General features: G+C 30.6%; 2 protein-coding genes across 2 annotated transcripts; both read left to right on the plus strand.

Moving 5' to 3' along the window:
* Positions 1-17150: 17150 nt before the first annotated feature.
* Positions 17151-20627, plus strand: LOC115721149 (putative calcium-transporting ATPase 13, plasma membrane-type). The gene has a single exon (XM_030650401.2). It carries the CDS (start codon positions 17336-17338, stop codon positions 20423-20425), a length of 3090 nt encoding a protein of 1029 aa, XP_030506261.2. The 5' UTR covers positions 17151-17335; the 3' UTR covers positions 20426-20627.
* Positions 20628-36811: 16184 nt separating this feature from the next.
* On the plus strand, positions 36812-40185 carry LOC115719956 (putative calcium-transporting ATPase 13, plasma membrane-type). Its single transcript, XM_030649127.2, has one exon. The coding sequence runs from the start codon at positions 36858-36860 to the stop codon at positions 39930-39932; it is 3075 nt and encodes a 1024-aa protein (XP_030504987.2). The 5' UTR covers positions 36812-36857; the 3' UTR covers positions 39933-40185.
* Positions 40186-72089: the final 31904 nt, after the last annotated feature.

The raw sequence follows: 72089 nt of genomic DNA on the forward strand, positions 1-72089 counted from the left end.
GAGTAGCCACAGCATCCTTATTTGTATAAAATTATATATTAATTAAAATTCACCTTAATGGACATAACTTGTAATTAATTATATAGGTATAATAATTTTACCCCACAGGGATTTTATTATATTTGTATAATTAATTAGGATAATATGTTAAATTAAATTCTCTTAATTTACCCCACAAGGAGTTATGGGGATTTAATTTAATAGTGTTATCACAAATTTAATAAAGATAGATAATAAACCTTCATTTTCCTAAACTAATTGTTTAATTAAATCTATCATAAAGTTCATCTAATTTTATTAAATTTAAAATTTAGCCCACAGGCAATTTTAGATTTAGTAAAATTTTAATCTTCAGTTTATACTTTAGTGTCTAGTGAACCACATAATTTTAAATAATTAGGGAGTAGCCACAGCATCCTTAATTATATAAAATTATATATATTAAGTGGATCAAGATCACATAATGGACATGAATTATGTGAACATAATAATCTTACCCTACAGGGATTTTATTATATTTACATGATTAATATGTTAAATTAAATTCTCTTAATTCATCCCACAGGGAATTATGTAGATTTAATTTAATAATTTTATCATAAAGTATAAAATTTTGAAACATTTATAAATAATTAAGTGTTTCATACCTTTCATTGAGATAGAAATATTAAACTTTAAGTTTTTCATAAATTGTGTAAATCTATCATAATCTACATCTAAATCTAATCTTATTAAATTAAAAATTTAGCCCACAGGCAATTTTTGTTTAATAAGATTTCATATTTAAGCATGTTTATTCATTGGTAAAAACATGATTCATTTAAACCTCAAAACTATATATGTAATTTTATTACATCACTATTCATAAATTTTTACCATATCAGTAGAAATTTCCAAAATTTATTCTGATAAATTCATCCAAAATCTACAGTTTTTACTGTATAATTTTTTTTAAAAAAAAATCACACTTTATTATCGCCAATAAATTTTAATTTATTGTGTATGAATTCATTCTAATATAGTTAATGTGATTATTAACACATAGTGGATTATTTTAGATTGTTATTCTACATTCATAATTTCTTGCAAGGTTTACAAATAAACCTAAGAAAGTCAGTAACTGTGAGCAAATCTTATCCACAGACAAGATAAGTTCTCACATTTAGAAGTTTAAGGAACAAGCAATATAGTAGTGACTTTGTTTTAAAATTGGCAAAGACCTTTATGTTCCAAGATTCTATTGAAACTTGATTTAGACACATTTAGAGGTCTTTACTACAAATGATGTCACTCATAAAGATATGCAAGTTCAATCTGACAATAAGAAATGTGTTATTAATAAGAATTCTTCTACATTATAGCACTAAAAAATTATGGAACATATCTCCATAAATAGAATAAATGTTAGTAAATGGTGGGGATATTCATTACACTTGATTTTACTAACTTTATTTAGAACTTGTGTGAATTTCATTAAGAATATGTATTCCAACAAGTCAAAATTGGTGCATACTAGAATTATATCATATTAGAAATCATACAAGTCAATTAATTTTGAAGACATGGACTCAAATTTTGCATCTCATTTTTAACGATTACTCACATAAATAATTTTTCTACAAAAGTATAGATTTATATGTTTCAAAGACATTTAAATCTTAAGTAGAGAAATGGTGCATTTTGCATATTAAGATAGTGAGATCAAATATAAAATGGAGAATACTACATTAAAATTCGTGAGTATGGATAAACTCCCAGTCTATTTGCAATGTTTTTTTTAAAAGCATGGGTTTATTGCCCGATACATATGCTTGGTACACCCAAATTATAGTATGTGACAGATTTAAGAAACTAAGCATTTTTTGGACATGGGGTGGAGCCTACATAGCAAACTCCAAACCTTCCTAAATCTTTGTCTATTGATACTCTTAAATGGGGGTGTACATATCGAATCGTGTTCTAACCAAAGTTGTTTCTCAAACATATTTTGAGTTGTGATAAGGTTGAAAACCGACTTGATAACATGTACACATTTTATAAATACCCATATATAGTTAGAGTGCAATTATCAAAGAAAAGATCTGGGCCCAAAACCATAAATGAGCATATTTCATTTGAAAGCTATAACGTTTAAGGGTTACATATTTTATTATCCATCTCACAACACTAGAACTGTGGAATTAAGAATTGACTTGATCAGTGGGAGTGATCAAGCTAGGAACCTAGTTTCTGAGAAAGATCATTCATATTTTCTCAAACTTCCACCTCAAGTGTTAGATTAATTATGATTCACAACAACCCTTAATATTAATGGTTATTGAGAATTCATAACTAATCATTAATAATTTACAAGTCATTGATAAAATTCTAATAAGTTATGTTATTTAGTAATTGCTTATAATTTTTAAAATAATATGCATATTGAACCATTTGCTCTTTTAAGAGTTTGTTGGTCCACCCTTAAGATGACTTATTAGAACAATAAGATCAATGTTTTCTAGTGATTACATTCTGTACAATAAGAGTTCAACTACAATATTAATTTGAGACACAAATTAAATTATAAAATGATAAAGAATTGAAGTTGTAGTACAATATGTCATGTATGAAGAAATGAATATCTTAAAGAGCAATAAAGTTTATCTTTAGTAAAGTTGCCTAATGGGGTGGAGAACATTAATTAAGCATAAGTTTTTTCACCAATAATATTCATTAGGCAACATTGAGAAACATAAAGATATAAAAGAATATTCATTACTAAGAAGTTCATTTTGAACTAAGAATCAATAACAAAAGAGATTTACATTCTCACTTGTTTTTATAAAAGATTCTATTATAGACCTTGGCATTTGTTACTTGTTTTAATTCATTAATCAAGTCCAAACAGTGAACTAGAGGAGAAGGTATACAGATTGCCATAAAGATTTTCCTCTAATAGTGGTGAACATATGCAAGCTTAAAGTGTCTACCGATAGATTAAAACAAACATCTCACAAATTGGTATTATATCATCTTTTTCTTTAGGTTTGAAAAGAGAATTATGGAAATAATTATATACCAGAAGGTTAGTGGGAGTAATATTTGTTTTATACGTAGACAATATGTTACTTGCAAATGATGATAAAAGTTTTTTATATAAGTTGAAATAATTCATATCTCAAATTATTTTTTTGAGATAAGGAATATAAATAATATATATAATTTTAATTAATTAGAGAGTAGCCACAGCATCTCTGATTAAATAAAATTATGTATTATTCATCTGATATAACTTTTATCTTTAAGTGTGATAAATTCAACTCGAACCAGCATCTGAAAAATGATCTGGAGTGAGAATAAATTAAGAACATTCATTTGCTTCTATTTTAGAAGCCTAATGTATGCATAAGAGTCTGAATAAGACTTTGCATTACATTTGTTTCAGGATCGTTAAGTAGTATCAGAATAACTAAAGTTAAGACCACTTTATTCTTCATACAAAGTGATGAGGTGTCTTAAAGATACTAAAAATTATATTCATACATATTTTGTTAAGATGAATTGACCATTTGGAAATATAGTTAACCAATTAGATTCAAATGTACTTCACTGGTTGTATTGATTCACGTAAATCAATATTTTATTACGTCCTTAAGATTACCAGTAAGTTATATTGTAGAGAATCTTGATTGTTATTTCCACTATAGAAGTCAGATTCATTGTTTTGAGGATACATCTCGTATGATGTATTATAGAGTTTCATAGTAGGCCTAGAGTTCAGAATTACAGTTTCATTAGGCCATTAAGAAAATTTTGCGATAAATTCAGCTACATTATTTATGGCTAATAACTATAAGAGTACTAGTCGAAGCTAGCATATCGACATTAAGTATTTAGCCATAAAAAGGTGTGATAAGTGGTCATTAATCACGCAAACTGAATTGGGTGATCGCATATCCTTGACTAAAGGCATGCCGCAACACAAATTCAAGGATCATAAAGTAAATGTGGGATTCAGTTAACCCATATGCAGTTTTTATTTGTACAACCAAAAATTATTCAATGAAACTCTAATTTCGATATTTTCTCATATTTATGTGCACCTTAATTTCATCTGAGAAAATTATCATAAGAGGACCTGAATAAACATAAGGGTTAGGGTTTATTCACTTAAGTACATTGCCACATAAAGTACATTGTTATATAATAAATATATCGTAATACATGGAAGATAATACTCGACTTATAATGAGGACATGTCGCTATGATTCGTATGTTTATTATATAATGAGGAACGTTTGGGTTTGAATGTTTTAGTTTAAATGCTGACCAAGTGGGAGAATATAAGAATATTTTTATTTAAGGAAATATATTTCTATTTAAAGAAATAAATTTCTATTTAAGGAAATAAATAAATAATTGATTTTCTGATAAACGAATATTTTATATTCATTGAATCTGGACAAAATCAATTATGTAATATTCTATATATGGTCAGATTTCTATATTCATTACCTGATTTGATTTCCTAAATTAATTGTCAAAATATTCTGACAATTAATGTGACGCGGATACTGATGGAGTATCTCACCTATAAATATAGGGTCTCGGTCCCCGAGCTCCTCACTCATTCTGTTCATAACAGCAAATTACATCTAAAGAGAGTTGAGAGAGCGAGGAAGCCCGATTACCCATGGTAGTCAATTTCCTTTGCAGATCAAAGCTTATGTGGGTTTGAAGCTCAAGAATCAATGGCTGGAGGTATTTCGATCCTTAAATTATAGTGTATATATGTTTGACTTAATTCCGCATTTTATACTTAATCATATATGTTTCAGTTTAGACATAAAAATGTCTAACAGTAAATGCAATGGGTACCATATTTTATAAGGACTAAGGCGGTTTTGCAAAATATGTTTACAAAGGAAGTTTACTATAGAAGGCCTTAAAAAAATTATAGAAAATTTGAAAATTGTGATCACGCGCTCTGCGCCCTCGACGCACGTCCCATCCAACTGTCCCTGACATCATCCTTCTCTTCAGCATGTGTTCAAAAAGCAATAGAAATGGATTAAATTAAAAAAACGGTATAAAGTAGCAGTGATGTTAATAATTAGAAAAACTAAATTATTATTGGGATTTAATACACAAACACGTGTTTGCATGTAAATTTCCCCAAAAAATATGATGAATTATTTACATCTTATAGAAACAACCCTAATGTTAACAAAATCAAGATCTCATTTAATTTAAAAAAAAAATAATCAAAAATAAACTAACAAAATAAAAAACAAAAATAAAGAAAAAAATAATAAAATTTGAAGATGAAAAATTATAATGTATACATAATCAAAATAATTTTAAAGAAGAACAAAAATGAAATACTGAAAAATAAAAATTAAAAATAAACCAAACAATAACACATACCTTCATCAATATCAATTCACTATTTTGAATTTCTAGATCATCACTGTTGTACAAATCTTCATCATATTCCACAACTTGTTTTAACTTTTTCAATGGTCGATCGTCATTATGTTGGGTTTTATGCCCTAAATAAAACTCATTTCAATATAATCAGATTTACTTATTAATATAGATCAGAAATAACATTTAATGTTGCATGGTTCACATGATTTATTTCATGATTATATGTACATAATGTATAAATTCATCTGAAACCCTTTTCACATACTTGATCCTGTTTATTGTGTCGTCAACACATTGGAAAGTAAACATGACTATGTGAATAAAGTTTCCTAGATTTATCAGACATAGGGTTTTACTGATATGATAATCTACAACAAGAGTTTACTTGTATTTGGAGAAATACTATGTTCTTTCCAGAGCATTGGTTAAAGTAAAGCTCAGGTTGGATGCATGGAGTATGCATCGGAAGGGACCGATATTGAACTTTGACTTAGATTTATTAAACTTACCGTAATATCTATTCAAGTCAATATCGCCTAGTTGATCCTAGATCAAATGATCTTAATCCTGATATGATTAGGCTCAATCTTGAAAGGCTATTCGTGTTCTTTGATTTGTTAGTTAAGCCTACTTTTAGGTCAGGGTGATACGTACATTTTGGGAACACGGTAGTGCAATTGAGTGGGAGCGCTATCATAAACATGGAATCTATAGCTTCTATCTGGCGAATAGTAAGCAAAGGATGATCTCCTTCGAGCTTGACCAAACGAACATAAATGGTGGAGTACTCATTTCACATTAGCTGAAATATCATTTATACGGGGTCAAGTGTTTTAAGGAATAAATACATTGTAGGGTGTAACGGTAATTTAATCCCTTTACAGTGTAGATCATTCATATAGAGGATCATTGATCACATTAGGATTATAACAATGGATAACTAATGATGTGTCTATATGGTGGAACATATAGAGCATTCTATATACTGAGAGTGCAATTCTAAGTTCTATGCGTGGATTCAACGAAGAATTAATAAGTTAGTGAATTTTAGTGCTAAATTCTTGATCTACTTATTGGAAGCTCGGTTATATAGACCCATGGTCCCCCCACTAGTTGAGATAATATTGCTTGTAAGACTCATGTAATTGGTTTTGATTAATCAATTATAATTCACAAGTTAGACTATTTGTGAATTTTTCACTAAGTAAGGGCGAAATTGTAAAGAAAGAGTTTATAAGGGCATATTTGTTAATTATGATACTTTGTATGGTTCAATTAATAAATATGATAAATGACAATATTATTTAATAATTATTTATAGTTATTAAATAGTTAGAATTGGCATTTAAATGATTGAATTAGAAATTGGCATTTTTGAGAAAATCAGATACAAAAGGTGTTAAAATTGCAAAATTGCAAAGCCCAAGGCCCAATCCATTAAGTGTATGGCCAGCCACCTTTGTAGCTTTTTTAAATTGATTTTTTCATTATTTTAATGCCATATAATTCAAATCTAACCCTAGTGGAATGCTATAAATAGATAGTGAAGGCTTCAGAAAAATTACACTTTTCTTCTGACTTTTTCTATTCAGAAAAACTGAGCCTTTTCTCTCCTATCTTTGCGTGACCACTCTCTCTCTTCTTCCTTGATAATTTCGAAATCCTTAGTGTATGAGTAGTGCCCACACACATCAAGTGATACCTCAATCATAGTGAGGAAGATCGTGAAGAAAGATCATCAGCAAAGGAGTTTCAGCATCAAAGATTCAGAGAAAGAGATCCAGGTTCAGATATTGATAATGCTCTGCTACAGAAAGGAATCAAGGGCTAGATATCTGAACGGAAGGAGTCATTATATTCCGCTGCACCCAATGTAAGGTTTCCTAAACTTTATATGTGTTTAATTTATCGTTTTAGAAAGTTCATATTTAGGATGTTAATAAACATACTTGTGAGTAGATCTAAGATCCTGGTAAAATAAATTCCAAAAACTGGCCTCAGAGCCATGGTAATTGATTTACTTACATGTAATTTGGACTTTAAAACGATTGTTTGTATGTTCTTTGGATGGTATCATGTTGTATTGAGTGTTATTTGATGATTGATTGATGATTGTGAAATTTTCGTGAAAAATAATTGTTATTTCGGTTCTGGCATTATTTTTATTGGATAGTATGGAAAAAATTAAGCAAGTTAGCCTTTTACAGAACTCAATTTGGATTTTATTTGAATTAGTTATGATTTTTTGAAGATTTGACAAAATCGAGTTTGTCTTTGATAGTTTCCTGCGATCGGAGAACTGTCCGTACAGTTTCGAATTTTTTCAATTTTCTTCAATTTTTCATACTTTTTCATGGAATTAACTTCCAATTTTTTGTATGGTTTTGTATATATACTATTACTATTCCTAATTCAATTCTAATTATCATTTTGAATTAATTTAATTTTTTTTAAATTAATTCAAGATATTAGTGTAATTTGAATTCGAATAGAATTAGTATTTATCTTTTTGCTTAAAAATCTATCTTATTTTTAAATTTGATTATATTTTTTTTTAAATTTAAGGTCAGATTTTTTAGATATTTATAATATCTTTTGAGATATTTATAATATCTTTTAAGATATTTAAGATATTTTAAAAATATCTTTTAAGATATTTATAAAATCTTTTAAGATATTTTAAAATATCTTATCTTTTAAGATATTTAAAAATATCTTATCTTTTAAGATTTTTTTTAAATCTTTTTAAGATATTTTGACCTTATTTAAATTTAAAATAGATATTTATAATCATGTAATTTTAAATAGATATAAGATAAAAAGTAGGTTTAATTTTAAATTTTTTTTATTTTCGAAATTTAATTTTAAATTCCGAAATTAATTTTTTTTTTTAAATTATTTTTCGAATATTAATTTTTTTTTAATTTAATTATTTATTTATTCGAAATTATTTATTTAAAATTAAATAAATCCTACTTCCAACTATCGAAATTTAACCTGTTGCGGGAGTATGTGTTTTAGCTTGTTTGTAAGTTTTTTAAAATCTGTTATTACTTGATTGCGAATAGCCGTAGTTACTTTTTGCCAGATCTAATGATCGATGGCTCCACTTGGTCAAGATAATAATTTGTAACGAGGTAAATTTTACAATCTTAACTTTCATGTTTGTGTATGACCTGACATGATAGGACCCATCCAAAGTGTGCACTGTGTGAGCCTATGTGTTTAATTTTATTATAGATGCATATAGGTTAATGTTGCTAAATAAAATGTCATAGTCATTGATAGATTTTATTTAGGCCCATTTAGTTTTGGCATTCAATTAATAACGATTGTTAACTTAAGGTTAAATTCCTCTCTTTTGGGCCTTGTGTGAGAGTTGGGAGCCATAGAAGTGGGTCGACATGCGGAACCCGGCACCCCTCACACAAACTACCCCCAATTGTGAAGGCCCATTTGCACGATTTGAATGACCGTACTAGGTTAATTAAACTAGTTTAACCTAATAAAATTGATTAGCAACATAATTAATTTCATTTATTTTGAAATTAATTTAAGAAAAATATAGTTTAAGGAATTTTATATTCTAAGCTAAACTATATGTATTTTCTTGTATTTAATTAAATATAGAATTATAACCATCTAGATTCTTTCTGGAACTTAATTTAAATTTTTCATTAAATATTCCTATTTAAGTTGATATTTAGTTATCTTCAACTAACCAACTTAAATGTGAATATCTTTGAATTCAAAATTTCAAAATTAAGTTGAGGAATTTTAGGCATTGGTTATTAAGATTCTTTAGATATTTTTTTTAAGTTAATATCTTTTCAAATATTAACTTAAAATGGAATATTTTCAAATTAAGTGGTTACAACTTAATTTTTGATATTTAATTAAATTTAAATTTGAAAATATTTAAGTTCTAGATTTTTCTAGTACAACTTAAATTAGATATTTTTTCAATTTTTGTGGAAAAGATACTTAGTCAAATAAGATATTTTCTAGATAGTTATTTCTAGACTACTTATTATTTCTAATATTAAATAGGAAAATATTATAAATTGTGAAATTAATTATTTATTAATTAATTTTGGTACAATTTATTTTAAATATATTTTTTCCTAGTATTAAACTAGAGATTAATAATTAAGCCTTCTCTACACTTAATTATTTATTTCTTGAATTTAATACATTTAATTAATTTGAAAATTAAATATCTAAGTTGATTTTTATCATCATACTTAAATATTTCTTTTTCATGACATTTAATTAAATAGAAAATTATTCTTAGTTGAAATTTAATTTTTCAACTAAATTTAAATAATTTTCAAAATATATTTTTTCTTTATTTTATTAATCAATTTTTTTTTCGAAATTGCATTTCTTAAATGCTAGAATTTCGAATTTTATCTTGAAAAATAGATTAAGTTGTAAATTAATTATTTATTTTAATTAATTCTTGGATCAACTTAAATCAATGATTTTTTCATTTATTGATTAATCTAAAATAAATTGAATTAAAGTATATTATTAGAAATTGAATTAATTAGTCAAAGGAAAATCTAGATAGGTGATATTTTTGCTTGAAGTATTTTTCTAGTGTATTTAATTAAATAGAAAATTAATATTTAAGTTGATTTTCATCATCATACTTAAATATTTGTAATTTTTCTTATATATTTAATTAAATAGGAAAATTATATTTTTTGTTGTAAATTAATTTTATTAATTAATTTTGGGCCAACATTAAATTAGAATAATTTTTCCAGGATTTATTTTTTATTTTAATATGCATTTTTCGAAAATTGTATTCTTATATACTTTAATTTTTCGAAATGCAATATATATTTATAGAAAATTAAATTTGAGTTGTAAATTAATTTAAATTAATTTTGTAACAACTTAAATATTTTTTTCTAAATATTTATTGGAAATTATTACTAAGATGGAAATAATTCATGTTATTTTCATATCCATCTAAGTAAAATTTATAAATATTAAATTAAAATTTATATTTAGAATTTTTCATTCTAAATTGGAAATTTTAATTAAATAAATATATATTTAAAATAAATAGAATAAATAAAGAGAATAAAAGAAAATACAACTCTTTTTAAATAATGAGCTTTATTATCAAGAGACATTCGATCTCCATTGTGGGTTTTACACGCGTTTGTTTTAGTGAGTAATCCTCCCTAATGGAGGAACGTTCATTAGCAATTTCGCACCGTTTAACCTCGCATGATAAGTAGTTTGTAAGTGTTTTGTATGGTATGGATCACCTTTAATGGTGGCGACCATACTTGACTTGCAAATTATGAAACAATGGTGGAAGCTCATAAGATAGAATTGCCTTGACTCTCGCCAAACGGGACAACGGAATTCCAATCTTGATCGAATAAAAGGTTGCTAGAATGTTTAACATTTTAGACGAGGCGACAACTCTATTCAATGAATGGTAGCTTTGACTCTCGCCTAAACGGGACAACGATATCACGGTTGTTGAAAACCTTGGAAATTATTTAGGATTGTAAGTTTTAGTATTTTCACTTGTCATTCCTACTTACTATATGTTTATAATTTCTGAATTGTGTATGAATTTATATTGAACCATGTTATTTTCTGTTATTAAGTTGTAGTTTAATTTCGAATCTTCATTGTTGGTCTAACTTGGCTTGTTTATCTAATGAGATAAATCCCTAAGTGGATTTTCACCATTAGACATACATAATAGTGTTAGATCTCGAAAGATAAATATTGTATATGCGACATCTATTTGTTCATCAATTGATGACACCTTAGACTAGTATTTTTACGATATAAAACAAGAAGATTATATAAATAAGATTACTTTGACTTTCGCTAATCGAAGCATCGTTGGATTCTTATTTTAAACGAAATTATCCTAATTCCTCTTAGCTTATTCATTTCGAATTAGCTTTCAAATATATCATTGGATGAATGGTCTATGAATCATTTCATGTCATTATATTTTCTCTTAAGAAATTAAATGACGCATATGATTATAACCCCGAAATTCTATTCCCAATTGATATAAATCCTCAATCTTAGAAATCTCCTACTTGTATGGGCAAATCTGACTTAGAGTTTGTATTAGTAGTGGTGGTCCAAGAAAGAATTACTCATTAAATTTGGTTGAATTTAAGTCTTTGACTTTAATTTTAGAATCCAAATAGAAATTTTCTTAAATTTCTAATTCCAGAATACAATACGGATTACACTTTCTCAAGTGTTTAATATCCATTTTTTATTAATGGATTAAAAGCATATGGAATGTGAGTTAAGTGATACGTGACCAGGATCCACTTGAAGTATTCTAAGAACTCTTTGATGTAACTAATCCTATGTCATCATAGACACTACCACATTTTCTTAATCTATGGCATTTGTATCTTGTTCATAGTGGATTTGACAAGATCAATCTACGCGAAAGAGTTAATATGCCTATATCCACTGAAAGTAGTTCATCTCATTCGAAGATGGATGTACATTCAGGGATGGATATGAGTTTTTCGTTGCATTCTTAAAACGATAACTCTAGATTATACCTTATGCAAAGAAATTTGAAATGTTTAAATATTTCATTAATTTCTAGCAATGGTTAAAACCATTAAGGTAAGTGGTTAAAGATCTTGCGAACTGATAGGGGTGGAGAAATAGTTAGTAGATATGCAGTTCAAAGATCATTAAATTGATTTTTGAATTATATCAAAACTTACCTCCCCAGAATTTCGAGTTGCATGTTGATGATTAGTTAGTCGTTGCCTAAATCCTTCTATGGTAATGCAATTTCGGAATGATGTAATGGTTGTATACTTAATGTAAATCATTACTAGATTCATGGATGACCTAATCAAAATCTTAAGAAAAGCTAGAGCATTAACCATGTTTTCTTAGCTATTCTAAGTGATTAGGGGTGGACCATCCCATTGTCAATAGATAAGAAAGTGTTTGTTCAAACAAATACTACTTTTCTAAGAAAATGACTAAGTCTGAAAAACAAGTAGCAAATAAAGGAGATATTTATTCTTGATTCCAAAAGTGTTCTATCATCTTATAACATATGATGATCCCACTGCCTCTGTTGTCTTGTCACAACCGAAGAGATCAATACCATTTAGTTTTCTTCGACATAATTCACGGTACCTTGTCGTAGTGGGAGAGTTTCTAGGAACTCACCTTCTTATGACTTGGGAGACACAAGTGATTAAAATCCATTGTGAGTTTAAACAAGTAATGGATTGTCAAGATAAGAAACTAAGAAGAAAGCCAATAGAACTATGGTTTAATCCATTCACATGGAATGACCTAAAGTTTTCTATTACAAGGACATAAAAGGAAATTTTCGTTAATAAGTCTATTCTATGGACTTAACAAAACTTCCTGTTCCTAGTATATAGGTTTGAGTTTATCTAAACCTATGGCTTGTGGTATACCTGGGTAATTACTTACTCTAATGCAAGCAACTTACTTTAGTAAGATGCTGAAGCATTTTCTTTCTAATGGCAATCTATAGAAGCTTCACAACTTCTTAGGCATAGATTTTATTTATCTAAGGAAAAGTCTCAACTATTCCAGAAAAGATAAAGCCATGGAAAAATTTCTTATATCAACAGTGAGAGGTCTTAGATATGCTTTTGTATGCCTTAGACCAGACACACTTGTTGAGTGGGAGTAATGAGTAGGTATCGTTAATCCCGGGAGAAGAACATTGGAAGACAATCAAGTAAATCTTAAGATAAAGAAGAGGAACTATATGTTAGTCTATAAGGGTGTGTTTAAAACTCTTAGACTACACCATATCAGATTTCGAAATTTGCCTATGTGCTAGTAAATCTTTCTGATAAGATGGTGGTTACTGCAGGGGTGGAATAGTGATTTTGGAGAAGTGTAAAAACCTATACGAAGTCTCTGCAGGTCTACCGAAGGGACTGAATGTTAAAGGCAGAAAGTTACTTATTCGGTCTAAGGAAAGTTCTATACATCTTTGGCACCATTCCAAATTGCCTTAAACTACTAGTGTTAATTTCTTTGATTAACCAAAAGTAGTTGCCAAAGGTATAGAATCCGGTATCCCAAGAGAGTAAACATATAGAGAGGAATTTCACATTATCAATGATTTTGTGATTAAAGGAAGAGTAATGGTGGAGAAAAGGTTGTGGTTAATTCAACCTTTCAGATCCTATTACGAGGAGTTTACTACTACTACACTTGATTTGTATATCAAGGTGTTGAGATTATTTGAAACGCACTTTTTGTTTTATATTAGTGCAAGTGGGAGTTTGTTGGATTTTATGCCTAAATAAAACTCATTTCAATATAATCGGAATTTACTTATTAATATAGATCGAAATAACATTTAATGTTGCATGGTTCACATGATTTATTTCATGATTATATGTACATAATGTATAAATTCATCGAAACCCTTTTCACATACTTGATCTGTTTATTGTGTCGTCAACACATTGGAAAGTAAACATGACTATGTGAATAAAGTTTCCTAGATTTATCGGACATAGGGTTTTGCGATATGATAATCTACAACAAGAGTTTACTTGTATTTGGAGAAATACTATGTTCTTTCCGAGCATTGGTTAAAGTAAAGCTCGGGTTGGATGCATGGAGTATGCATCGGAAGGGACCGATATTGAACTTTGACTTAGATTTATTAAACTTACGCGTAATATCTATTCAAGTCAATATCGCCTAGTTGATCCTAGATCAAATGATCTTAATCTGATATGATTAGGCTCAATCTTGAAAGGCTATTCGTGTTCTTTGATTTGTTAGTTAAGCCTACTTTTAGGTCAGGGTGATACGTACATTTTGGGAACACGGTAGTGCAATTGAGTGGGAGCGCTATCATAAACATGGAATACGCATAGCTTCTATACGGCGAATAGTAAGCAAAGGATGATCTCCTTCGAGCTTGACCAAACGAACATAAATGGTGGAGTACTCATTTCACATTAGTTTGAAATATCATTTATACGGGGTCAAGTGTTTTAAGGAATAAATACATTGTAGGGTGTAACGGTAATTTAATCCCTTTACGGTGTAGATCATTCATATAGAGGATCATTGATCACATTAGGATTATAACAATGGATAACTAATGATGTGTCTATATGGTGGAACATATAGAGCATTCTATATACTGAGAGTGCAATTCTAAGTTCTATGCGTGGATTCAACGAAGAATTAATAAGTTAGTGAATTTTAGTGCTAAATTCTTGATCTACTTATTGGAAGCTCGGTTATATAGACCCATGGTCCCCCCACTAGTTGAGATAATATTGCTTGTAAGACTCATGTAATTGGTTTTGATTAATCAATTATAATTCACAAGTTAGACTATGTCTATTTGTGAAATTTTCACTAAGTAAGGGCGAAATTGTAAAGAAAGAGTTTATAAGGGCATATTTGTTAATTATGATACTTTGTATGGTTCAATTAATAAATATGATAAATGACAATATTATTTAATAATTATTTATAGTTATTAAATAGTTAGAATTGGCATTTAAATGATTGAATTAGGAAATTGGCATTTTTGAGAAAATCAGATACAAAAGGTGTTAAAATTGCAAAATTGCAAAGCCCAAGGCCCAATCCATTAAGTGTATGGCCAGCCACCTTTGTAGCTTTTTTAAATTGATTTTTTCATTATTTTAATGCCATATAATTCAAATCTAACCCTAGTGGAATGCTATAAATAGATAGTGAAGGCTTCAGAAAAATTACACTTTTCTTCTGACTTTTTCTATTCAGAAAAACTGAGCCTTTTCTCTCCCTATCTTTAGCTGACCACTCTCTCTCTTCTTCCTTGATAATTTCGAAATCCTTAGTGTATGAGTAGTGCCCACACACATCAAGTGATACCTCAATCATAGTGAGGAAGATCGTGAAGAAAGATCATCAGCAAAGGAGTTTCAGCATCAAAGATTCAGAGAAAGAGATCCGAGTTCGGATATTGATAATGCTCTGCTACGAGAAAGGAATCAAGGGCTAGATATACGAACGGAAGGAGTCATTATATTCCATTTGCACCCAATGTAAGGTTTCCTAAACTTTATATGTGTTTAATTTATCGTTTTAGAAAGTTCATATTTAGGATGTTAATAAACATACTTGTGAGTAGATCTAAGATCCTGGTAAAATAAATTCCAACACATTAACCTTCTTATTTCACGAATAGGTTGCTTCTTCTTAAACTCCTTAACAGACACATCACCAGAACCATCAAAACTGTAAGAAACTTCCTCAAGTCTTTTTCAGAAACTGTTTTCTTCATCTTCTCTTTGTCAGCAAGAAGCTTCGAGGAACCAGATGGAGAAAGCGAAGAACGAGTTTTAATCTTTTACTATTTTTTTTAATAAATTTGAAATGAAAAATCCTCTTTGAAAATTATCACTCTAAATAGAATGAGAAATTTGGAATTTCAAATCTCTCTCTAAAAAACTCTCACTCTAAAACTTCTGAACTTGTAAAATAAGAAACCCACTAGAAACCTCTTTGAAACAGCTCGCTCCCTCTAACTCTACAATATGCTGAATTAGTCTACAAAATAGGGAGCAATAACAAGAAGCAGGAAAAATGTGACAACTTGAAGCGTGACAGCTAGAAGACGTGGGGAGGTGGATTAGAAGTATAAGTCTGAAGATGGCGTCACCTGCAAACACGTGAATCAAAACAAAATTAATTAAATTAAATGCAGTATCTAAAAATATTATTATTAACAAATATATAGAAAGCCAAAAAAGACTTCAAATGTAAATTTTTCTAAAAAAAAATGATTAAAAAACTATTAAAAAAAAATCATCTTAAAATAACTTTTTATTTTATTTTACAATAAAATAATTAATTTACCAAAATAATAAATAACTCTTTCCATTAAAATAATATTTTAATATTTTAAAATACAATTAAATAGAAGAATGAAATAAAATTATTTTCATTCTATTTTATTACCTCTAACTAAACGCTTTATTATATTTTTTTAACTATATACGATGTTAGAAGAATTTGCAGATAAGATGAATGAGATTTTATCTCAAAATTAATTGACAATGGTAAGAGTAGCTCATTCATCTTATATATAACAATTTATTTCTAGTAAATGTGAAACTAACTTTTAAGGAAGTTATTATCGCCAAAAAAAAAAAAAACATGCAAGGGGATAGTAATTAGTTTATGATGAGACTTTTTTTCCTAGATTATACGTAGTAATCAAATTGAAAATAAGATTACACCTGTTTTCAAAAAAAAAAGAAGGAAGAAGAAGAAAATAAGATTACACCTTCAAAAACGTGTCATTTACGAGTGATTACATTGTGACACACATAGGTATGACCTTCTGAATGAACTACCAAGTGGCAGTTCCTCCGATACCTTTTGAACAATTTAATTATATGTGATTATATCCAGTAATTTTCTTAAATTTTTTTTTAATAAAAATATTTTCCTTATTCCTTAAAAAAAAAAAAGAAAAGAAAATTCCTTATTAATCGTACAAACAGAAAGAGGCAATTTCCCTATCAAAGTTAACAAAAAAATATGTCTTTAATAAAACAATGAATAAGTTGAATGAAAATAACCACCCTTAATAGAGAAAGAGAAGTAATTTCTCTATTTTCAAGCAAAAACTTCTCTGTTATTTATAACCGTAGTAAATTAGTAATTTCGACGAAGACACAGTGCTCTTTCTCATCACCTTCTAAATTTAACTGAACGCGTCATATACCGTACATATACATATATTTATACATGGTACAGTAATAATTTCTCATTACCTCTTATTACTCCTTTACTTTAATTTCTGTGATAGTAAATATAAAGTGAATACCTCTCTTCTTTTGTTGTTTCCTTCTCTAAAGATTCAACTTAACAATACATTTCCATGTCTCTAAGGCCAAGAAAATCCTTGCAAATATCCATGCATGATGAACAGAACAAATTACCCGAAAATGGCTCACCAACCAAATCCCACAAACGCAAATGGAGGTTGGTTTTCACTGCCATATCCTTCACTACAACTCTTCGTTATCTTGCCAAGAACGTAACCCAAAGCAAAGCAAAACTTTTGCGCTCCCTCTCCTATATCGCCATTGACGTCCAGCCCTCCAAACGATCAGGTGGTAATGATAATAATGATTCTTTTTCTTTTCTTGATAGTATTGACCCGAAAGCTCTTGCTGATATTGTTAGGGCTAAGAACATTGAAAGCCTTGTGAGTCAATATGGAGGAGTCAAAGAACTGGCTGAAACCCTTCAAACTGATGTCACGAATGGTATTAGTAATTCTGATTTCATATATAGAAAGAATGTTCTTGGAGCTAATGAATACCAGAAGCCACCTGCAAAAGGGTTTCTCACTTTTGTGTTTGATGCGTTTAAAGACACCGTTATTATCATACTCTTGGTTTGTGCCCTGCTCTCTTTGGGGTTTGGTATCAAGCAACATGGCTGGAAAGATGGGTGGTTTGATGGGGGGAGTATTATTTTTGCTGTCTTTCTTGTTGTTGTGGTCTCTGCTGTGTCTAATTTCAACCAGTCTAGACAATTTCAGAAGCTATCCACAAAGAGCAGTGACATAAGGGTGGAAGTTGTTAGAGATGGACGACGACATCCAATTTCTATCTTTGACATTGTGGTGGGTGATGTCGTTTGCTTGAAGATTGGTGATCAAATTCCGGCTGATGGGTTATTCTTGGAAGGCCATGCTTTGAAAGTTGATGAGTCTAGTATGACTGGAGAAAGTGACCATGTTGAGATCAATGTTGGTGGGAATCCCTTTTTGTTGTCTGGAACAAAGGTGGCAGATGGGTTTGGAACCATGCTTGTGACTTCTGTGGGCATGAACACCGCTTGGGGAGAGATGATGAGCTCAGTAAGCAGGGACTTAGATGAAGAGACGCCTTTGCAAGCACGGCTCGAGAAGTTGACATCTTTGATCGGAAAGGTTGGTCTGTCTGTTGCAACACTTGTTCTTGTCGTTTTGATGATTCGTTATTTCACAGGGCACACCACTGATGATAACGGATTGAGGGAATTCAATGGCAGTAAGACTAAGTTTGATGATATCATGAATGCTGTTATAGGCATTATTGCTGCAGCAGTGACAATCGTTGTGGTAGCAATTCCTGAAGGTCTGCCGCTTGCTGTTACTCTTACTCTTGCTTATTCTATGAAGAGAATGATGAAAGACAATGCAATGGTTCGAAAGCTCTCTGCTTGTGAGACAATGGGGTCAGCCACAACAATCTGTACTGACAAAACAGGAACTCTTACTTTAAATGAGATGAAGGTTGTGGAGGTTTGGCTTGGCAAAGAACCTCTGACTCTGAGTGAAGATGTTGTGTCGCAAATGTCTCCAACAGTTATCAGCTTACTGCAGGAATCCATTGGTTTAAACACCACTGGAAGTGTTTATAAGCAAAGTCCTGATTCTGCTCTTGAAATTTCTGGTAGCCCAACCGAGAAAGCAATACTTTCATGGGGTGTGTTCAGTTTGGGGTTGGATATAGATCAAGTCAAGACAAAATGCGAGATAATCCAAGTAGAGTCCTTCAATTCTGAGAAAAAGAGGAGTGGAGTTTTAATAAGAAGAAAGCAGGAGAAGACTCTTCAAACCCACTGGAAAGGAGCTGCTGAAATGGTCCTTGCTATGTGTTCAAGCTATTATGACAGAGATGGAACCATTAGGGTCATGAATGACGAAGAGAGAAGATGCATTGAAATAATCATCCAGAGTATGGCTGCCAAGAGCTTGAGATGCATTGCTTTTGGGCATAGAGAAGAACTTGAAGGAGATGAGCAACAGGTTCATGAGAAGCTTGAAGAAAGTGAACTCACTTTACTTGGTATTGGAGGTCTAAAGGACCCATGTCGACCAGGAGTTAGGATGGCTGTCGAGACTTGCACTGCTGCCGGTGTGAGCATTAAAATGATAACGGGTGACAATGTCCACACAGCAAGAGCTATTGCAATTGATTGTGGGATTCTAAAACCTGATGAGGATATGGAAAGTGATGTTGTAGTTGAAGGTGTGAAGTTCAGGAATTATTCACAAGAAGAAAGATTGGAGAAAGTTGAAAGAATCCGAGTCATGGCTAGGTCGTCCCCATTTGACAAACTTCTAATGGTTGAGTGCTTGAAGCAAAAAGGTCACGTAGTGGCAGTCACTGGAGATGGAACAAATGATGCACCAGCTCTCAAGGAAGCAGATATTGGACTTTCAATGGGGATCCAAGGTACTGAAGTAGCAAAGGAAAGCTCAGATATAGTTATTTTGGATGATAATTTTACTTCGGTGGTAACTGTTCTAAGATGGGGAAGGTGTGTATACAACAACATTCAGAAATTCATTCAGTTTCAGCTTACTGTGAATGTTGCTGCTCTAGTTATCAACTTTGTAGCCTCTGTGTCTTCTGGTAAAGTCCCATTGACTGCTGTCCAGCTTTTGTGGGTGAACCTTATCATGGATACATTAGCAGCTTTAGCATTAGCCACTGAACAACCAACCAACGAACTCATGAAGAAACCGCCTGTGGGTCGAAAGGAGCCTCTCATTACCAGAATCATGTGGAGAAACCTCATTGCACATGCTTTGTTTCAAGTCACTGTCTTGCTGACTCTACAATTCAAGGGAAGATCAATCTTCAATGTAGATGAAAAGGTCAAGAACACAATCATTTTCAATACTTTTGTTCTATGCCAAGTCTTCAACGAATTCAATGCAAGGAAACTGGAAAAGAAGAATATATTTCAAGGGATACACAAGAATAAACTCTTTTTGGGTATCATTGGAGTTACAATACTGCTTCAAGTGTTGATGGTGGAGTTTCTGAAGAAGTTTGCTAGTACTGAAAGGCTGAATTGGGGGCAATGGGGTGCTAGCATTGGCATTGCAGCTTTGTCTTGGCCAATTGGTTGGCTTGTCAAGTGCATCCCAGTTTCTGGAAACAAGGTGGTAGATCCTGCAAGTTAATAGATAGTAGTAATGAGTTCCTTTGCATTTTTTATTTCTTTTATTTTTTTTCTTTGTAAAGAAAGATAACTTCAGTGTAGGGTTAGGATCATAAGCATTTATGGCTAAGTAGTCATTTTGTTCTTCCTTGTTTGAAAGAATGTGCTCGTTTTTGTTAATAGTAGTTTCAACATTAGAAATAAAGCACATTTTCACTTTAAAATGCATGTTGTCGTCCTTTACATTTTCTTCCTAATTTGGTTTATACAAACAGAATGCAACATTCTCTAACTCAAAAGTAACTCAGAATATATTTATATATATATATATATATATAAATTCTGATTAAATACAAATTGATTCTAACCCAAATAAAAAAAAAAAAGATAAATTAACGACCCAATTAAATTATTTGATTATAGTAGTTTTTTTAGGTGCTTTTATTGAAAGTTTTTGGCATTGCTACTCCTTTTTCGTGTGGCAATAGATTTGCTCATACTCTTTATTGTTGATTTGGCCAAATACATTTTTTTTCCAGAAAAAGAGAAGACAATTAAACTTAATTTTCAAGCTAGTTTAGATAATCATATCATATATAAACAGGTATACTAAGCATAAGTTTCATGTAGTTTAGAGTTCATTAATCTTACAAAGTGTTGACTCTTGGAAGAAATGATAACACACCTAAACAAAAATTATTAATTAAAGTGCTCTTATTTTGATTCTAATTGTCTAGCAAAGTGGCAGCAGCAATTGATTTTAAACGTGTACACTAAGATAATATTGAAGCAGTTGCAACCTCTGCTTATCCAAAGAAAGAAATCGCACATATTGTCTCATTGATTTGCTTCGTGAGATTGTATGAGATGATCTACACACGATTAATTACTAGGTTGAGAATAAAATATGTGAAAAATTTTAGTTATACATTTGTCAATTGTCAAATCAACCATTAGGATGGAAGAATAATAAAATTTGAGAATAGTAACTTACATACTTGCAAAAAGGCTTAAAAGGGGTGGCTAAAATGGCGAAACATATGGTTAAAACAAATGAAAATCAATTCACTCTTGGGTACCTGCATAGTTATAGTTTCCTAGTCTAGTTTGGGATGATTATTTGAGAAGAATAATAAATAAAAAATAAAGAGATGCAAAAAAAAAAAAAATAGAGAGATTAGGGTTTTATTTAATTGTAAAATCAAGTAAATAATACAACTAAAATAATCCTAATTAATTATTTGACACTATCCCTCAAACTCATAATATCGTTGCAAGAAGCATCGAGAGTGCCTAAAATAAAATAAAAATGAGAAATCGCATGCGACTTAGTAAAAAAGTCAGCAAGCTACAACTAACAAGAAACAAAAGGCAAAGTAATAGTGCTCAACTTCAGATGGTGACGAGTAAACTGACAATCAATCTCAATATGCTTGGTGCGTTCGTGAAAAATTGAGTTATGACCAATCTGGAAGAGTGAATGATACCTATATCTACTAGTAACCATCTCTCAACCAAACAATCTCTTTAGTAGTAAATGTGATGGCATGATACTCAGCTTTCATAGAGAATTGAGAAACAATAAATTGTTTCTTGCTCTTCCAACAAATAAGGGACTTTCTCAAAAAGATTAAAAAAAAAAAAAAAACAAGTGACATATTTTCGGTATGTGAAATCAAGCCATGATCAGCATCAAGCTCGCAGCTCTAGAGAAGAGGTGGAAGGTAGTAGTAGGCTCTGAAAGATGATACCCCAAAGATACAGTAGAATGTGAACAACAACAACCCTTGGTAGAATGCAAAGAGTCCAAAACCCATGTAAAAAATGACATACTTGAAGTGTCAATGGGTGGTTAACCTACCAAACAAGAGACTGACATAGCATTAGGTTGAGTAACAAGGAACTTGTGAAACTCTTCTAACAGAGCAGCAAAGTTGTAAAAGCCACATGGGGGAACAGTTACAGCAATACTAAATTGTGGAGGTCAAATTTAGTTAGTTAACTGTGGTTGGTTGCCCATATGAGGAGGTTTGGGTTGATATCTATGTTGCTAAAGAGCACGATTGGCAAACTTAAGACATTGAGCTTTCCAATGACCTTTCTGTTTGCAAAACCTACACTCATCAATACCAACCTTTGTGTGACGCTTGTTCTCTTGTGAAGGAAACAGTGTAATATGAGGGACTGCAAAAATAGAATAATTGGGTGTTGAGAGAATACCTTTCCCTAACCGAGACTTGAGACCAATTTTATTTGCTAACAATCCACCGACTATTGAATCAATTGAAGGAAGCAGATAATGATGCAATATAGAACCACGAAGTCTCTCAAAATTACTAGGAAAACCCATTAAAAATTGAATCAATCGTTGTTCCTCTTTATGAGCGATATATAGTGCAAAAGCATGTAGCTCTTCTGATTCAGTGAGTGCTAATTGATCCCAAAGATCTGTCATTACAGAATAGAACTCTTGAATGCTCATATATTTCTGTTCAATAGCTCTAATATCAATTTCGAACTGAAAAATGCTTTGCAAAATTAGACAATGTATATAATCTCGCAAGATGGTCCCAAACTTCTTTTGTTGTCTCGTACTTTGCTAATCGAATACTAATAGATTGTTCGATAGAGTTATTTATCCAGTTGAGAATTTTCGAATTGTCTACTCTCCAATTTTTTAACAGATTTGCATTACCATTTGCAAGTTTTCTTTTAGTTCCAAAATATAACCCCACACTTTTTTTCCTTTCAAAAAATTTTTCATAGCATAGTTCCAATATGAATAATTCTTCATCAAAAAATATATAGCTAGTTTTGATTTTGTAAGGTCAATTTGATCTAATAATAACGTATCCGATGTACTGTAGTCACATTTAGCAATGAAGATGAGAATAGATAAGTTCTAATTTTTACATTAGAGAATTTTATGTGACAATATTTATATAAAATTTCATATTTTATTAAATATTTGTTATATATTAATTTTTTTTTTATTTTGTATGTGTTCTATTAGTGGATCAGAAGTCACCACTATTATTTTTGAAGTTTTCTTTTTTGATATTAAGATTTTTATTGTCTAGTTCTCCTGGGGTATCTTTGCATGTCCTTAGTATAAACAATGAACTTTTATAGATGGAAGAAAATCCTCCACTGATTAAGTAACTTTGTTACTTTTGTTATTTTAACATGTATCGGTTTCCCTTACAAAAAATAAATATATATACATATTTATATCAATCAATGTTTTAATTTTATTTTTTTTACTTTAAATCAATGTATATATATGTGTATAGATAAGTATATTTTGAGTAAATATGTAAATTTGTGTATATATATATGTATGGAACACTTTTTAATGGGTATTACCCATTGATGGGTACTAAACAAGTTTAATTATAAATATTAATTTTAAAAATATTAAACTATTAAATTTTAGTTCGATAGCGAATAATAAAAGAGAAATTAAATTTTTATGCTTAAATTAGCTACTTAATTAAAGAAAATATCAAAAAATACCTATTTTTACACTATATTAAAAATATGTTTATATAAAAAATATTTAAGTCAAACCCAACTTTTTTTTATCATTTTTTTTGCCGAAAACTTTTTTTTATTATTTTTTTTTTCAGCTAATGAAGCAACCCCAACTCATATAATCTAAAAATGAGAAATTTTTCTAATTAAGTAAAAAAATTAATCATAAAAACTCAATTTTTTTTCTAATATTACCCATTTATTATGTTCTAATATTACCCATTTATGGGTAATACCCATTAAGAGTGGACATGTATATGCATATATTATGTGATTGTATATATATATATAATAGTGTATATATACATATGTGTGTATGTATATATATAATAGTGTGTATATATGTAGATACAATATTATTTATGTGTAATTAATATATATGTATTTGTAATTTTTAATAATTAGTGCCTAGATCACCTCTAGTTGTGATTTGGCACCCTTGCTCACTGCCACTCTTTTTACTATCCGCTAATATTTTTTTTTTTTGTTTTGCGTTTGGAGGTTGGTATTTATTAATTTTTTTTATTTACATGGTATTATAAATGTCATTAATTGATATGTTTATGCATGTTATAGAGGAGTTTGAATATCTTAAATATTAGTGAAGTAAATTATGTGACTAAATATGTATTGTAGTCGAATGGGTGGTAATTTGAATGATAATGTATGTGTTTGTTTTGTATTATTTTCTTGTTATTTGCAGGTTTTAAAATTTTTGGGATTATCATATTATAGTCGTTGTACTGCTGAAATTTTAGTTAAAATAATGTAGTAAGACAAAAATTAAATTAAAACTTTATAACACAAAAATAGTTATTTTCAAAATAATTAGTTAAAAAAATTAGAAATTAGAAATAAAATACAAAAATAATTCGGCAAAATAAAATGTTAGTAATTTTTAATAGAAATAAATTGTATTATTTATTAAATAATAATAAAATATTAAGAATATAAATTAAATTGACAAATTATTGAATTAAACTTAATACTTAGTCAGATAAATTAATTAAACCTAAATATATATTAGTCTAAATTATAAACTTTAATATAGTTAGTTAGTTTGAATTCGATAAAATTAATAATTAAAAAGTAATAGTGATGATAATGTTATATCAATAACTGATGATTGTTATTTAATATATTGTGAATATGATTGTTTATTTTAAATTTAAAATTATGTTCTCTATGTATAGTATGTCTGCAGCAGGTGGAAGTTCTTCCAAAAAGAAAGGGGTAGGAAGTAAATATAAGGGTGCAAATGTTGAGGAAGCGATTTTTGAAGGAAAGGAGCTCAAACTACATATTACACTTCCTGAGGAGATGGTCACTCCATGCGAGAAAAATAGAAAATACTTTAACAACATGTGTAGACATCCCTATGAATAAGTTTACATGGAAAACTGTTTCTAAAGCTTAAATTAATTCAGCGCGGGATAAACTTGAGGTATTTAGTATATTATTCTTAAACTTATAATTTAGTATATTATTTTTAAATTTATAGTTAATGCATCAATTTTAATGTGTAACTTTTTTGCAGACAATTTGTGTGCCCACGAGATAATCAGGTTTTCGTGAAAAAGTTTGTGTGATTAAAACTATGCATACTCCAATACTAATAGCAACCCCACAACCATCACCTCTCATCCAACCAAGTTCTAAACAAAAATCCCAACCTTTTTTCTTTCCCTCCCAAGCCACAATTGGAAGAAAAAGTTCCAACGCGGATGGCCCGAACCCCATAATTCTAAATAAGATAACTTAAAATTGGAAACTAGGAACACCAACAAGAACAAGCAAGACCACAATCCAATTGCTCTCAAACATTATCAAGACCCCCCTCTACCATTCATCCAAATAAAAAAGTACTTCATAAAAAATATCATGAATCCCACAATGATCCTTAAAACTGTGAAATCAACGATACACTTTTAGGAGGCCCCCCTCCTTCTCTTGATTCGACAAAATGACATTTTAAGTCCCTCATAAGATAACAAGAAAGGGACAGCAACGAAGCTATATGACGAAGCATCTCCCAAGTATCCTTACATCAATAAGAGTTTAGGTTACCATAACTACCTGTAAACTACCAAAGTGTCAAAATGCAATCTATATGACTCTGAGAATATCGAAAAAGATCAACATTTACCAGAGTCCCGGAGAAGGATAAGGCCCCCCACTCTTCCCACAATAATCCCACATGAATTCCATTAAGAAATTCCAACTTCTCACGAACTTGACCAGCACTGTGAAGACACAGTAACAACTGTCCATGACAGTTATTACAGTTAGTTGTTTTTCTAACTGTTTTACTGTTATGAGTTTGTTACAGACAGTTTGGTTGTTAGCTCTATTTCTGTTGTAACCAATTCTTGTTGTGATCATCTAGAGCTACTGATTGTGTATATAAGATCATATTGATTCATTCATCAATAAGATTCTCTTTCCAATCTTCAATCTCTCTTTCTCTACCTTTCTCTGTCTTTCTCTCTTTCTTCTTCTTCTCTGTTTTCTGGTATGGCTAATAACTTTCACATGGTATCAGAGCAATTTCCGCCATTAATGGCGAATGTTGTTTCTGGTGGAGCTGGTCTGAATGGTTCAAGAACTAACTCTGGTGACGGCAACAATGGAGGTGCCACTGGTCAAACTGCCAGTTGTCAACCGACTCTCAATCGAGGAAGAACAAGAGATCATGATGAGTTCTCTCCTGTCTATTTCACTCACAATCTTTCAATTCGTTTAAATGATCACAACTTCCTGTTGTGGAAACAATAGGTCTTAGCTGCGATTCGTGGCAACAGGTTACAACAATATATCAAAGCAGATCCCCCTGCAAAGTTTCTTTCTGATGCAGATCGAGAATCTGGTGTGCTTAACCCTGCTTATTTGGACTGGGAAGTCCAAGATCAGCTCCTCATGTCCTGGCTTCTGTCTTCAATGTCTGAAAATCTCCTCACGCGTATGGTTGGATGTGAGACATCGAATCAGATCTGGTCGACATTGGAGAAGTTCTTCACTCTTCAAGTTTCTGCAAAAATACTTGAGTTTCGAACCAAGCTTCAGAACTTGAAGAAAGGCTCACTCTCACTATCCGATTACTTACTCAAAGTCAAACATCACGTTGATCTTCTTGCCTCAGTTGGAGAAGTTTACAGAGCAAAAGATCATGTCGCTGCTATCTTTAAGGGCCTTCCAAGTGAATATGACACCTTTGTCATATCCACTAATACTAGATTAGAAACATACTCTGTTGCAGAGATTGAGTCCCTTCTTCTAGCCTCAGAATCCAGAATCGAGAAAACCGATCGAGAGGTTGAGATCAGTGCTCAAGTTGCCTCACTTGACATTGATAATCCAGAAGCTAATGTTGCCAACTTCAGAAATAACTTTGGTAATTTCAGACAGCAATCTCCATCCCCGAGGTACAATTATCCATCTCAGTTCTCTCCTTCTAATCGAGGTGGCTATAGAGGTGGACACAATCGTGGAAGTGGCAACAACAGCTCCTATTCTAGCTTTGGATCTGGAATGTATGGTAGAGGTGCTGGCAGGTCAGTGAACACAGCAAACAAACTTCAATGTCAGTTGTGTTTTAAGCTTGGTCATACTGCTATAGATTGTTTCTATAGATTCGATAAGAACTTCACTGGTATAACACCAAATCAAGCTTCAAGTCAGTACCACTCCTCCAGTTCAGCACAGGCCAATGTTGCTAGCACCAACACTGCTCAAGACAACAATTGGTACCCTGATTCTGGAGCTACGAATCACTGCACTCCAGACCAGCAACATCTCACCCATGGAGCTGAATATGATGGAACTGAGAAACTCTTTGTAGGTAATGGGGCAGGTTTGTCAATACAACATGTTGGTCAGTCATTCTTTTCTACACCTTACTCATCTAAGTCATTTCAATTGAATAATCTCTTGCATGTCCCTGACATTACAAAAAATTTGTTGAGTGTTTCTAAGTTTGCAAAGGATAACAATGTTTTCTTTGAATTTCATGACAATTTTTGTTTTGTCAAGGACAAGGAGACTCGTTCAACTTTACTGAAGGGGACACTTCAGAATGGCCTGTATTTGTTTGATGCTTCCCAACTCCAGTTTCATTGTTCAAAACCTCCTAGTCAACCAAGTTCGAATCTCTCATTTTCACCTACTGGTGTCACAGCTGAAGTCAATACTTGTTCCAATTGTTCTCTTAATAATTTCTCTCAGTATTCTATTTGGCATAACAGACTTGGACACCCATCTTCTAGGGTTGTCCAAACTGTGCTAAGTCATTGTAATGTGTCCTTGAATAATGTAGAGAGCAATAAGATTTGTACTGCCTGTTGTCTTGGAAAAATACACAAGTTTCCATTTCCTAAATTCTCTGAAACTGAGTATACACAACCACTTCAGCTTGTTGTATCCGATTTATGGGGTCCCTCCCATACTCTCTCATCCAATGGCTATAAGTACTACATCCATTTCATGGATGTGTACTCAAGATTCACCTGGTTATATCTTTTGAAAAATAAATCTGATGCCTTTAAAATTTTTCAAAATTTCAAAGCTGAAAGTGAACTACAATTAGGCACCAAATTAAAGGTTTTACAAACAGATTGGGGAGGGGAATATAGAAGTTTCACACCATTTCTGAACAAGCTTGGAGTCATTCATAGACACCCTTGTCCCACAACACATGAACAAAATGGATTAGCTGAGAGAAAACATAGACATATTGTGGAAAATGGTTTAACCTTGCTAGCTCAAGCATCTATGCCTCTTAAGTTTTGGGATGAAGCTTTTAGAGCTGCTGTCTACATTCATAATAGGCTACCTACTCCTATTTTAAATAACAAGACACCTTTAGAAGTTCTCTTTAATCAAAAACCTGACTACCTATCTCTTAGAACTTTTGGGTGTGCTTGTTTCCCAAATATAAGGCCCTATAATAAACATAAAATGGAGTTTAGATCTGCCCCTTGCACATTCTTGGGCTATAGCCTAAACCATAAAGGGTATAAATGCCTTGATTCAAGTGGTAGAATGTACATATCCAGGGATGTTATTTTTGATGAAAATTCCTTCCCTTTTCATAAAATCTCTACTGCTACTGCCTTACCAATTAATTACTCTCCTGAGTTTTTCACTTCTGGCATTATCCCTTCAATCACTCATAGTGATGCATCTGTTCTAACTCCTACAGATTCATTTAACTCCCACTCGAATACTGAATCTGCTACTCCTTCAGCTACATCTTCTTTACCAAATCAAGTGTCTGACCAACCTGCTTCTATTGACACTCCTTTTTCACCTACTATTTCTGTTTTTAACAATATGCAGAATTCATCTAATGTGTTGTTTGATGTAGATGTTGCTCAGAATTTTGATAATGCAGCTGTAGCATCTGTTCAATCTATTCCTGTGGAAACTACACACTCTGCTGCAACACCTACAACAGCACCTGGTGCCTCTCCCATTTTGCATACTGACATGGTTATACCAGTGTCCAGCAGCTCAAGAACTATCAACTCTCATCCAATGCAAACTCGGGGGAAGTCTGGGATCACTAAACCAAAAGTTTACATGGCTTCCAAAGAACCTCAGACATTAGCTGAAGCTTTACAAAGCCTACACTGGAATCAAGCTATGGCTGATGAGATACTTGCTTTAATAAGGAATCACACCTGGAAACTTGTCAAATTACCAGAAGGGAGAACTGCTATTGGTTGTAAATGGGTGTACAAGGAAAAGCTCAATGCTGATGGCTCAGTCAATAGGCATAAAGCAAGACTAGTAGCTAAAGGGTTTCACCAACAACCTGGATTTGACTTTACTGAGACTTTTAGTCCAGTGGTGAAACCCATAACCATCAGGGTGGTTCTTACTTTGGCCTTAGCTCGTGGTTGGAAAGTTCAGCAACTTGATGTTCACAATGCCTTTTTGAATGGAAATTTACAAGAAGAGGTTTATATGACTCAGCCACCTGGCTTTGAGGATCCAACAGCTCCTGATCTTGTGTGCAAACTTAATAAAGCTCTATATGGTCTTAAGCAAGCACCAAGGGCTTGGTTTGACAAGTTGCATCAATGCCTATTGAGTCTTGGTTTCTGTTCCTCTAAATCAGATCAGTCCTTGTTTATCTGTTCAACACCTCAGTCTACTACACTTATACTAGTGTATGTGGATGATATTTTGATTACAGGAAGTAATTCCCAGGTTGTCTCTCAGCTGGTTACTGATTTGAATAAGCAGTTTGCTCTTCGAGATCTTGGAAAGTTAAACTATTTTCTTGGAATTGAGGTTAACTACACGACTGAAGGGATGCACTTGTCTCAGGAAAAGTATGCTAGAGATCTCCTCTGTAAAGCCAAAATGCAAAGTGCAAAAGCTTCATCAACTCCAATGACCAGTGGAAGCAAACTATCGGGTTATGGAAGTGATCCTATTGATAATGTGCAGGAATATCGTTCGATTGTTGGGGGCTTACAATATCTGACCATAACTAGACCTGAGCTTGCATTTAGTGTAAATAAGGTATGCCAGTTCATGCATCAACCTTTGCAATCTCATTGGATAGCTGTAAAAAGAATCTTGAGGTATGTAAGTGGCACGATTAAGCATGGTTTGCATCTTAGAAGGCCTACATCTTCATCCCTAGAACTTGTAGCCTACTGTGATGCAGATTGGGCTGCGGATCCAGATGACAGAAGGTCCACCTCAGGGTTTGCAATCTTTCTTGGTCCAAACTTGGTTAGCTGGCAGTGCAAGAAACAACCAACAGTTTCTAGATCAAGTACAGAGGCAGAGTATAGGAGCTTGGCATGTGTTGTTGCAGAATTGACATGGATGAACAGTTTGTTCTTGGAGTTAAAAGTTTCATTACCACGTGTCCCTACCATCTGGTGTGACAATTTAAGTACTATACTTCTTACAGCTAATCCGGTTCTTCATGCAAGAACCAAACATATCGAGCTGGATCTATATTTTGTCAGAGAAAAGATTCAAAGCAAGATGGTTCAAGTTAAACATGTTCCTGCAATTGATCAAATTGCCGATGGTCTCACTAAGGCTATCTCAAGCAAGAGGTTCCATTCTTTTAGAGACAAACTTAGAATTGAGGATCTTTCAATTCTAAGTTTGAGGGGGGCTGTGAAGACACAGTAACGACTGTCCATGACAGTTATTACAGTTAGTTGTTTTTCTAACTGTTTTACTGTTATGAGTTTGTTACAGACAGTTTGGTTGTTAGCTCTATTTCTGTTGTAACCAATTCTTGTTGTGATCATCTAGAGCTACTGATTGTGTATATTAGATCATATTGATTCATTCATCAATAAGATTCTCTTTCCAATCTTCAATCTCTCTTTCTCTACCTTTCTCTGTCTTTCTCTCTTTCTTCTTCTTCTCTGTTTTCTGGTATGGCTAATAACTTTCACAAGCACGAATACCATTAAGAATTGTTTCCATCAAAAACACAATGTTATGCTGTGAGTTATGGACTAGCCCACATAAACTATTGAATGCACCAAGACTGTCCAACCCCCGAGCATTTCAAGATAAGATTTTCATGACTAGCAGCGAGATTTCTCTGCAACCTTCGTCGATGGGGCCACGATAGAATCACCACCCAAAACTTTTCAACTTTTTCCATCCTTATTCCTTACCCTCAACATTATCACCACCACACTGTTTCTTAGACTCATCATCAAGACAACTCTTATTATTTTTCTATTTTATGCACAAACTATTACAGTGTTTGTAAAATATAAAAAAAAAATGTTAAATTTTATTTAGTGTGGCTTACAAAATATAATATAATTTTATAATCGTTAGTGAGACTATGTTGTATTACTTTGTGTAATATAAAATAAAAAATATTTTCTATAAATTTTAATATCTATTATTTTATTTTAATCAACCTTACAAAAAATATATATTTAATTAATTTAATTATAATAAAATAATTAAAAATTATATTTATTTAGGTAATTTGTTTTTCAAATTTTATAAAAATTATTTTATTCATGTCAATATATTTAACTAAAATAAAATAAAAATGCTTAATCCTAAAATCATATCAAGTAGCTCCTCTCAATATAGCACTCTAATTTTGAGCTTAATAATTCTTTTATCAACTCGGTTTATTAGATAACGTGGGTTCAAAATTTGCTGTGAAAGACTTTTGAAGGATTTCATAAATTCATATTAAGTTGAGAAACAACTAGGTAACTACGTTTACTTTTTATACTATAATATAATGGTAGATGACAATTAACTGAATTTTGCAGCAAATCTAGAAAAAAATTCTCCAAGGAATCGTTTGGTACGCCGTATTATAATATATTGTATTATATTGTGTTAGATTATGTTGTATTGTATTGTATTAGTATTATTTAATACAATACAATGTTTAATATTGACTTGTATTAATTAATTGTGTAAAGTTATAATATATTTTTAATACACTCGATCCCAACACCAACTAAGGGTCCGGGTCCCGAGTTCCAAGTCCGGGTCCACGTCCCGGGTTTAGGTCCGGGTCCGAGTCAGAGATTGGTGTTGACCTCAAATCCTTTGTAAATATTATAATACAAGCTTATATAGATCATTTATTATGTATTAAATAATACAACATACATTATATTAAAAAATTTGGTCGTAATAATTAATACAATACATTACTTATTCTAAACATAGTGTAATTTATTATTTAATACAATACGACATTTATACGGCATACCAAACGAGCCTCAAGTGACTATAAAAAAGTGTCTGCGCATTAAAAGTCTTGAATTCGAATCCTAAAATATATATTATAATATATAAACCTTTAAATAAAAAATCATTTAATGTCAAGTAGATGGGAAATACCATCTTGTGAGCAAGACTTCCAACACAGCTCTTTAATTAAAAAGACGCAAGACTTCCAACACAAGGTCTTTATTTAAAAAGACCTTTCCAACATTATTGATCAGTCAGTACTTAGTAGTCCTTTTCCACATAAAAATTCAGCTTCATTAATTATTGTATATATTATATTGTAAGACTTAATGAAACAAGTCATCTCATTGGAATATAAAATGAATTTCACAATCGATATTAATACGTGTTTTGTAAATTTTTTTTATTTTTCTGATTAGAAAAGTAAATACTTTTTTAAAATATATTTTCTAAAATTATTTTCACTTTTTAATTTTTTTAATTGAGAATTAAAATTTAAAAACAAAAAAAAGTCATTTCAAAACTTCTTTAAATATTTTTGTTTGATCAATATTTTGGACTCCGACCTAAACTTAGACATTGACACCTGAACCGCGAACTCGACCACGACCCTGGCCCAAACCCGAACCCAAACCCCGAACCCCAAACTCGGCCTCGGGCCCAGACTCGAACCCTGACCTCGGCCCTAACCTGGACCCAAACATGGACCCAAAACCCAAACCTTGACCCCGACCCCTATCCCTACCCAAACCCAGACCCAACCACGACCCTGGACCTCGGCTCTGGCCTCGTCCTCAATCCCAGACAGCGAACTTCAAACTCGGATCTGACTTAAATAAAATCAAAAAAATGAAAACGAAAATAAAATTTACAGAACACTCAAACGTAGCATTTGGTAACCCTTTTATTTTTAATTATTTTAATGAAAGTAAGATTTCTGTTTTTAAAATTTTGTTTTTGAAAAATAAAAATGTGCTTTGTAATTATTTTTGTTTTTCAATTTTAAAAACAAAAAACAAAAGTATGTTCTGTTAATTTTATTTTTTGTTTTTTTTTTAATTTTATTTAAGTCGAGTTTAGGGTCGGGTCCCGAGTCCAAGATTCGGGTCTGGAGTTTGGGTCTGAGTCCGAGTTTGGGTCAGGAGCTGGGGTCGGGGTTTGGGTCCAAGTCTGGGGTCCAGACCGAGGTCTGGGTTTGGGTCCAGGTCTAGATTGTTAGTTTTTATAGTCCATATCAGAGTTAGAAAAGCAGCTTGAACTCTTACTGTATTATCAAGTTGTTCAATCAAAGTAGATAACCTAACGACGGGTAAATCCTTTAAACATACTCAGGTTTGATAAAAATAATTTTTATCCATTATGAACTATAAATCCAAGGATCTCAACATAATATATATATATAGATGCCATTTAAACTAATGAATTGAAAACAATACATCTTGTAGCCTATCAGAAGATCCTCGCTATCTTTTAGTACAAATTACGATTATCCAATTCAAGAACTATCGTTGAAGAATTCACACTGCAATCTATAACTTATTATAGATTTGGATCCAACTATTAGCACTCCCAAAAAAAACACTATAAGAGGGAATTAATATTCGATCCGTTAGGAAAGCTTGGATTCCACTATCGTATAACATGTTCTCAACCACTCATGTTATTAAGCTCTCAAAACAATAATTGTAAGAATCATTTTCTCTGATAAACATTAACGAGTAAATCAAAGAACTCAAAGAACACAAATAGGAGTTCATGTATATCAAGATTCAGGCTTACATACTAGTGATCATCATTGTGATATGAGTAACTCTTTCATTATAAACGACGCGTTAATGAAAGATGTCTATTACATATTGGCTCAGTCATACATAATCGAATTATACACAACACATTTACTACATGTCTATCCACATATATGATTCAAATCAAAATCACACACACACTAAAAGTATAGTGTATAGTAAATTGTACTTACTAGTTCCATATTAAAGATTCTCAAAACTTTAATACACTATCGACTTGTTTTATTCATATCGTATAATCTTAATTCTCTTGTACATCTTTACAAGATTATACCTCTCCATATGAATAAGAAATTTTTAGATATTTAATAATTATACTATTATAATTAATATATCATTTAAATTATAATTATATTTCATATATTTTCTAATATATTATCTATTTATTACTTATTTTTAGAACATAAATCCCAATACAAATCCGAGTCCCCAAGTTCAGGTTGGGATTTAAGTCCAAAATATTAGTTAAGAAAAAAAAAAACTGTTAATTTTTTTTTTTTTTCAAAATTTTGATTCTCAATTAAAAAATTGAAATGTGAAAACAGTTTTATAGAATATATTTTTAGAAAATATTTTTACTTTTTAAATTTAAAAACTAAAAAATTGATTAAAAAATATTACCAAATGCACCCAAAAATATTAATGTTATGGCAATAATGGATTCATATCTTTGTAGACTAACTATAAAATTGTACTCTCATCGATATTAATCGACAAAAATACCCAATCCAATATAATTTGGACGATTCAACCTAATGCAATCTGTAAAATCGCAAAGTGCAGATATCTGCACTTATATGCAGATTGGATTTAATTGAGAAATCTAAAATCTGCACTTGTATAGATTGAATATTGATTCACATGTAAAAATAACAAATCAAATCGACCAATCATATTTATATAAATTTACAAAATTGTATATATAATTAATATTTTAAAGTAAAATAAAAATAGTAATTTGAAAATCTTTTGCATATAATACAATTATATTTTAAAACTTAAAATACTAAATGTATATTCTATTCATATAAAGAAAATATAATTTAAAACAAAATCGAATTTTTCTTTTTACATACAATTTTTTTAACTTTCATAAATTATGTTATTTTTTTATCTTATTTATTTTAATTTTTTGTTGGATACATAAAATAAAAATAATTTATTTTATTTAACCAGTCCAATATGCACTATTGCAAATAGGATTGAATTTAAGCTATTGTGTCTATATTAATTTACACTCAGTGTTGATCAGATGCATTATTAAATTAGATGAACATCTCTAATCGTGAGGCCCGTGCCATACGACTCAAGTAATAATAAATCATCCTTCACTAATTATGGAAGTAGAAGGAAATAGTGTAAAATAGTGTATGTAATCAGTAAACACACTCATAAGTTAATTTAGAAAGAAAATATTCGTGCATCTCAAGAAACTTAATCAATCCAAATTGAAACGGTCAGTCTCTTGGAAATACCAAGTAATTTCGCAAATATTGGTTGAGGAGATAAAAAAACGTAAAGCATCATCACGTAAAAATTGGATGACGACATGCATGCAAGAAAACTGTGTTACTAGAAAATTTACAGCAAATTATTGCCTATTATGATTATGCTTCTTAATGGGTGAATTGACTCACTTATTCATTAAAATATGGAATGGATCTAATCATCTCCTTGTCTCTGTTTTTTATTTTTATTTTTTAAATCGTTTTTTTACTTTCGAAAGACCTAAATATATCCATGTGTATTTTATTTTATTTTTTTCTTTATCAATTTGTACGTTTATATTATTTTCTACTATCATCAATTCATTGGCTCAACATTTCATGCAAACTCTTATGCTTTTTATTCTCATTAATTATTAAAATTATATTAATTTCTTTGATTTTCGACAAATATATAAGACGATATGGAGGCAAACTTACACCTATAAACAAAATCAATAAACTAGTAAAATATCAAAAGATGAAGCTACTCTTCTTCAACTTAAACCTGTTTTACCACATGTAATTGCATGCATGCCACATAATTACGTTCAAGCATTCCCATCCCAAGTGGCTGCACAAAAGAAACAACACATTGGTTTGATATTCCTCAAATATTGATATCGAAAAGTAATTTTTTCAAATAATTTATTAGTATCTATATATGTACCTTATTATTGAAGCTAATATAAGTTGCATAAAACCGTCTTAATACTTTCTAAGAAGATGCAGTGCACCTTCTTCGTAAACTTGTACCAAATAATCTGTATATATAAAAGTCCTGATTGCCTCTTTTTTTTCACAGTATTACTATATATTTTATGCAACTCAACAAGCTTTGCACTCAATTTGTTTTAGAGCTGTGTTTCGTCAATACTTGTTTTTCTCTCTACAATCAAACAGTCGATATATATCCATGTCTCTAAGACCTGGCCAAAAATTCGTGCAAACAGCCATGCATGAGAATGAGCATGAATATGGGGATGAATCTGGGTCACCCTCAAAATCCAACAGACGCAGATGGAGGTTGGCTTTCTTGGCCATATCATTCACTAGTGCACTTCGTTTTCTAGCCAAGAATGTTCATGAAAACAAAGCAAACCTTTTGCGCTCCCTATCCTATGTTGCCATTGACGTCCAACCCTCAGCCGACGATGGAGCTGACGAGCCTGCTGCTGGTAATGAAAACCTTTCTTTTCTTGATATTGATGCGGAAGATCTTGCTGATATTGTTAGGGCTAAGAACTTTGAGAGTCTCATGACTCAATACGGAGGAGTCGAAAGATTAGTTGAAACTCTTGAAACTGATGCCAAAAGCGGTATTAATGGTACTGATTCTGATTTGATACGTAGAAAGAATGTCTTTGGAGCCAATGAATACCGAAGGCAACCTATAAAAAGGTTTTTGTCTTTCCTGTTTGATGCATTTAAAGATACCGTAATTATTATACTCTTGGTATGTGCTCTGCTCTCTTTAGGTTTTGGTATCAAACAACATGGTTGGAAAGACGGATGGTTTGATGGGGGGAGTATTATTTTCGCAATCTTTCTCGTGGTCGTTGTCTCTGCTGTGTCTAACTTTAATCAGTCTAAACAATTTCAAAAACTTTCCACACAGAGTAGTGACATAAGTGTTGAAGTGGTTAGAAATGGACGACGCCATCCCATATCCATCTTTGACATTGTAGTGGGTGATGTCGTTTGCTTGAAAATTGGTGATCAAATCCCAGCTGATGGACTATTTTTGAAAGGTCATTCTTTGAAGGTGGATGAGTCGAGTATGACCGGAGAAAGTGACCATGTAGAGATCAATGCCTCTGGCAATAATCCCTTTTTGATATCCGGAACAAAGGTGGCAGATGGGTTTGGAACCATGCTTGTAACTTCTGTGGGCATGAACACTGTTTGGGGAGAGATGATGAGCTCAGTAAGCAGGGACTTGGATGAGGAGACGCCTTTGCAAGCACGACTCGAGAACATGACATCTTTAATAGGAAAGGTTGGTTTGTCTGTTGCTGCACTTGTTCTTTTCGTATTGATGGTTCGATATTTCACGGGGCACACCACTGACGATAAAGGATTGAGGGAATTCAATAGCAGCAAAACTAAGTTTGATGATATCATGAATGTCGTTCTAGGCATTATTGCAGCAGCAGTGACCATCGTGGTGGTGGCAATTCCTGAAGGCCTGCCTCTTGCTGTCACTCTTACACTTGCTTATTCAATGAAGAGGATGATGAAAGACAATGCAATGGTTCGAAAGCTCTCTGCTTGTGAGACAATGGGGTCAGCCACAATAATTTGTACTGACAAAACAGGAACTCTCACTTTGAATGAGATGAAGGTTACAGAGGTGTGGATTGGCGAAAAACATTTGAGTGAGAACAGCGCATCACAGATGTCTCCAACTGTTATTAGCTTACTGCAGGAATCCATTGGTCTAAACACCACGGGGAGTGTTTATAAGCCAAGTCCTGAATCTAATACTGAAATTTCTGGCAGCCCAACTGAAAAAGCAATACTATCATGGGCAGTTTTCAGTTTGGGATTGGATATGGATGAAGTGACTTTACAATGTGATATAATCCAAGTAGAGGCCTTCAATTCAGAGAAAAAGATGAGCGGAGTTTTAATCAAGAGAAGACACGAACAAGCTCTTCAAGCCCACTGGAAGGGAGCTGCGGAAATTGTCCTCACCATGTGCTCCAATTATTATGACAGAGATGGAGTCATTAGGCCGTTGAATAATGAAGAAAGAAAATGTATTGAAAGAAACATCCAGAATATGGCAGCCAAAAGCTTGAGATGCATTGCCTTTGCCCATAAAAAACTTCAAGTAGAAAATGGACAGGTTGATGAGAAGAATAAAGAAAGTGGACTTACTTTACTTGGTGTTGCAGGTCTGAAGGATCCATGTCGACCAGAAGTTAAGGCTGCCGTGGAGACTTGCATTGCTGCTGGTGTGAGCATTAAAATGATAACAGGCGATAATGTGCACACTGCAAGAGCTATAGCAATTGATTGTGGGATTTTAAAGCCTGGTGAGGATTCAGAAAGTGAAGCTATAGTTGAAGGGGTGCAATTTAGGAATTATTCACCAGAAGAACGAAGAGAAAAAGTCGAAAGAATTTGCGTTATGGCTAGGTCATCCCCATTTGACAAGCTTCTAATGGTCCAATGCTTGAAGCTAAAAGGTCACGTGGTTGCAGTCACTGGAGATGGAACGAATGATGCACCGGCTCTCAAGGAAGCAGATATCGGGCTTTCAATGGGGATCCAAGGTACTGAAGTGGCAAAGGAAAGCTCAGATATAATTATATTAGATGATAATTTTAATTCGGTAGTGAAGGTTCTAAAATGGGGCAGGTGTGTATACAACAACATTCAAAAATTCATTCAGTTTCAACTTACTGTGAATGTTGCCGCTCTAGTCATCAACTTTGTAGCCTCTGTGTCTTCTGGTAAAGTCCCTTTGACTGCTGTCCAGCTTTTGTGGGTGAACCTTATTATGGATACATTAGCAGCTTTAGCATTAGCCACTGAGAAACCAACTAATGAACTCATGAAGAAGCTGCCAGTCGGTCGAAAAGAGACTCTCATAACCAGAATCATGTGGAGGAACATCATTGCCCATGCCTTGTTTCAGGTGACTGTCTTGCTGACTCTTCAATTCAAGGGAAGATCCATCTTTGGTGTAGATGAAAAGGTAAAGAATACAATCATATTCAACACCTTCGTTCTTTGCCAAGTCTTCAACGAATTTAATGCAAGAAAACTAGAGAAGAAGAACATATTTGAAGGTATACATAAGAACAAGCTGTTTTTAGCAATAATAGGAATTACCATTCTTCTTCAAGTATTAATGGTAGAGTTTCTCAAGAAGTTTGCTAGTACTGAGAGGCTGAATTGGGGGCAGTGGGGTGCTAGCATTGGCATTGCAGCTTTGTCTTGGCCAATTGGTTGGCTTGTTAAGTGCATTCCAGTTTCTTGAAACTACATCCCGACCACAACTAGATCCTGCATGGTGAATAATATATACATAACAAGGAGTTTATTAATGCTTAGGTTTTTCTTCACCCTTTTTTATTTATTTATTTATGATTTTATCCGTATTATTTCTGCTTTTATCTTCTAAACCCTCTGGTAGTTTATGTAAGTTTTGGTGTATGAATTTATATAAATAAACGTATTAGGTTTTTGTAATGGCAATTTAAACACTAGAAATTAAGCACTATTATATTCAAAAGCATAATGGCCTGCGTTTTAAGCTAATAATAATAATAACACAATGCAATTAAATGCAACATTTTCTATCTGCCCCTGTTGGAGAGACTGAAGTTTTGAGAATTCAAGAAAGATCAGGGCAAGATGAGAGTTGTTTATCATTACATTAGTTGCCAAGTGGAAGTATAGTGATGTATGGAGTTGAGGCATCCTAACAGATCGGTAGACTTGAACGTACTTCATTTGATTGATACGACATTCTAACGAAATTTATTTGATTGATATATGTACTTACTTCAACTTAGATCAAAAATATTTCCTCTTCACCTAAACTCGTACTTGATTTAGTAGCTTTTTCCAAAAGACGTGAATGCAAATAAAAACATTTCTGGGATAAGCTTCGCGGCTCTTCTCATCACAATGCCTATTGCATTGGCTTGTAGTACAAATATAACTTATACTACCAATGTTGCAGTGCAAGAGTTTTCTTATATGAATTATAATGAATAAATAGGATTTTTTTTTCCAAACTATGGCACTTGTAAAATTTTGCTCTGAATTTGTATCTTCTTTTTTTTTTTTTGAAGAAAACCCTGAACTATAAAAGCCATTGTAAATGTCCACTTTCAGTTACATTCTGTTTATTTTTAAAATAATTTGTTGATGTAACACTAATGTGATGCTAATTCAGTGCAATCAAAAGTCAAGGCGAAGCAGTCTAATGACGAATTTTGATGTTCATATATATATTTAGTATCAATAAACTAAATTTTTACTAACTTAAGTTAATCACATAGACCACCGCATTGCAACTATATTGGTGATCATGGCCAATACATAGGCAAATGTTTTTAAAAAATGAACAGAATGTATATAAAGGAGGACATTTGCAATAACTTTTTATAGTTTAGGGGAATTCTTTTTGTTTCTATAAAAAAAAGTTCAAGATATTTGAAAAACACTAAAATAATGAAGCAACTACAAACCTGTGATTTACAGGAATATTTGAAATGTATAACTGCAAATGCAAAGTTAACAATTAGGATAAGGACATCAGAAATCTTGAGAAAACATATTCAATAAACACAAAAAATAAAATCTCAACTTTTGTATAAAGACTTCAAGATCTTCTGTCACTTTGTCACACCATATATTGATAATAGAATAGAGCACGACAATCTATAGTCATGAACAAAAACAAAAACACAAATTTAATATTTGGATACATAGCCACAACTAGCACTCAATATAGCTATTTCTTAAAGGTTCCCACCTCCGAAATCAAAAGCTCAATCCATGTATCATATCCAAACCAACGTAGATCCAAGGATAAAAGTAAATTTGAAGCAAAAGAAAAATTGATAGATCCCCAATGGTGAGATAAATTGACAAAATGACAAAAAAAAAAAACCTCTCTTTTTAGATGTTCTAAAATGTTCTAACTTCTAACACTATAAAACTTGTTATTTAGAAAGTGGTAGAAACTTGTTATCGATAAGAATAATCAAACAAGTAGACCAAAGAACTTCTAATGTTATAACTGTGGAAAGAAAGGGCAAATTGCTAAACATTGTCATTCAAAGAATATTGTTGAAGGCAAGGCAACAACCTCTAACAAGAAGATTGATGCTAAAGAAGAGTGGGATTTTGAAGCATCATTTGCAGTAGAAGAATCTTGAATGAAGAATGCAAGCTTTGAAGAATGGGCATTGGCAACTGTCACTCCAGAGCATATTAATTATAAGAGCGACTGGATTATTGATTCTTGATACTCAAATCATATGATTGGAGATATGGAGAAGCTGCGAGATGCGACAAAATACAAAAGAAAACGTGTAGTAGATACTGCAAATAATTCAATGTGCCAATCACTCTAGGTGTGACCAAATTCAATTTCAAAATGTTTATCAAGTGTTGGGAATGAAGAAAAATCTACCATCAATAGCTCAATTGGCATCATCAGGAAATTATGTCGTTTTTTGTCCCAAGGATAACAAAATTTATCAAAATCTATTAAAGTCACAAATTGGGAGGTGATTTATACCTGATCCACTTGTTAAGGTAAGGGCAATCCTCCTCTAACATGCTGGTTTTGTTAAAGTGGGCTAACGACCCAATAACTTTGCTAATAAAATCTTAAATATTTGGGACACCTTTAATAAATTTGACGTTTATAATCTATCTATGTTATGTTAGCTGAGACTGCTTACAACATAAAGTTCGAAAGAATAAGACATCAACTTGTGGCATGCCAGACTAATACATGTTAGTTACCACAAAAGGCGATGATCGAAAAAATGGCGCTCAAAGGTCTACCACAACTTAATGTCAAAAGCGACACTATTTGTGCTGGATCTCAATATGGGAAGGCGCACTACCAAACAAAGAATAGAACTTCAAGTTTGCAGCCTCGTGCATTCTGATGTTTTTGGACGGGTCAAGCAATCGTCAATTAGCGAAACACGCTACATAGTGACGCTTGTCGATGATTTCTTGAGGTATGTTTGAGTTTTCTACATAAAAGAAAAATCACAGACTTTAAAAAGTTTAAGGAAATTAAAAAATAAGTAGAACGAGAAGTAGGAAGGAAAATTCGATGCCTACGCACTGATAATGGGAGAGAGTACACATCTAATGAGTTCTCTCAATATTTACAAAAGTATAAGATATGTTATAAGTATGGCGTGTTCGCATACACCACAGCAAAATGGTGTAGGAAAATAAAAAAAACGACACCTTGTTGAGGTCTATCGAAGCATGTTACATGCAAAGAATGTGCCAAGTAGATTTTGAGCTAAAGGAAGCCCATATCTTTAACAGGCTTCCTCAACCAAAGCTTGGCTTTGTTTCACCCTTCAAAAAACTGTGGGTGTGAAGAATGCATTCTTGGATTGAGAAATATGTTTATATATACATATATATATATATATATATATATATATATATATGATCTAACCAAGAGGGTTTGAAGACAAAGCTCGATCACATTAGTAAGTTGTAAAAAGCATTATATAAACTGAAGCAAGCGCCAAGAGCATAGTATAGAAGGGTTGTCGATTTTTTAATAAAAAGCGAACACTCAATGGGACATGCAAATTCTAGCTTATTTGTCAAAATGAAAGATGCAAGGATCTCAGTGGTGTTGGTATACGTAGATGATCTCTTCATCACTAGAGACAATGAGGCGAAAATTCATCAAACAAAGGAGACTCTGTCTGTGTAGAATCTAGAATGAAATGAAAAAGCTTGAAGAACTTAGCACTTTCTTGCTTCAGAAGTTGATTGCACCAAGAAAAGTTTATTTCTCTACAAACAAAAGTACGCAAATAATATATTGCAAAGTTTGGAATGCTTGCTTGCAAACCTATAACAACACCATGGAAGCAAATGCCGAACTTTGTGCTCATAAAGGAAAGGAGTTGCAAGATAATACAATGTATCGTCAACTTGTAGGTAGTTTAATCTACCTTACATTGACCCGGCCAAATATTTCCTATGTGGTTGGAGTATTAAGCATATATATACAAAAACTGAAGAAACCTCATTTGGAAGCAATTCAACGAGTAATGAGGTGAGATCATGATACGCGATGACTAGATATATGTTCAAGATTTGAACAAGAGTCGTTTCTCGGTGTGGCAAACGACAACCAACCGTGTCATTATCATCCCTGGTAGCAGAGTATTGAATAGCTACTATGGTAGCACAAGAAGCATGTGGTTAATATAATTATTAAAAGATTTATCAACCAATCAACTACTATGATAATCAGTACTTGGTGACATTGTACTATGAAAATCAGTCAACAATTTGCTTAGCAGAAAATCCAATATTTCATGGAAGAACAAATGTTCTAAAATGTTTTAAGAAATTTTTAAGAGAAACCTAGAACATTCTATAAAGTTTTTAGAAGAAACATAGAATTACTTGGACTAGTTATAGATAGATCTAGAATTATGTAAATAGTGGTAGAAACTTGTTAATGACTTGAAAAGTTAGAAATTGTAAAAATGCTTAGACATCTCACTTGTAGCCTATAAATAGAAGTGATGTGTGTTTTATGTGTGCAAATTTGAAAAAGAGAGTCCAAAGGGATAAATATAATTTCATCTAGTTCAAGGTGATTGGGTGTGGGAGATTAGAGTTCATATACCCATTGTACCAAAAAGATATGATGATAATTTCAATTTTAGACTTCCAAAATTACAATTATAGACCAGTACCCACCATTGTAATCGTATCAATTTGGAAGTTGGAACCATTGCCTTTCTCAAAGCTTTCAAGAGAATCCAATTGGTATTAGGGAAAATATGGAGACTTTAGAAAAAGAAAGGTATGAGATGCTTCTAGCCATACCTTTCTCTGTCAACATGATGGCCTTTATGAGATTTTACGGGTTCTTATTTTACAAAAAGAAAAAAAGAATCGAATGTAAAGAAGGAAAAGACAACAACTACATACTGACATATAACAATTCTAGCACTTAAAAAAAAAAAAACCACGTTCTTTTAGATGCTTACCAAAACCTATGGGCCAATGTAAAACCTTAAATAAATATGCTTTATGGCTTCGACTTTAATTATATATGACCTTAAAGATGTTTTAATGGCTTACAAGTTAAGCTTGTTCTCCATTAAATTGTGAAAGAAGTTTTCTCAACTAATTTAGAATGCTCATACTAAATAGTAGTTCAACCCTAGAATTTACTTTAACGAAACTTGGTAATTATATTCGTAAATGAACTTATGGAAAGTATATTGTAATTATACCAGGCTTCTTCTTAGCTGAGAATTTCGAATAATTGATTGTATGGAAAACAAGGACAAAATAACTTGTTTCTCGTATGTTTTTTTTTTTTTTTTTGTTCTTTTCAAATAAACATATGCAAAAAAAAGGCTCTTTAGACCCCAATTTCAACACACTAAAATATTCATAATTATTCAAAAAGTAGGAAAGATGTTATAACTCTAATCAGTAATAATATGTACACACATAATTTACAAACATACGATACATACTCATGTGACATGTTAATTTTAATAAGGCCCATTTTAAATAAACATAATTAGTTAAAGTTACTTGCATAAATATGTGCAAGTTGTGAATGAATTATGTATACATATCATCTCAATTTAATACATCCTTATACAAAAAGAAAAAAAAAAAATAAATATAATATTTTCACGTTCTGAAGACAAAATTAATAAGGGTACAACCTCACTAAAAAAATAAGGGGACAACCGAGTAATTTTCTTAAAGAATATTTAAAACACTGTTAGTTTTATGACCTTCTGACCCCAACCAATAACTATGTATAAAATATCACATAATTGGTAAAGAAAGAAATTCATGTACAATGAACATAGCATGTTATTTTACATAACATCAAGAATACACTAACTTTTGTTACTGAACCAAAACCAATCGCAAAAGTCTTAGAGCACTCACATCAAATGCTCTAAATTAAGGAAGATTTAAAAAATTTAAAGAACTAAATTAAAAGTACACTATATGCTCTAAAGTTTAAAATCTACTATTTATGCTCTATATTTATAAAATACTATTAATTGGGTAATAATTTATTTTATATAGAGATATGTGTACATACTAGGTTGATATTACGTGCAAAACACGTACAATTAATTTTCTTTTTAATTAGATTTAATTAGGTAATGTTAAATACAATACATGTTTAATTTTTTTTTAATTAGGTAATGTGTTTTTTTTTTTTAATTTTTGAAATGGGGTTCGAGATTTGGGAGGATTTTTTTTAGCTATTGCGGTGTGCTCTTTGAATGTGATTATATATATATATATATATCTATTCTATATAAAGTGTGCCTATATAACTGAATTCTTGGTTTATGAGAAATTCATGGTGTGACTTTTTATTTATATTTAATAAAATAATAAAATATTATTTATATATAATAAAATAATAAAATAAAAATAAAACATATCCCATTTAAACTGATATTTGATATTTGAACTGATATTATTTATATATATACAATATTATACATTGTTCTCATGTGATATTATTTAAACCATAAATTTACTATCCTATTTTGAATTTAATTAAAACCAACAAAATATATATACCTACGTATATCTCTCATTTTTTTCTATTTTTTTTATTAAAGTTAATTATTTTAAATAAATAAAAATTCATAATAAAAATCTAATTTCTAAATTTTCTCTATTAATATACTATTTTAAATTTAATTAACAACAATAAAATATATGTACGTATATTTTTCTTTTTTTTAATATAAATTTTCTATATACATATATATTTATACAAAAAAATAGAGATAAAAAATAGTAGTGAAGAGATCAAAAAATTTCACATAAGCTTCAAACACACTCTAAAAAAAGTATCATTTATAATTCTATGTGTAACTAATTTATTTGTTTATTTGAATGATTTTAGTCTATATATCTCAAATTATACTTTTTAATTTTTATAATTCGGTTATAGCAAGTTAGAATATTTGGGTTGATATAATCATAACAGTATATATATATAGCTTTATTAGTTGAGCATGAATTGTCCATTTAATTTTATTTTAAGTTTAGATTTTACAATGGTATTTGAATACTTAGCTATATATATATATGGATCTTGAGTTTATCAGGTTAATTTGTTGAAAATATATGTTTACTGATTTGCTCAAAACAAATATACATAAACACATATATTTTGTTGAATCTATCATGGAGTGCTATGAGATTGATGAGAGGCTTCAAGAGAAGAATGAGATTACGATGGCTACAGTTCAAGTTTCAAAAAAAAAAAAGTCAGAAGTGACAACTTGCATTGTGAAGAAAGCTGGAAGCCCAACTGAAAAGAAAGTTGGCCCAAATCTAAATATAAGGTTATGATGTTATAGATGATATTAAGAAAAATTTGGAGAGCATTGCTTTGTCATAATATTATTTGGAAACTATCATATTTCTTGTTTTTTATATTCTTTCTTTCATATGTCCAGTTATATGCCTGCTACCCCTATTCTTTATAATTTTATTATTACCGGCTCGAGTTAAGTGTCCATAGTAAGTGTGTAGCATTATTATTTTTTAAATATATTTCAAGCTAATCTCCATTCTCCTCTTCTCTTTTTGCAAATTTTAAATTTGACTTTTCACTATTGATTTTCAAATAACCACACACACTAATTAAAAGTAGTTTTTAAACCATTTTAAATTATATGATTATTTATGGGTAAATACCATTTTAGACCCTGTGTTTTATAAAAGTTACCAATTGGACTCTGTGTTTTGTTAAATGACAAAATGGACCCTGTATTTTCTAAAATAGTACAAATAGGACCCTAAATTGATTTTTAAAGATTAATTATAATTCGATCTAAAAGTGCTATGACAAAACTGTTTACATTTTTTGTATCAGTTCGTATTAGGAATTATCTTCAAGTTAGTTGTATTAAAAAAGAAAGTTGTCTAAAATGAAGCTCAGGGTCCTATTTTTACCATTTTAGAAAATATAAGGTCTATTTTGTCATTTAACAAAACACAGGGTCCAATCTGTAACTTTTGCAAAACACAAGGTCCAAAATGGTATTTACCCATTATTTATTGAATCTTTCTCAATTAAATTATAGAGCACCTAACATAAAACTAAGTATACGTGTCTTGCACGTAACTTTCTTCTAGTATATATATATATATATATACGTATTTTATATGTATAATAAAACTCAAGTAAGATATCGTGGTGAATCATCGTGTGCATGATTGAGCAGAATTGTCTCTTATTTTAATTCAAAGTTAAACAACCAAAGTTAAAAATGTGGTTAAAAATATCTATAATATTTTAACTATTCTAAATTAAAAATTTACATAATTTATGTATTTAAATACATATAATAATATTATAAAATTAATAAAGAATATTCTAATAAATAATAGTAAATTTGTTAAAATTAATATAGAAAACTAAAAAATACCGTTATATAATCATCAAAAAAAAATGAATTTTGTTATATAGAATAGATTAGTATTATATATTTAAAATGAATATGACATATTAAAATTTAAAAAAATAGGATTTATGGTATTTTTTATATATATGATGTAATGTAAAAGTTTGAGATAAAATTTTAAAACAATAAATAAATACATTGGTGATGTATTTTAAAGATAGAGTAGCTAAGGAACTCTCAAGAGAAAGATTAATCGAAAAGATGAAGAGAAAATAGTTTCACAAAGAAGTGATGATAAATGGAGCTGACCTTGAAAAGATCCTTGAAGTCAATCAGATTTCTCATTTTCTGAGGACAAGAGAAAGGTGACTTACAAATGCTACTCAGAACCTATAAAGATAGAGAAGAAGCCAGGCTCAAGAGCAACTTCCATGCTATTTAAAAGTGCTTGTCTCCTTGATGATCCTCACTTTTTTCCTCCTGCAGAAAACCAACACGACATAAAATGAAACCAAACTCATGGAGACAGTCTTCTGCATGCTATCTATGTACTATTGAACAGCTTTAAAAAACTAGTACTTCTGTGATTCTTTTTTTTTTTTTTTTTGTGCTGTTTCTCTATGATTTGGTTTCTAAGAAACAAGTGTCCTTCCCAGACTTGTATATCGCTTACTAAACGCTAAAGCCCAGATGAGAGTTTAAAACGGATCTGTTTAAAAGGAATGAAATGATACAAACGATACGATTAATAAAGAAACAAAAGAAAAAGCAGTATTCCCTGTTGAGAATTATTTACAAAGTGGTGGACCCTTAACTATATTCACCTTGATGTAAATTAGATAATTATGTTAATAATATTAGTATGAAAAGAGTGATGACATGTATTAATAGAAATGAATAGAAGATTGGGCAAAATAAAAAAGTTACATTGTAAGTAAAGAAGTCAATAGTGCATATTAGTAGTGTATAAATGAAAGAGTAAACTGTAAAACAAAATATCTGTAAAAGTGTCCATTAAAACAAAGTCAGTGGGGTATAGATAGATGAACTATGTCCCCCAGTGTACGCCAATCTTTATAAAGTATGAGATAACAATTGCAATATAACCGGGCCAAAGTATAAATCTAATGTAAAAGGAAAAGTTAAGAATTAAAATGCAAACTCATTTCAAACTCCCAAAGATATCAGTTATCCCCAATTTTCCTATATTCTTCTTGAAACTCTGCTTTGGATAATAGCTTCCATATGGTCTTCCCAATGAGAATGCGGACGTACAAAAATAAGATTTCAAGTTTTGTGTACAAGTATATGAGTTTTCTTTTTTTTTGAAAAAGAGAAAGAGGCCAAAGTCTAAGCTTGACCCCTCCCCCGACATATATAGAAAGCCTCACTTGTGGCGGAGGAATACCATGATTACAAGTGTTCTATCACAAACATATAAAACATTTAAAACAAATTATGTACTGTTATACCACATTACACAACAGTCTCCAGTCGCTACTCAAATCTAAGAACGAAAACTGCTCAAAACTTTTAGTTTTATAAACCCAAACAGCTGTCCAAAATCTGACTTTTTCCCACAAGTCTTCAACTGGAGTTTTCTAACCAATAGTTAATAACTTCCTATCACTAATCTGCCTTCAAAAATTCATAGATTTTAATTAGGGTCCACTAAAGTCTCTAGCTTCCTTCATACGATCAAAGCATATAATTCCTTGGGAGTGTGAATATACTTAAATTACTTAATGTTGGACTTTCTATGAGCTAGTTGTTGCAACCAACATTCACTATTTCAAGGAGATTTGATAACCATTGTCATACAACTTCAGAGTCAAAGCACACGAGTGTGTATGTCAACTAACAAGAAGATCATACACAAAACTATCTCTCGAGTTTTTCGTATTCCAATCACTCGTAAGTGACACCCTAGTTTCATTATTATATTACTACTCTCCTACAAGCTGGCAATGACCCACTTCCCAAATTTGCCTACAATGGCTTCAATAGTAGAGGATGTTGAATCCACCACCAAATGAGGAAGAATTGTAGACATCAAGAGTTTCAACCAAAAGAAAAAGTTCACAATATTTTAAAAAAAATGGTCTCGTCCTAAGATTCATCTTTAAGAGTAAAGATAATAAATTTATACCGCGGGAATGGGTAACCACCAGGACCCGCCCCTAATGGGTTGGGAATTCCCCGTCGTGGTAGTTAATAGGGTGGTGGTGGGAGACAATTTCAATACCCGTAGCGGGGAGGGGGTGGGAATGGGACGGGGATAATACTATCCGCACCATATGCGACCCCGATATACTATATACAGTTTTCTTTTTATTTTCAATGTATATATAGTGTATATATATATATATATATATCAATAATAATCAAACTTAATTTGATTATCAACCATAATTAAAATTATATATCATATGCTTAAATCATGAAGATCTAATGACGATAGTAACTGATGATCATTGTGGATTATAAGTTTTAAGATATTTTCTTCTCAATTCTTAATTTCATCTTTATTTACTTTTTTAATTTGTTGGGAAACTTGAGAGGTATGACACCATATACTATACTTGGGTTATGCTTTCTTTGTTTTTTTTTTAAACTTCGAGACAAATTTATTTATTTTTTTTTAACTTTGAGCTTGAGTTGTCTTTTATCTTCTATGAATTATGAATACATAATAAATATTTGTGAGAATATTAGTTTAATTTAAATTTAAAAAAAAAAAATCAATTATTTTAAATTATCATATTTTTTTTCTATTTTGCCTTAATGGATACCCAATGGGTTCTCCATAATTAATGGGTATTCTCCTACCCCGTCGTTGGTTATTAGACGAGGATGGGGGCATAAATAGGTGGTGGGAATGGGGGCAGGAATTGCATTCACCGTACATTAACTGCCCAATTTCCATCTCTATTTAAGAGATTGTGATCTAGTATTGTTCAAAAATTTATTATCCTAAATGAAGAAGCTTCCTTACCCTTTATTAGAATTTAGTACTCATTCCCATACAAGCATTTATGCTAAGGATATAGAAGATTTTGCTCATCATTTAGTTTATAGTCCTATGAGGTACCCTCTACCAGCTCAGTGGACAAAGAAAATTTAATGGAAACAAATAGTAGAAATGGTAAACATGTTAACATCACTTGGTGCTTAATTGAGACTAAGAGAATGATACCAAGAGATCCAAGGTTTATGGTCTCATCCCATTTCCCAAAGCCCAAACCGCTAGACCAAACCTAGTTGCTTGAAATGATAAACATGTTATCGAGTATGTAATTTGGCTTAAACCTTTCAGAATGATGAAAATTGGATCTAAAACTACAATTAAAGAATTGAGTAAATTGGATGACCAAAGGAATTTTAGAAATCTAGTTTATCATAAGGATAGTTATCGAATGCCCAAAAATTTACCCTTGGGTGACTGGGTGAAAAATAAGTACTGTAAGTGCTAATTTATGGACCAATTGAATTCAGTCATATCTTTCATCTACCTATTTTTCCATGAAGAACGTTTCATAAAACTCTTGAGCACATCCATAGAAATAGAACATTCAAAAGATATATGAAAATCAAAGTGTTGATGCCTATATCCTTTTCAGGTTAGAGAAAAAAACAATTAATTATTCGGACTATAATGTACTATCCATATTCATCATACATAGAAGAAAAACCGCGCAATACAATAAATAAAAAGCAAGCTCCAAATTGGTCCTTGTTAGACAATACAAATTCTCCCATAGTGATTCAGAAAAGGAAAAATTTGACCAAAAAAAGGTAGCTCAAATGATAGAGATTAAGCATGTAGTTTCACAAGGTTTGAGGTTCAAGCCCTTCTCGGGTATCTATATAGCAATTGCTATAGTTTTTTATCCAAATTATACTATTACTACTGTAGTTTTTGAACCCTATTACAGTGTTATTGATGTAGTTTTTGATCCCTATTATAGTGTTATTGCTACAGTTTCTTAGTCAAACCAAAAAAAAAAAAGGCAAAATTTTTGCATGGATCAACTATAGAAAAATAAAAATAAAAGTGATAATAGTGAAGTGTAACATAAGCATGTCTCCATGTTTTGCTAGTGGACACAATTCATGAACATGAAAAAAAAAATGCAACTTTGCCCATTTGAAACATAAGTAGGTCCATTCGAACAGAACAACAGCCACAAAGTAAAACCAAGTAGATACACGTACACACATATAGAATTCAATACTGTACATTCCAAAACAATGTAGCCAAATAAACACTTTTTTTCTTCTACATCTATAATCATTTGACTTCAGAAAGGTTTGTCTTCAGCCACAGAATAACATATTGATATTATAAAGAAAAAAAAAAAAAGCAATCATAGACCATAGGCTACACCAATCTACCAGCAAATAAAGAATATGGGAGTCGTTTTCGAACACTTTTTTTTAAAAAATAATGTAACTTCTGATTTAGGTCTTAGAGAAAGTAAAACAAAATTTCATGAAATTGAACAATTAAAAAAATAAAAAGATGAAATTAGAAAGAGAGAAATGACCTAGAATGGATGGTGGTGGGAGTAGTCAATTAATTATAAGTATTTGTAGGAATAGCCCCCTTCTGCGCGGTGAGAGGGGACCCGGTGGTGGTGGTGGTCGCCCCCACATTCCGTCCTTTTTTATTCTTCTTCTTTCTTCCTATTCCCAAAACCCAATTCAACCCTTCACCCTTCACAGTAAATAAATAAGTATATATTAAATATTAATTCTTCCGTGACTAGGTAGTAGCATGACCACCAATACTGCCAGACAAGTTTAATCACACTTCTCGTCGATCGAAAAAAAAATGTTCAAAAAGTAAAACTTTTATTACACTTCGGGACAATCTTACTAGAGTAGTTAAAATAGCAAAAGGTAAATTATTTAGTTAAAAGATAAAAAAGAATAATAAAAAATGTTGCTATGAAAAACCATTATTCATTCAGTTACAAATATTATAGAGAAATACAGTAGAATCTCTATTCAAGAATACACTTGGGACCAAGTAAATTATATTTTGAGAGGTTATGACTAAATAGAATTACACTAGAAAAAAAATTAAAAAACTAAAAAATATCAATGTAATAATAATAACAATAAATAATCATTAATAGTATTATAATAAAAATTATTTTAGAGTAAATATAATGTTCATACATGTATTATAATTTGAAATAAAATTATTAATTTTACATAAATAAATTTACAAAATATATGTATATATTTTATTAAGATGTAATTATTCTTATATAGAGGTATACTTTGTTAATACGGGACTTAGAAAATGTATAACTAATTACAATTTAGAGGTTATTATTATTTATAACTGGCCCAAATTGGGACTTGATTTTTTTATAACAAATTAGAGGTTATTCTTGAATAGAGTATTCTTAAATAGAGGTTCTACTGTATTAGGAAAATTTGAAAGTCTTATGACTCAGTTTTGGTGGGAGTTGGTGGGTGATAAAAGAAAAAGTCATTGGAAACATTGGGGAAACATGTGTCAGTCAAAATTTCTGGTGGGTTGAGTTTTCGCTCTTTTATTCATCATAATCAAGCTTTGTTTGCTAAATAAGCCTGACGTATTCTCATGATGCCAGATTCTCTTGTGTCCAGGTTGTTTAAAGCTAAGTATTTTAGACACAATTCCTTTCTTAATGCATCTAAAGGTCATTGTGCTTCTTTTACATGGCAAAGTTTGCTTTGGGGAAGGGATTTTCTTAAGAGAGGTCTTCTGTGGAGAGTAGGCAATGGTCAATCTATCTCCACTGTGCACTCTTATTGGATTCCTAGTTGGAGATTCATCCCTTACAAAGGTAATGTTCAACCCCTAGATCCTTCTGTGTCTTATTTTATTGATGATAATGGTTGTTGGAGTAAGGATCGGTTGTTGGAATTTTTTGATCATGAGTTAGTCTTAGTTATTCTTGTTGTTCCAATTGGTGATCCTTCTCTTCATGATAGTTTTATTTGGGAGCATCATCCCTTTGGCTCCTTTACTGTGAATTTTGCTTCCCATTTAGCTAAATTCTCTACTTCTCTTCCTGCTTCTTCAGACAATCACTCTTTGGTTCGTTGGTGGAAAGTCCTCTGGAACCTTAAGATCCCTCAGAAAATAAAACACTTTATTTGGAGGGCTCTCTATCATACTCTTTCTGTAGCTCTTTATCTTTTCCATAGGAAAGTTCTAACATCTCCTCTTTATTCTCTTTATTCTGGAAATGCAGAATTTGTTTCCCATGCCCTTATAGAGTGTTCTAGAGCTTCTTTTGAGTGGAGTGATTCTATATTTGAGTCTTTCTACTAAAATAATAAATGTCATGATATCAGGGAGTACATTCTTAGGGGTTTTGATGCTTTGTCTAAGGAGGAGTTAAGAATTTTCTTATGTATTATCTGGGAAAATTGGAATAGGCGAAATACTATTTTATTTAATAAGAATAAGACTATATTGTCTACTGCTGAGTTTCAGGTGGATGCTTTGTTACATGACTTTGATGAAGCTCAAGATTATAATGCAGTTCGTGTGGGTCAAAGTGCAGCACCAGTTCAGTTTTAAGGCCAAAGGGTAGAGAGTTCAGTGAGCCAGTCTTTTGCTGCAGGTTTTTTTAAATTAAGTGTGGATGTTGTAGTGGATAATAGCAGAAATAAAATTGGGATGGTGCAGCAGTTAGGAATTCAAGTGGGGAGGTTGTGGCAGCAATCTCTTCTCCTTTGATTGGCAACTTATCTCCTATTATGGTTGAAGCAAAGGCGTTGGCTACAGCTCTCAATTGGTGTTCAATAGTTAGATTTCCTTTGTGTATTGTTAAGTGTGATTGTAAGGTTTTAATAAGTAAAATTAAACATAGGTGGAAGGATAAGTCTTCACTTTCAGACTTAGTTAATCAAATTGTATCACCTCTCTCTAATTTTCCTAATGTTTCTGTTCATCATGTTTCTAGGAATCTTATTCCTCATAAGTTAGCTAGGACAACTTTAGGACTTGAGAGTGAGGCCATTTGGAATGGAATCGTTCCAAATCTTGATATATTGTAACCTGTACTAACTTCTTATTCTCTTGTTGCAATATATGGCTTTTTTCAACCAAAAAAAAAAATATTATTGACAAATATATCTATATCTATATCTTTATACTAAATTGATGTTACGTGCAATGCACGTATAATTAGTTTTCTTTTTAATTAGGTTTAATTAAGTGATGTTAAGTGCAATACATATATAATTTTTTTTTTTAATTTTTGAAATGGAGTATTAGATTTTGATCTTTAAGAACTCTTATTTAGCTATTGCTACATTGGTGTGTCATTTGAATGTGATTATATATATACGTATTTTCTGAATTTTCTTAATTAGGTAACGTATTTGATAATTATATATTGCAATTTACTGTATCTTTAACCAAAACTCATATAACCAAATTTAAGTGTTTCTATACATAGGCTAGATTTGTAAATTTGATATAAAAGTTTTTTATTCTCAAACTTTATGAAAAATATGGTATGTGAATCAGTTTACCATAACTAAAATGGAAAGCAATTAATTCCTTATTACAACTATTTTAATTTAAAATATAAAATAAATAATAATAATAAAATTAAAAATATGGTTAAAAATATTTTTAATAATTTAAATTTCTTTATATAAAATATCTATATAATATTTTTTTTTTATTTTAAAGTTAAACCAATAAATTTAAATTTATGATTAAAAATATCTATAATATTTTAAGTATTTAAATTTAAATTAAAATTTTGTATATAAAATATTTATATAATTTTTATTTTAAAATATATATAATAATATTATAAAATTAATGAAGAATATTCTGTTAAGTAATAGGATATTCTGTTAAGTTTAACATAGAAATCTAAAAAATATCGTTAAACCAAGAATTTTGTTGCATAGACACATTTTATATAGAATAGATATAAAAAGGGGGTAAGTTGAAAAATGCCTCTTTTATTCATCAATTAATCAAATTTACCTCTAATTTTATATTTATTTGAAATATATTTTTATATGTATTGTACCCAAAATACCCTTACATAGGAGAATCACACGGAGAGTATCTTAAAGTGACAGGCGCAAAATTGGTACAATGTTTAAAAAAAGAGGTAAAAATGATAGATTTTAAAAAAGAAGGTAAAAATAAAAGAGAACAATATAAAAAGGGTATAGAGTGTAATTTCCTCTATAAAAAGTGACTATTTAATTATTTTGGTTGGTTTAATAGAATATACTTTAAAAATAAAAGAATATTCCGTTAAATTTAACGGATGTTGTTAGTACTGTTTGTTTTATAAATATGTAAATTTTAATATTATTTTATTTAAGTTATTTTAAATTTATCTTTATGATATAAATTATATAAAACTAATATTTTAATTCAATTTCATTATACATAACTAAATAGATATATTTTGGAGTTCCTTGCTCTTTAATAAATTTATTATTTAATTTTAATTAATTCAAATAATATTTTTATTTTTTCAATTCAGTTAAATAATGTTTTTGAGCTAATATTATTAAAACAAATTTAGTCAAAAGTTAGAAATTTTATACTATTAAAAGATGGATTGGTTTGTGACCCAAATAATAATAAGTACATAATGATGTTAATATTTTATCATATATAGTAGCCTTAATATACTTCGACACATGTAAATTGTGATGCGACTTTTATTTGAACTTATGTATTCATAACATTATTTAATTATTGTCACATTTAAAAAAAAATATACAACCTATTATAAAACTTGTCTTTCACAAAATATTATCTAGTAAATATATAAAGGAGAACCATAAAGAGGATGTCATGTGGCATCTTCTCCTTCTTATAATTTATGCTTTTTAATTTGTAGATATTTTTATTTTTTTTCATTTTATTTTCTCATTTTTAATAACTTTATACTTTTAAATATTTTAAAAAAGTCTCATATATTTTAGAAACTAAAGTCTCGCACATAATTTAGAAACCATAGTGAGTTTATACTTCTAAGTTATATATAGATTTCTATTATTTCACTTTAGTTTGTCTCAAAATTAACATTTCATATTCTGTATTTTTTTAAACTTATGAATAATAAAAAATAATCCTTTAATTATTTTTTTATATATAAATTATTTTCTTATATATTAATATGGTTTTTATATTATAAGTTATAAAAAAAATGACGATTTCTTTTATGCTATTTTGTGAGAAAATTAGTGTTACATTATTCTTTTTGGGTGACACTACTACAAGGAAAGGCCTTTTATCCCGGTTTTAAAGGCTTTTTATCCCGGTTTTCGCTAATATGAAAACCGGGATATATGCCAGTGGGATAAAAGGTATTTAAAAAACCGGGATATATTAATATGGTTTTTATATTATAAGTTATAAAAAAAATGACGATTTCTTTTATGCTATTTTGTGAGAAAATTAGTGTTACATTATTCTTTTTGGGTGACACTACTACAAGGAAAGGCCTTTTATCCCGGTTTTTAAGGCTTTTTATCCCGGTTTTCGCTAATATGAAAACCGGGATATATGCCAGTGGGATAAAAGGGTACTTTTTATCCCACTTTTGATGAAAAAAGTGGGATAAAAAGTACCCTTTTATCCCACTTTTTATGAAAAAACTGGGATAAAATGGTTCATTTTATCCCATTTTTTTTTTATAAAAAGTCACCTTTAATTTGAAATGTATAGGTTTTTTATTTTTTTCTTTTAATTTTATTACATGTCATTTCATTTATTTTTTTTCAATAATAATAAATATAATTTTTATTTTTATAATTATATAGAGTATGTATAAAAAAAACTTAATTAAAAATAAATGATTAATATCATTTTTAATAACAACAATAATAATTTGTAAGTTCAATTCTAAATAACACGTTACATATTATGCATAAATCTCTAAATTAAATACTACACATTGTCTAAAAAAATACAATAAAAGACTACTAGTTAATTTTTATATATCAAGGGAAGCAATTGACTTAACCACTGTTGTCGAAGCGGTAAGAGATGATCGTCCTCAAAATATTGGGATAGGCCGCCAAACTGTCAAATTAAAAAAATAAAACTAATTAAGAAGATAGTACTTTTATATGTTTGTATTTATAGTAAAAATGGGCATATACTTACTTTTGTTTTTATGGCTGTAATAGGATTTGAATGTTGAAGCATATCACGAATGTAAGTTAGTACATAGTAACCACATTCGTAATTGTATGGTTGCTTTGGACAAGCAAAGGTCCATATCTCCGGTCCATTTTTGCCAAATACAATAGCATTTGAACTAATATTTGTCTTTGATTTAAATTTTCCCAAATGCATCTGTTTAAAAAATGAAAAAAAAAATCAAATAGAGTCCTAAAAAAAAATAGGCAGAGTTTCCCTTATTTCCATAACATTCTCGAAATTTTTTTAAGTGCATAGCAATACAACAAATGGGTAGAGTTTTTCCTTATATCTCCACACAGTCAATCAAACCCAGAACCTACTTCACTACGGATGAAGGATGAATATCTAAGATATTCAAACTCCACTAACATAATATATGACTATATGATATATTAATCAAAGTTAATGAGATACCTTAGTCCAAATAACATAGCTGAACCCGTAAGTTCATCTTGGGTGGCCACTTGTATGACATCTTCGAAAGTTATGTAGATGTGAACTCGGTAGAATAAGGATGGGTTGACAGGAACCCTCACAAACTCATTTTTACATTTTACTCTCATATATTCCAAGAACATGGCCTGAAGAGAAATATGAGTCTTGTCAAGAACCTCTGCAATGAATTTCTCATAAGATTTAGTGGAATCAAGAATTGATTAGTACCCATTAACAGTGTTGAATTAAATGTGTTGAAATATATGTTGGGTTTTATGCCCTAAATAAAACTCATTTCAATATAATCAGATTTGTTTATTAATATAGATCAGAAATAACATTTAATGTTGCATGGTTCACATGATTTATTTCATGATTATATGTACATAATGTATAAATTCATCTGAAACCCTTTTCACATACTTGATCCTGTTTATTGTGCCGTCAACACATTGGAAAGTAAACATGACTATGTGAATAAAGTTTCCTAGATTTATCAGACACAGGGTTTTACTGATATGATAATCTACAACAAGAGTTTACTTGCATTTGGAGAAGTGCTATGTTCTTTCCAGAGCATTGGTTAAAGTAAAGCTCAGGTTGGATGCATGGAGTATGCATCGGAAGGGACCGATATTGAACTTTGACTTAGATTTATTAAACTTACCGTAATATCTATTCAAGTCAATATCGCCTAGTTGATCCTAGATCAAATGATCTTAATCCAGATATGATTAGGCTCAATCTTGAAAGGCTATTCGTGTTCTTTGATTTGTTAGTTAAGCCTACTTTTAGGTCAGGGTGATACGTACATTTTGGGAACACGGTAGTGCAATTGAGTGGGAGCGCTATCATAAACATGGAATCTATAGCTTATACGGCGAATAGTAAGCAAAGGATGATCTCCTTCGAGCTTGACCAAACGAACATAAATGGTGGAGTACTCATTTCACATAAGCTGAAATATCATTTATACGGGGTCAAGTGTTTTAAGGAATAAATACATTGTAGGGTGTAACGGTAATTTAATCCCTTTACAGTGTAGATCATTCATATAGAGGATCATTGATCAAATTAGGATTATAACAATGGATAACTAATGATGTGTCTATATGGTGGAACATATAGAGCATTCTATATCTTGAGAGTGCGATTCTAAGTTCTATGCGTGGATTCAACGAAGAATTAATAAGTTAGTGAATTTTAGTGTTAAATTCTTGATCTACTTATTGGAAGCTCGGTTATATAGACCCATGGTCCCCCACTAGTTGAGATAATATTGCTTGTAAGACTCATGTAATTGGTTTTGATTAATCAATTATAATTCTCAAATTAGACTATGTCTATTTGTGAATTTTCATAAAGTAAAGGGCGAAATTGTAAAGAAAGAGTTTATAGGGGCATATTTGTTAATTATGATACTTTGTATGGTTCAATTAATAAATATGATAAATGACAATATTATTTAATAATTATTTATAGTTATTAAATAGTTAGAATTGGCATTTAAATGGTTGAATTAGGAAATTGGCATTTTTGAGAATATCAGATACAAAGGTGTTAAAATTGCAAAATTGCAAAAAACGAGGCCCAATCCACTAAGTTTAGGGCCAGCCACTTTTGTAGGAAATTTAAACTGATTTTTTCATTATTTTAATGCGCCATATAATTCAAATCTAACCCAGTAGGAATCTTATAAATAGATAGTGAAGGCTTCGGGAAAATTACACTTTTCTTCGACTTTTCTATTCGGAAAAAGAGCCTTCTCTCTCCTATCTTTAGTGACCACTCTCTCTCTTCTTCCTTGAAAAATTCGAAATCCTTAGTGTATGAGTAGTGCCCACACACATCAAGTGATACCTCGATCATAGTGAGGAAGATCGTGAAGAAAGATCATCGACGAAAGGAGTTTCGGCATCAAAGATTCGGAGAAAGAGATCCGGAGGTTGAGATATTGATAATGCTCTGCTACGAAAGGAATCAAGGGCTAGATATCTGAACGGAAGGAGTCATTATATTATTGCACCCAATGTAAGGTTTCTTAAACTTTATATGTGTTTATTTCATCGTTTTAGAAAGTTCATATTTAGGATGTTAATAAACATACTTGTGAGTAGATCTAAGATCCTGGTAAAATAATTTCCAACAACTGGCCTCAGAGCCATGGTAATTGATTTACTTGCAAGAAATTTGGACTTTAAAACGATTGTTTGTATGTTCTTTGGATGGTATCATGTTGTATTGAGTGTTATTTGATGATTGATTGATGTTTGTGAAATTTTCGTGAAAAATAATTGTGATTTCGTTTCTGGAATTATTTTTATTGGATAGTATGGAAAAAATTAAGCAAGTTAGCCTTTTACAGAACTCAATTTGGATTTTATTTGAATTAGTTATGATTTTTGAAGATTTGACAAAATCGCGGCATCTTGATAGTTTCATAACGATCGCGAACTGTCCCGTACAGTTTCGGATTTTTCCTTTTTCTTCAATTTTTCATGCTTTTTCATGGAATTAACTTGGATTTTTTGTATGGTTTTGTATATATACTATTACTATTCCTAATTCAATTCTAATTATCATTTTGAATTAATTTAATTTTTTTTAAAATTAATTCAAGATATTAGTGTAATTTGAATTCGAATAGAATTAGTATTTATCTTTTTTCTTAAAAATCTATCTTATTTTAAAATTTGATTATATCTTATCTTATTTTAAATTTAAAAATAAGATATTTATAATTATGTAATTTTTAAATGATATAAGATATTTTGCTAATTTTTTTAAATTTTGTTATTTTATTTATTTAAATTAAATTTAAAATTTGAAAAAGATATTTATTTATCTTTTCTAATTTTTTATTTAATTTTTATTTATAAAATAACATTTAAAATTTAAAAGTAGTTGTAAATTTTTTTTTGAAATGATATTTAGGTTGGTTGAAACCTAATTTTTCAAAAATTGTAGGTTTAATTTTAAATTTTAATTTTTTTAAAAAAAAAATTCGAATTTTTCAAATTTTTTTTTTAAATTTTTCGAAATTTTTTTTAATTAATTATTTTCGAAATTAAATATTTAATTTAAAATTAAATAAATCCTACATCCAACTATCCAACTAACCTTGTTGCAGGAGTATGTGTTTTAGCTTATGTGTAAGTTTTTAAAACCTATTATTACTTGATTGCGAATAGCCATAGTTACTTTTTGCAGAATCCCAATGATCGGATGGCTCCCATAGTCGAGTTAATAATTTGCTAAGTAAATTTTACAATCTTCTTTCATCCTGTGTATGACCTAGCAACATGATAGGACCATCAAAGTGTGCTGTGTGAGCCGATGTGTTTAATTTTATTATAGATGCATATAGGTTAATGTTGCTAAATAAAATGTCATAGTCATTGATAGATTTTATTTAGGCCCATTTAGTTTTGGGCTTATTCAATTAATAACGATTGTTCTTATTAAGGTTAAATTCCTCTCTTTTGGGCCTTGTGTGTGAGTTGGGAGCCATAGAAGTGGGTACGACATCTTGAACCCAGCACCCCTCACTGAGCACCCCAATTGTGAAGGCCCATTTGCACGATTTGAATAGTAGCATACTAGTTAATTAAACTAGTTTAACCTAATAAAATTGATTAGCAACATAATTAATTTCATTTATTTTTGAAATTAATTTAAGAAAAATATAGTTTAAGGAATTTTATATTCTAAGCTAAACTATATGTATTTTCTTGTATTTAATTAAATATAGAATTATAACCATCTAGATTCTTTACAGAACTTAATTTAAATTTTTCATTAAATATTCCTATTTAAGTTGATATTTAGTTATCTTCAACTAACCAACTTAAATCTGAATATCTTTTGAATTCAAAATTTCAAAATTAAGTTGAGGAATTTTAGGCATTGGTTATTAAGATTCTTTAGATATTTTTTTAAGTTAATATCTTTTCAAATATTAACTTAAAATGGAATATTTTCAAATTAAGTGGTTACAACTTAATTTTTGATATTTAATTAAATTTAAATTTGAAAATATTTAAGTTCTAGATTTTTCTAGTACAACTTAAATTAGATATTTTTCAAATTTTGTGGAAAAGATACTTAGTCAAATAAGATATTTTCTAGATAGTTATTTATAGACTACTTATTATTTCTAATATTAAATAGGAAAATATTATAAATTGTGAAATTAATTATTTATTAATTAATTTTGGTACAATTTATTTTAAATATATTTTTTCCTAGTATTAAACTAGAGATTAATAATTAAGCCTTCTCTACACTTAATTATTTATTTCTTGAATTTAATACATTTAATTAATTTGAAAATTAAATATCTAAGTTGATTTTTATCATCATACTTAAATATTTCTTTTTCATGACATTTAATTAAATAGAAAATTATTTTTAGTTGAAATTTATTTTTTTCAACTAAATTTAAATAATTTTCAAAATATATTTTTTCTTTATTTTATTCATCAATTTTCGAAATTGTATTTCTTAAATGCTAGAATTTCGAATTTTATCTTGAAAAATAGATTAAGTTGTAAATTAATTATTTTAATTAATTCTTGGATCAACTTAAATCAATGATTTTTTCATTTATTGATTAATTTAAAATAAATTGAATTAAAGTATATTATTAGAAATAGAATTAATTAGTCAAAGGAAAATCTAGATAGGTGATATTTTTGCTTGAAGTATTTTTCTAGTGTATTTAATTAAATAGAAAATTAATATTTAAGTTGATTTTCATCATCATACTTAAATATTTGTAATTTTTCTTATATATTTAATTAAATAGGAAAATTATATTTTTTGTTGTAAATTAATTTTATTAATTAATTTTGGGCCAACATTAAATTAGAATAATTTTTCCGGGGTTATTTTTTATTTTAATATGCATTTTTCGAAAATTGTATTCTTATATACTTTAATTTTCGAAATGCAATATATATTTATAGAAAATTAAATTTGAGTTGTAAATTAATTTAAATTAATTTTGTAACAACTTAAATATTTTTTCTAAATATTTATTGTAAATTATTACTAAGATGAAAATAATTCATGTTATTTTCATATCCATCTAAGTAAAATTTATAAATATTAAATTAAAATTTATATTTAGAATTTTCATTCTAAATTGGAAATTTTAAATAAATAAATATATATTTAAAATAAATAGAATAAATAAAGAGAATAAAAGAAAATACAACTCTTTTTAAATAATGAGCTTTAATATCGAAGACATTCGATCTCCATTGTGGGTTTTACACGCGTTTGTTTTAGTGAGTAATCCTCCCTAATGGAGGAACGTTCATTAGCAATTTCATGCCGTTTAACCTCGCATGATAAGTAGTTTGTAAGTGTTTTGTATGGTATGGATCACCACAATGGTGGCGACCATACTTGACTTGCAAATTATGAAACAATGGTGGAAGCTCATAAGATAGAATTGCCTTGACTCTCTTTAAACGGGACAACGCTTTGAATTCCAATCTTGATCGAATAAAAGGTTGCTAGAATGTTTAACATTTTAGGCAGTGACAACTACATTCAATGAATGGTAGCTTTGACTCTCGCCTAAACGGGACACTGATATCAGTTTGTTGAAAACCTTGGAAATTATTTAGGATTGTAAGTTTTAGTATTTTCACTTGTCATTCCTACTTACTATATGTTTATAATTTCTGAATTGTGTATGAATTTATATTGAACCATGTTATTTTTACGTTATTAAGTTGTAGTTTAATTTCGAATCTTCATTGTTGGTCTAACTTGGCTTGTTTATCTAATGAGATAAATCCCTTTAGTGGATTTTCACCATTAGACATACATAATAGTGTTAGATCTCGAAAGATAAATATTGTATATGCGACATCTGGCACATTCATCAATTGATGACACCTTAGACTAGTATTTTTACGATATGAAATAAGAAGATTGTATAAATAAGATTACTTTGACTTTCGCTAATCGAAGCATTCTTATTTATAAACGAAATTATCCTAATTCCTCTTAGCTTATTCATTTGGAATTAGCTTTAAAAATATATCATTGGATGAATGGTCTATAAATCATTTCATGTCATTCTATATTTTCTCTTAAGAAATTAAATGATGTATATGATTATAATCCGAAATTCTATTCCCAATTGATATAAATCCTCAATCCTAGAAATCTCCTACTTGTATGGGCAAATCGACTTAGAGTTTGTATTAGTAGTGGTGGTCAAGAAAGAATTACTCATTATATTTGGTTGAATTTAAGTCTTTGACTTTAATTTTAGAATCCAAACGAGAAATTTTCTTATATTTCTAATTCCGGATACAATACGGTTACACTTTCTCGAGTGTTTAATATCCATCTTTTATTAATGGATTCAAAAGCTTGTATGGAATATGAGTTAGGTGATACGTGACCGGGATCCACTTGCCTTTATTCTAAGAACTCTTTGATGTAACTAAACCTATGTCATCAAAAGACCTTTACCAAATTTTTTTAATCTATGGCATTTGTATCTTGTTCATAAGTGAATTTGACATGATCAATCTGCGAAAGAGATAATATGCCTATATCCTTTGAAAGTAGTTCATCTCATTCGCGAGATGGATGTACATTCGAAGGTGGATATGAGTTTTAGTTGTATTCTTAAGACGATAACTCACAGATTATACCTTTTAGCAAAGAAATTTGAAATGTTTGAAAAATTTCATTAATTTCTAAATGGTTAAAACCATTAAAGGTAAGTGGTTAAAGATCTTGCGAAGTTGATAGGGGTGGAGAAATAGTTAGTAGATATACGGTTCAAAGATCATTAAATTGATTTTTGAATTATATCCAAACTTACCTCCCAAATTTCGATTTGCATATTGATGATTAGTTACTAGTCGTTGCCTAAGTCCTTATGGTAATACAATTTCGAATGATGTAATGGTTGTATACTTAATGTAAATCATTACTAGATTCATGGATGACCTAATCAAAATCTTAAGAAAGGCTAGAAGCTGTTAACCATGGTTTGTTAGCTTTTCTAGTGATTAGGGGTGGACCATCCCATTGTCAATAGATAAGAAAGTGTTTGTTCAAACAAATACTACTTTTCTAAGAAAATGACTAAGTACGAAGAACAAGTAGCAAATAAAGGAGATATTTATTCTTGATTCCAAAAGTGTTCTATCATCTTATATAACATATGATGATCCCCCTGCCTCTGTTGTCTTGTCACAGAAGAGATCAATACCATTTAGTTTTCTTCGACATAATTCACGGATACCTTGTCGTAGTGGGAGAGTTTCTAGGAACTCACCTTCTTATGACTTGGGAGACACTGATGATTAAAATCCATTGTGAGTTTAAACAAGTAATGGATTGTCGAGATGAAACTAAGAAGAAAGCCAATGAAGTAGCTATGGTTTAATCCATTCACATGGAATAACCTAAAGTTTTCTATTACAAGGACATAAAAGGAAATTTTCGTTAATAAGTACATTCTATGGACTTAACAAAACTTCTGTTCCTAGTATTATAGGTTTGAGATTATCTAAACCTATGGCTTGTGGTATACACAGTAATTACTTACTCTAATGCAAGCAACTTACTTTAGTAAGATGCGAAGCATTTTCTTTCTAATGGCAATCTATAGAAGCTTCCTGACTTCTTAGCATAGATTTTATTTATCTAAGGAAAAGTCTTAACTATTCCGGAAAAGATAAAGCTAGTGAAGAATTTCTTACATCAACAGTGAGAGGTCTTAGATATGCTTTTGTATGCCTTAGACCGGACACCTTTGTTGAGTGGGAGTAATGAGTAGGTATCGGATTAATCCGGAGAAGAACATTGGAAGACAATCAAGTAAATCCTAAGATAAAGAAGAGGAAGCATATGTTAGTCTATAAGGGTGTGTTTAAAACTCTTAGACTACACCATATCAGTTTCGAAATTTGCCTATGTGCTAGTAAATATTTACGATAAGATGGTGGTTACTACAGGGGTGGAATAGTGATTTTGGAGAAGTGTAAAAACCTATACGAAGTCTACAGGTCTGCAGAGAGGCCCAGATGTTAAAGGCTGCAGAAGGTACTTATTCGATCTAAGGAAAGTTACATGCATCTTTGGCACCATTCCAAATTGCCTTAAACTACTAGTGTTAATTTCGATTAACCAAAAGTAGTTGCCAAAGATATAGAATCCGATGTCCCAGAAGTAAACATATAGAGAGGAATTTCACATTATCAATGATTTTGTGATTAAGGAAGAGTAATAGTGGAGAAAAGGTTGTGGTTAATTCAACCTTTCGGATCTATTACGAGGAGTTTACTACTACTACACTTGATTTGCATATCAAGGTGTTGAGATTATTTGAAACGCACTTTTTGTTTTATATTAGTGCAAGTGGGAGTTTGTTGGGTTTTATGCCACTAAATAAAACTCATTTCAATATAATCAGATTTGTTTATTAATATAGATCAGAAATAACATTTAATGTTGCATGGTTCACATGATTTATTTCATGATTATATGTACATAATGTATAAATTCATCTGAAACCCTTTTCACATACTTGATCCTGTTTATTGTGCTGTCAACACATTGGAAAGTAAACATGACTATGTGAATAAAGTTTCCTAGATTTATCGAGACACGGGGTTTTTGCGATATGATAATCTACAACAAGAGTTTACTTGCATTTGGAGAAGTGCTATGTTCTTTCCGAGCATTGGTTAAAGTAAAGCTCGGGTTGGATGCATGGAGTATGCATCGGAAGGGAATAGATATTGAACTTTGACTTAGATTTATTAAACTTACCGTAATATCTATTCAAGTCAATATCGCACAGTTGATCTAGATCAAATGATCTTAATCCGAGATATGATTAGGCTCAATCTTGAAAGGCTATTCGTGTTCTTTGATTTGTTAGTTAAGCCTACTGGTAGGTCAGGGTGATACGTACATTTTGGGAACACGGTAGTGCAATTGAGTGGGAGCGCTATCATAAACATGGAATCTATAGCTTCTATCTGGCGAATAGTAAGCAAAGGATGATCTCCTTCGAGCTTGACCAAACGAACATAAATGGTGGAGTACTCATTTCACATAAGCTGAAATATCATTTATACGGGGTCTAGTGAATAAAGGAATAAATACATTGTAGGGTGTAACGGTAATCTAATCCCTTTACAGTGTAGATCATTCATATAGAGGATGATTGATCAAATTAGGATTATAAGAATGGATAACTAATGATGTGTCTATATGGTGGAACATATACTGCGAGTGCAATTCTAAGTTCTATGCGTGGATTCAACGAAGAATTAATAAGTCAGTGAATTTTAGTGTTAAATTCTTGATCTACTTATTGGAAGCTCGGTTATATAGACCCATGGTCCCCACTGTTGAGATAATATTGCTTGTAAGACTCATGTAATTGGTTTTGATTAATCAATTATAATTCTCAAATTAGACTATGTCTATTTGTGAATTTTTCACTAAGTAAGGGCGAAATTGTAAAGAAAGAGTTTATAGGGGCATATTTGTTAATTATGATACTTTGTATGGTTCAATTAATAAATATGATAAATGACAATATTATTTAATAATTATTTATAGTTATTAAATAGTTAGAATTGGCATTTAAATGGTTGAATTAGGAAATTGGCATTTTTGAGAAAATCAGATACAAAAGGTGTTAAAATTGCAAAATTGCAAAAAGCAAGGCCCAATCCACTAAGTTTAGGGCCAGCCACTTTTGTAGGAAATTTAAACTGATTTTTTCATTATTTTAATGCCATATAATTCAAATCTAACCATAGTAGGAATGCGCATAAATAGATAGTGAAGGCTTCAGGAAAATTACACTTTTCTTCTGACTTTTTCTATTCAGAAAAAACTGAGCCTTCTCTCTCCCTATCTTTAGCTGACCACTCTCTCTCTTCTTCCTTGATAATTTCGAAATCCTTAGTGTATGAGTAGTGCCCACACACATCAAGTGATACCTCAATCATAGTGAGGAAGATCGTGAAGAAAGATCATCAGCAAAGGAGTTTCAGCATCAAAGATTCAGAGAAAGAGATCCGAGTTCCGATATTGATAATGCTCTGCTACAGAAAGGAATCAAGGGCTAGATATCTGAACGGAAGGAGTCATTATATTCCGCTGCACCCAATGTAAGGTTTCTTAAACTTTATATGTGTTTATTTCATCGTTTTAGAAAGTTCATATTTAGGATGTTAATAAACATACTTGTGAGTAGATCTAAGATCCTGGTAAAATAATTTCCAACAATATATACATACAAAATTTAAGTCTTACGTATGTGTCTTTCCATATTTTCCCCTTGAGTTTCGAATCTACATGTCTCCAATCATCATAATTTAGAGGGACTGTAGATCTTGCTTTAACCCCAATCCATGATTGCATATCTGCATATGATGTTCCTATAGGTTCTCATTTCTCATTCTACTCTAGTTTTGTCTTGCGTCCTTGAGCTTTCAGATTGTTGATGTCATTCTTTTTTGTCCTGTCTCGTCCTTTTGGTTTATTTGCATCCTTTTGCTTTGTCATCTACAAGAGATACACAAATTAAATCATTTAGTAGGAAACATCATACTGAAAACATAATACTTACTCACTAAACATCATTTATATTAACACATTATTAGTAAACTAAAAATAAAAATTCCTAACAAACAAGATTGAAATAAAAAATTTACAAGTTGCTAGAAAAATCCTAAGCACACTTAGTAATTAAATATTAAAACACATGTTCATTTAAGAATCCTTAAAAAATTGGCTATAGTTTCTCCTATTTCTACAACATTTCCCAATTTAATAACTGTCTAACAATGCACGCAAGTAAATCAGATAACAAGAAAAAATAATCAAAATAGCATTTAACAATATAATAATTGTCACACATCCGACCGCAGTACATTTATATCGCATAATCTACTTCACTATGGATGAATATCTAACATATTCAAACTCCTCTAATAGCTTTATAATTAGTAAAATAAGGTGTAAATATCAGCGAACAGAACCAACCTTGTCTTAGCTCCTCGAAAGCTTTTCAGAAACTTCACCTTTCTCTCATCATCTGTTGTAATTAAATTAAATTAAATTAATCTACTAATAAATATATATATAATAAGCTAATTGTAATTTTATTAATTTTATTTTATTAGTTTCTGCTGCATCACATTCAAAATGACTTTTTCAAGGACTATTGATTACTAACTATTACATAAAACCAATGTTAACTAAGTAAATAAATTGTTGTTAACAAAACAATGAGTGCCATAAGAAAAATAAATGTTAATTTTTGATAGTTAGACTTGATCACTAAAATTATTTCTAAAACCTATATTACCACTTTTGTAAATAAAAATGATTTAATAATAATGTTAATTACATCTGTAATTTATTATACAAAATAATAATCATCATTATCATCAACACCATTACAACACAAATAATTATACAAAATAACCTTGATAAATTAATAGCCTCGATCAAATTATACTTTTGTCAAGTTGTCAAGTCATAAAGTTCTTAATTTATAATGGTTTTACTGTAACAAACACTAGCATATACAAAACAATATTGATGGCATATACAAGTTGTCAAGTCAAGTTGACTCTGTTTCTATAAACTCTCCTGCTCTAAGTCCCAATACTGATGGCATTCACATTGAAGACTCTAAAAATGTTTCAGTCCTCCACTCTGTTATCAAAGATGCTAGTTTTGAAGTCCAAAATTTATTTGCAAAACATAGATAGATAGAAGAAAAAGAATAATTTAGCTCAATATAACTTACTATTAGCAGCACCAAACACATAATAATCTCTTATTTTGATACAACATCTTCCTCCATACACAATCAAAAGATAAAGATCACTCATTTTTATGGTTTCACCCAATTAATCACAGTAATAAAATTAAAAAGGACTGCTAAAGTTGACTATTCAGTATTCACTAATGCAGTAAGAAATTTCCAAGGAACCCCAACAACAACAGAACAGACTTTTCTCAAGTGCATACTTTGCAAATTATAATGTTAGTGTTCATATCAGTTTATTGTCAAAAGTAAAAAATCTATCAGAGATAAAGTAGTAGTAATCACATTATAGTAGAGTCTCTACTCTCTAGACAAAAAAAAAAATAAACAACAAGGCAACACATAAATTAATTCTTCTATTATCATATGATATAATTATTAAGAGCCATAAAACACAAAAGAGAAAGTAAGTAAACCTTTACTAATAAACAACTCAAGAATTTGAAGGCCCTGAGATATGTCAATACCTTAAAACGATTCAATAACTTCTCTCCAAGCTTCCCAACTGGTGAAATGTTTTATGTTGGAATGAGAATAGTCTTTAGTATGGGGTTAAGAGTAGGAGAAAATGTGTTGTTAATGGAGTTTTGAAACAAATGAAAAAGAAAGAAAATAGAAACGGCAGGCCCAATATATGAAAAGAAACAGCAACAGCAACAACAGATAAAATAAAGTAAGAAAATAGAAAGAAATAAAAAGAAAGAGCAAACCTGGGAATAAAGACCAAACGGGAGGCGTTATCTTCTACGGCGCCGCCAATGTCGGTTTGGGCGAGGGTTAATTTCTGGGTTTGGGCGAGGATTTAGACGAGAGGGTTTGGGCGAGAGGGTTTGCGTGAGGGTTTGGGCGAGGGTTTCTGGGTTTGGGCGAGAGGGTTTCTGGGTTGGGACTTGGGGGTTGTACGTCGAGCTAGCTGTTATGTCGATCGATAGGTTGACGTTTGGGATTTTAGGGATGACTTTTTATCCCGGTTATTTAGTTAAAACCGGGATAAAAGGGTTTCACACTAAACCCTTTTATCCCGGTTTTTAACTAATAACTGGGATAAAAGGTTTCCCTAAAAAAAATTATCCCCTGTTTGGCAAACTCATAAAAATCGAATCTTGAAATTATTTTTTTGCCTTTAATATTTTTTTTTTAACTTTCTACCAAACAGAGCCCTTGTCTAAAAAAATATTTGCTGCATATTTGAGGAGCCAAATCTAAAAGTGGGATAAAAAGTCTCAATATATCTTTTATCCCATTTTTTTTATTTTTGTTAACTAAAAAAGTGGGATAAAAGGTCCCCTTTCTTGTAGTGTGATTAAAATATTATAGTGCTTTAAATAAGAATAATACTTTTCATAATAGCTAAAATAATCTATCTATCTATATCTATATAAATCTATAAAAGAGAATCATAAGGAGGTCATGTGACATTCTTCCCTTCTAATAATCTATGTTTTTTAATTTGTAAATTTTTCTAATTTTTTCATTTCATTTTCTATTTTCTTAAAAAATTTAAAC

Source organism: Cannabis sativa, chromosome 2, assembly GCF_029168945.1.
Source record: "Cannabis sativa cultivar Pink pepper isolate KNU-18-1 chromosome 2, ASM2916894v1, whole genome shotgun sequence".
In the NCBI taxonomy this organism is placed as follows: Eukaryota; Viridiplantae; Streptophyta; class Magnoliopsida; order Rosales; family Cannabaceae; genus Cannabis; species Cannabis sativa.

What these genes read in the sequence shown, in the direction of transcription:
- LOC115721149 (XM_030650401.2), top strand. Translation starts at nt 17,336, where the DNA reads ATGTCTCTAAGGCCAAGAAAATCCTTGCAAATATCCATGCATGATGAA.
- LOC115719956 (XM_030649127.2), top strand. Translation starts at nt 36,858, where the DNA reads ATGTCTCTAAGACCTGGCCAAAAATTCGTGCAAACAGCCATGCATGAG.